We start from the raw sequence: 72089 nt of genomic DNA on the forward strand, positions 1-72089 counted from the left end.
AACTGTTTGGAAATACGTCCTGTCGAGATATGGGGAGAGGGTTAAGACGATTACTTACGTATTTGTTAACATTAACTTCGACGGTCAACATGGACACGGAGCATTTGATTTGTGTTGTGGAATGTTACCATACGCAACCGATGATAACAAATACCCTGCGTACGACTTGCCGGCGCAAAACACAGTTCGAAAGAGGTTATGGTAGCACACAGACCGTACAGACTGCCATCTGTTGCTACGACGTTCAAGTTATACCGTACACATTCTCAAGTTCAGATTGAAGAACGCCTTAAATAATAGGCAACTTCTCTAACATATAAACTGAAACTCGCTTCAAATCGGTGACCCAACAACAGTGACGTCATGACACACTTTGAAATGAACACCCAGTAGAATGGGTGGTGTGGTCGGCACCACGCTCTGACCGCCTTTTACCCCTGGGAAAGACCCGGTACTCAATTTTATAGGAGGCTGAGTGAACCTCGGGGCCGTTCTGAAAGTTTGGCAACGAGAAAAAATCCTTTTACCACCTGGGATAGAACCCCGGACCTTCCAGTTCGTAGCCAGCTGCTCTACCAACTGAGCTACCCGGCCGCCCATAATAGCATGTTAGTTTAACATTCCATTATGATCCAAATATTGATTATGCTCATTTGAATTGTGTTAAAATACGAGTAGGTAAAATTAATCAACTGTGCAATAAATAATGCAATGCAAAAAATGTAGTAACGAGCCGAAAGGATTATATTGCGCTGTTGGAAAAGTTGTTACTCCTGAGATTTCATAGCCCCACAACCAATTAACGACTTACTTATAGGAGAATATCCGTTATCAACATACATGAGACAGTACTCCATACATACACGCTAATGATTACAGCAAGTTTGCAGTTGACAGATGTTTTAGCAGAGGGCTCTGTCAGTAGGTAATCGACAGACTCTGGTAATCGATAGACTGTTGATGCACATTTAAAGCAAGAGCAGGGAAAATTTATTTCAGTTATTGGTACTATTGTTGTTGATAAACAAACCGACAGAGTCAATCTGTGTGCGATATTTGGTTTACAGTTACACCAAGAGGAGTAATTTCTACTCCTCTTGGTTTACACAGTTCACAGTAACTTCTATGTATATGTGTTATTTGCCTGCTGTGTATTATGTGTATAAGAATAATAATTATTATTGAAGTTTGGGACGCAATTTATACACATGGATAAACATTCTCATATTGACGATGAAATTCCACTTACTAATACAGGAGCAACTAGGCCTATTACCCTTGAGACAAGAGCTCGGTTTGATTCCCTACTACGCTCTGCTTTAAATCAAGCCGAGAAAAATGCCAAGGAAGTCCACCAGAAGGAGGAAAATGTAATTATTTCACTAAGTGTGTATATATACGTAATAATTTTATAAATGGGCACCTTGAACATATTGCAGGATACTAATTAATACTCATTTACACTACAGAGTAGGCCCTACATCTACAGCTGACACTAAATATACGCCTGTGTTATTAAGTGTCGCCAGTGTTTATTTGCAAAGTGTTTATGGTAGGCCTTTAAGAAACAAAGTTAATGTAAAATATACCTTAAAGTTAAAACTGTTTAAAAATAGTTGTCAGAATACAGTACCTATTCGCTAGTTTAGCCCTATTATAACCTGTCACAGGTTCGTATAAGCAAGACATAACAAAAACTTAAACTAATCTAAGGTAACTTGTCACAGATTTTTATACTATACTACAGACCCAAATTGGTACACGCCTAAAACGTTACATTGAACCTAAACATCAAGTTCGCAGTGAATTCTTTGAAAGAATGTAACTGTGTCTGATTGTTTCCAGAGTGAAGTACCGGTTATAGTTAGATATCTACAGATATGTACAGTTGTGCTTGTCCTTAATCTAGGACAAAATGAGTTAGTGTGAATGAAATGTATGGATGTGTAAATGCGTGTACTGTCAATGACACAGTTCATCTGCCCTGGAAGGAATGTGGGGTTGGGGTAGTAGTTTCGCACTAGTAGTGGATGGAGAGAAAGTTAGAAATACAATGTAGCATGCATTATAGAAACATTGATTTACCAATTCCGCGTCACGTTACTATGGAGTACACTACACATGAAAGTTATATTGCAACGTCTTAACTTTGAATATATATTTACACCAGCAATTCTATTAAGCAAACGTTCACCTTCGTCTTCCAAGTACAAATGAAGAGAGAGAAATGTTTTTTTTTTGGAGAAAATAGAAAGGGGATTAAGCAGAGAGTATTCACACCAAAAGTACCATTAGCCAGCCGCTTGCTCCAAAGTTAGCCTCACACCCTTCTAAACAACACCCCTAACTTCCTCAAGGTTCAGGGCAGATGAGCTGTGTCATCGACAGTATGAACTACAGAGTTCAGCACCTTTATTTCGAGAATAATTATTTGTAAGGTTGAAAGTTACCTTCTTTCAGGGGCGTGCGGTGTATTTTTAGTGTGGGTAAGCTCTGAAATTTACTTATTGACATTTCATTTATACACATTAGTCATGAATGTGATTCACGAGGATTTACCGTCCCTTACGGAGCTTATTTTTAGCTTCAGAAAACTAGCCAATTAAAGAAATGGCACTTCTGAATAGTTCATTCTCTATTTGTAATATTTTTTACCCGTAAAACTAAAGAAAAAAGGTATTTTACTAATAACTTCAAATTAATGTAACTCTGAAAATATTGCGATTAGGACAAAATGTTTATATGACATCTTTTTCTCAGAATGGCCTTGTGCAGTAACAACTGTTTCACTGTCCCAGGTAGAACTGTCTTCTAATATGTCTTGAAAAAATCCAATAAATTCACCCCTATGTTCCCTTACAGTCTGAACAAGACGCGATGTAAAATTCCATCTAGTTGGAGCATTTCTAGGCATTATTTTTAAGGTGTATTCCTCAAGTCGTTGTGTTCGTTTGGACGAATTACTGAAGAAAGAACCCAAACCAGTTAAAGTCTGTAAAAATATTCTGCACTCTTTCAAACACGTAAGTGACTGCAACAAGATTAAATTTAATTTATGACTGAAACAGTGCGCAAATATTGCCTTAGGATATTTTTCAAGAACTTTAGCTCTCAGTCCATTTGTGTGACCAGCCATGACAGCAGCTCCATCGAACATTTGAGCAACGAGCTTGTTACTTATGTCATACTCAGTGGCTATATTTTGGACATGTTCGAATAAACCACTGGCAGATCTATCATTGCTTACATCAGTAAAACATATGAATCTTTCATTAATCTCACCATTCTCTGAATCAACACATCTAAGAGTGGTTGAAAGCTGGGATGCATTCATAATGTCTGAAGTTTCGTCTAGCATGATTGCAACAAAGGACGTTTTTGAAAGTTCTTGTTTTATGTTATCCATAACAACATCACTTACAGCGAGAATCAAATCATTCTCTATTTGATTTGAAGTTCCGCAGAATGTGGTAGAGGTTTCCAGATGATGGCTGAGGGTTAAGTCATATTTTGCAAGGTAACTGAGCGCACATAAATATACTTCTTTGTTAACTGCCTCTTCTGACTCACAATGACCACGAAATGGCAATTCATGTATGGCTAGAAAACGGACTGTATCAATTAACCTCTTCAATATTTCCCTGTTCTTTCGCACCATTTCATTGTGTTGCTCGAAACTGACACGAAGTTGTGAATCTAACTGTATGTCTATTCGAGATGATCCAAATGACTTAGACTGTAAAACACTAAAAATTTGTGCCTGTGACTTTTCATGTTTATTAATGGCATTGTGCAGATTGTTCAGATTATCATACCATTTTTAGACCAAACTGTTTCTTCTTTAGAAAACATAAGACAGGGCCAGCAAAAGAGTTTATTTAATTTCGCACTTCATGCAATACACTGAGATTTCTGATATTGGGACGCTTGAAAATGGCGAGTATATTCTTTTCCTTTGTCTTTATGAGCTGCAAAAAGCGTTGGCATTTTAGGACATGGTCGATCACTTTGTATTATGTTTAATTTTTCTTGCAAAGAATGTAGTCGAAATGGGTGTTTCAATAATTTTTCGATAGGACATAATGAATCGCCCATTCTTAATCAATATTTAATTTATACACAGAAAACTACGACATAAATTGTCACTCACAAAGAAACAAATCTTCAAATAACTGAGAGATCCTGAACACTATCTCAATTGACAAACAAATCGCATGTTTCACACACACTGCCAAATTCAACAATCAACAATGGTATTCTTCTGCAGGAACTTAACAAGCCAGGACAAGCGATAATCCCAGCACTTATTCTTTCTGTGTACGGGCGTATAGGCAATACAGTGGTGGACGAGGAAATTTTCCATCCTTGTCTACTGTCCGCGCATGTGCCAGCACTGTAAAATGAGGCTAAAGGCAAGCTGTGAATGAAGAGCTGCCTTACTGCAGAAATGTAGTTAATGCAGAACATTTATATATGAAGTGCAGAATACACTTTATTAAAAGTGTTTATCTATAAGCTGAATGAGATAAAATGATACATTAATTTGAAGTGTATGTAGGGTATGCGGCGCTTACCCCTCTTACCCTAAATGCACGCCCCTATTTTCTTTATACTTGGTTCACACTTGTTAATGTAATGTTCTAAATAAATAAAAAAGTTGTCAATTGCGAAAAAGATAAATAAATAAATTTAAAAAAACTATAACTTACAAGAAACCTGTCACAGATTCGTATATGCAAGGCACAGTTTTCTGAATCAAATTATTTGAAATCGCATGTAGAAAAGGGTCTTATACATGACATTTTTTGTTTTAATTCTGAAAGATGTTTTTTCACTGTAGTTAAGAAAGGTATCATTGTTATTTAACTAATTAAGGTAGTTCTTCAGAAGACGTGAACCACTTTTTACCCATCACAAGAAGCATTCGAGCAATGGGAAAAGGGAAATTTTAGAGTGGCAGTGGGGAGCCATCTGTGAGAAAATTAAGAAACCAGATGTTAGATTAAAAATCTCATTGTTAGATGTCACTTGTTAATTTACTTTCTCCCTCCCTCCCTCTCTCTCAATAATAATAATAATAATAATAACAATGAATATATAAATGATTTTATTCATAGTGTTCTGCCCAGGGCAGGTTTTTCACTGCAAACTCAGCATTCTCCAGTCTTTCTTATTTTTTGCCTTCCTTTTAGTCTCTGCATATGATCCATATAATTATCTTAATGCCGTCTATTATTTTATATCTTTTTCTGCCACGAACTCTTCTCCCATTCACTATTCCTTCCAGTGCATCTTTCAGTGGGCAGTTTCTTTTCAGCCAGTGACCCAGCCAATTTCTTTTTCTCTTCCTGATCAGTTTCAGCATTATTTTTCTTCACCCACTCTTTCCAACACAGCTTCGTTTCTTATTCTGTCTGTTCAGTTCATACACTCCATTCTTCTCCATATCCACATTTCAAATGCTTAAGTTGTTTCTCGTTATGACAATATTCTATAAAAATTTTAGTAGCAAGAATCTATGTGTGATATAATTATGGATTGAGTTAACATAATGTTTCTAAATATACTGATTTTTATAGGTTAAAACGTTGGAGTAGATTGAACTATTAGTTATATTAGAGTTTAAGGTAGATCTAGAGCTTAATGACTCTCCCAATATGAATGTGAATATGCCATGCTTATATGTCAGTATTCAGTATTATTTATTCTGTGTATGACAAGTACGGGTTCTGGAATAATTGTAATTAACGTGGGTCATGTACTCTAGTCTGAACTCATTTGACATTTTTTGTTCATAACTTATGGATTCTATTGTGCTCTTTGATTGAAAGTATTACATTTTAAATACTTTTTTATTTTCCAGATGGTGGAAAATAGTAAGATATCAAAGAAACAACCAAAGAAAAGCATTTTAAATGCAAAAGGAACACGTAAACATGGGGATGGCAAAGTGCTATCCACTAATCCTGAAGAAAGTTCACATAATGTGTCTGCTCAGATGTTAAGTGGCATTAATTTTTTATCTAACAGCGATGATGATGTAGTTGTGCAAGAAAAATGTAAGGATCATTTACAAATAGACAACAAGGGAAACTCCAAAAGGAGTAATTCCATAAACAATGAACGACAAGAATTATTGAAAGATGAAAGAAATGCTAACAAAGATGAAACATATGTTACAGATTTGAGTAAAGAAAATGGTGAAGAAAAACCTGAACGAAGGAGAATTCATTCAGATGCTATTAAAAAAAATTCAGAGTATAGTCCTCAAAAACGTACAATTGAAGTACCCTTAAGGAACAGTGACCATGTTTCATCCTCTTTTAAGAAACCTGTACCTCTTCCTAGGAAAAAGACACAAAAGAAATCTACTGAGCAAAGTAAGAGCCCAGATATAGAGAGAGTGGAATCAAGTGTTAAGAGTAAAGCAATGTCAAGCAGTCTAAGTCCACTTCTTCCCTTAGATCAGCTTATAGAGGCACAGGATGAAGTAGATGATGGTGATGATGACAGTGATGCTTGTGTTGTACCTCAGAATATTAAACGAAAGGACAAAAAGAAGAAAGGTGCTACAAATTCGAATGAAAAACAGGAACATACAGAATTAAAAACATTACATCCTGAAGAGAAGAAAGGCACTGTATCACGTAGAAAATCATCTTACCATAAATCAAGGAGGAAAAGTAAAGAAGAAAAAGTGGAAACTTCTCTGACAGCTGCAAGAGAAGAAGAAAATCAACCATCGGGATTAAATTATGACAAAATAATAGGTATTTTCATACATCGAAGTGAATGTTTACAAATAGATCCCCTTGTTCGACATCCACTTGTGAAAGTCCATCTTCTTGATGCAGCAACTGGTAATTACTTAAAGAAGAGCAATAATGAGCGCTCTGTTTCTTTTTATTATGAGAACAGAGAAGTTGATTATATTCTTCCTCTCATGACTGAGGTCTTCGATTTCAAAGAAAGAAGGTGAGGACATTTTTAGATGTGTATATGAAATTCTGATCGGGGATATGGCAGTTCTAAAAATAACAAAGTAGTCTGGCATCTCAATTCCTTTTTCTGTAATAATAGCATGTTATATGTATTTTAAAATTATAAATAAAGTCAGAGGTTGAAGAAAAATTTCTTCAGACATAAATGAATTTTAAAATTATAAATAAAATCAGAGGTTGAAGAAAAATTTCTTCAGACATAAATGAATTTTAACTATTTTATTCTTTACTCAATTTTTAGTACGTGTAATAATATGTAAGTAAATAGTAATATGGCTATTGTACTGCATTGTGTAAGTAATTATTAGGCAATTAACGTTAAATAGCTGTGATATACTTCCAACACAGTGACTTTAGTTTGAATGGTAGCACTTCATGTTGATAAAACTAGTTAATTAAATTTAGTATACATAATACAGAGCGTTCTCTTACATAATATAGGTCAACTAGGCAGCGTGCGACTGGCACAAAGGCCATGCAACATGCGGCAAATCATCTCCCACATGTTTGGCAGTCCAGTTCAGCCTTTCTCTAGGAGTGGTTGTCTTGGCATTAGATTGTGTGTTATTCTTCTGATTGTGTTAGTGAAGTGTTTAAATTTAGGAGTGATTGTGTTTATACTAGATTGCTTGTTATTTTTCTGATTGTGTTAGTGAAGTGTTTAGATTAGCTTGCTCACAATGGCATCACAGAAATTTTCATGGTATCTGAAAAAGAGTGATTGCTGGAAGGTAAAAAGATGATTTGTAAGAAAATTTTCTAATGTTATTGTTTCACATCGCAACAGCACCAAAAGACCACTTTACAAACTCTTAAAATTTTGTCAGTTGTGTTGAAAAAATTCGATTTTTTGTTTTTAATATTAAAAAAAATGTACTCCATATATGTTTTAGAGAACCTCTCCATAAATTTTCATGCAGATAGGCCCTTAAATCAGCTGTTCTGGCTGACATTTAATGAAAAGATTGAGTGTTCTGGGTGGCTCTTTAAACTCTTAAACTCAATTTTCTCCATTTGCATTATTCTTACATATTGCTTTACCAAAAATGTTACTTCTCAGAAAAACTCTGTGCTTTTTTCTTTCTTTCTTTTTTTTTTCCATTTTCCTCCTTTTATTTATTTTTTCTTTTTTCTTTTTTTAATGTGTGCTTAAACAAAACTTGCTATCAGGAATTCCTTTGAAACTAAAGATTTTTGGCAGAAATATTTTTTTCTACTTACTGTACTTACTTACCGTACTTACAAATGGCTTTTAACCCTTCGTTACTCGCGTTAAATTTCGTAACGCCAGTACTCACCTGGATTACAATGGTAATCCACATTTGTTTTTGTTTGCAGACATGGTTTAAACATTGAAATTAGATTTAAATGTTAAGAAATATATTGTGTTCAGTTATTACAGTAATGAGAATGGATATGTTACGCATAACGGAACATATTAAATATAAATATTAATAATGAAACGTATTATAGTACACAAATTGCATTCAAGTGACATGTTTACATAATGTTTCCACACTGGACGTGTCTATGAGTCATAATTTATTGTTGCACCATAGTTATGAGTTAGTTCACTATCATCTTAATTATGTAGGTTATCTAGAATTGTTGCTCATTCGCTGTGTGAAGGTCACCTGATCTCTTGATGTAAACTCTCCCACAGGAAACGCAAGTTCACTACTGCTGACCTTTGTTGCGTCATATTTGATAACTAAATACCTCACTCAGGGGTGTAGCAATGAAAAAATTCAGGGATGTAACAATCATTCACACTTCACATATAATATTTTACAGATGTTTTTGCAGTTCAGATTTAACTCACATGATAGCCTAATCTACATCTGATTCAATTATCTAAGTAGGCCTACGCATTTCTTCCATACAGTTCAAACAAATTACATGTTTAGTAAGTCAAAGAAAATAGAGGCCAGCGTCGTGAATTTCTGCTTACATCATAGGCTGAGCATAACTGTTCCAGGACATTCACAGCACATTTAGTTCTATTATAAAATGATATTATTTCATGTTTCTAGCTGCCTCCCGTTTCCTTATCCATTGCCTTATCATAATGCATGGTTGATAATGCTAACAGTGTTTTTTTTTTCTTTGGTACATACGAAATAATTGTGCAGCGTTCATTGAATCCAAACAATGTACTGTTAACTTGCCTGTCTTAGTAGTTGTGAAATGAGGAGGGATTTCTCTTTTGTTTTCTTTCTATGTTCCTACAAGTGTAATTTTGTCATTTTCTAGAAGATCTAAACACAGCGGTATGCTCATGAAACAGTTATCGGTGGTCACATTTCTTCCTGTTCCTTTGATGGGATGAACCAGCCTCTTCACCACTGCATGTGCACTGTTACTTCGGTGAAATGGACAGTCTGGTTGAATACCAGCATAAATTTCCAAGTTATGAGTGTAATATGTTTTCACATCCACCTTAGCAAAAATTTTGATCCAACATTTTGTTGGTTTAGTAGGTATATACTCTTCATGGGACATCGTCCTCTGAATGCAACCAACTGCTCGTCTATAGTTACATATTCGCTTGGACTACAGCACTTTTGTGAGTTCTGAACAAATAACTCTAATACTTCACGTATAGCAGCCAATTCATAAATTTCTTTCCTTTCCTTTTGTCATAAATGTTATCAAAGAGTAGACATCGTAACAAAAATTAGAATCTATTGTAGGTCATTGTCAGGTAAATTGACTCTATTCCTGTGCCATTTTTATCCCATAGTTCTCTTACGTTCAGTCTTCCCGATTTCAAGGCGCCAGCAAAATACAAAATACCCAAGAGTGCCTCAATTTCTACGTCATTTGTTAATTTGCAATCTCTGTCACGTCCGTAATTACGCTTCACTTTTTCAATACAAATATTAGTACCCTTACAATTACATTGATTATTGTCTGATCAATAAAGCAGTCAAAACTCTCTGTGTGGGTCCGCGCAATTCTTGCAGCCCTTTTAGGGCTCGATAAATGAATCACTATATTTTGTGCTCGTCTTCTCCCTCGTTGAGCTACTGGTTCTTCCTGCCAAATTGTAGTCTTTTTTTCTATCCGTATAGCAGTTTCCATCATTTATAGACATTAGTCTTTCATCACCACCACCACCACCACCACCACCACCACCACCATCATCATCATCATCATCATCATCATCATCATCATCATCATCATTGTCTTCTTCTGAATTAGAATCGTGAACTTCATTCTAAAGATCTCCCCTGTTGCTTTCATCATCACTTTCATTTTCAATGTCATCATCCATATCTTCATCCAGCCATTTGCAAATGTTGTTTGTAGTTTCCGTACCCATTGGAGCAAACTGCGGAGAGGATGGAACGATGTCACACATTTTTTCATAAACTTACTGCATTGCATCACTTATAACCATATTAAAAACTATTTCACTTACCTGAACAAAAAACTGACGTCAGTACTCGCGTGGATTACAATGGTAATCCACTCGGAAAAATTGTGCATCACTTTATAAAACTTCGTATAACTTTCCAAAGGGTTGCGACAAATACGTCTAAACACCAGTAATGCCTCACTTAGACTGTGACGAGAAATTGCATTGACGCTCAACTACGCAGTGCTGCAGGCAGTGACGTAATAGAGGATTAAATATCAGTGGATTACTATTGTAATCCACGCGAGTACTGAAGGGTTAAGGAACCCGCAGGTTCATTGCTGTCCTCACATAAGCCTGCCATTGGTCCCTATCCTGTGCAAGACTAATCCACTCTCTATCATCATATCCCACCTACCTCAAATCCATTTTAATATTATCCTCCATCTACGTCTCGGCCTCCCCAAAGGTCTTTCCTCCGGTCTTCCAACTAACACTATATGTATTTCTGGATTCGCCCAAAAGTGCTGCATGTCTGGCCCATCTCAAACGTCTGAATTTAATGTTCCTAATTATGTCAGGTGAAGAATACAGTGCGTGCAGTTCTGCGTTTTGTAACTTTCTCCATTCTCCTGTAATTTCATCCCTCTTAGCCCCAAATATTTACTAAGAACCTTATTCTCAAACGTCCTTAATCTCTGTTCCTCTCTCAGAGTGAGAGACCAAGTTTCACAACCATACAGAACAACCAGTAATATAACTGTTTTATAAATTCTAACTTTCAGATTTTTTGACAGCAGACTGGATGATAAAAGCTTCTCAATCGAATAATAACAGGCATTTCACATATTTATTTTGCGTTTAATTTCCTCCCAAGTGTCATTTATATTTGTTACTGTTGCTCCAAGATATTTGAATTTTTCCACCTCTTTGAAGGATAAATCTCCAATTTCTTTTTTACTAGACATCACACTTTTTATCTATTTTTATATTTGGCTGTACCAGTAATAAAAAAGTTCTTAGCTCTTGAAGAATAGTCTGAATAAAATAAAAAGCAAGTTATGTTTCAGAGAGTTTGAAAGGTATGTGGAGCAGTTTTCAGGCAAACATTTTGAAATTTTTAGGAGTAGTAATTTTTCAAAATACAGATTAAATTTACAAAAATGTACAATTTTGGACCAAATAAGATGAAATTTTGTATAATTGAGGAAGTTCACATTTCACCTCAGTGTATCCTTAAGACTTTAAATTGTACATAACTTATATTGCAAAATGGGTTTGCTAATGCCCTGTCGTCCAGCTCTGGGGTCTTTCATTCTCATGTTACAGTCTTTATTGTAATGCAATATGTTAATTGAGTTTCACTCATAATGTGATAAAGGAGAGACTGAAACTTCTGAGAAGTGTAGTCTAATCCCAGTACTCAAAATTTTTGTTACTTTTCATGATTCTTAAATATTTAGCAAGATTCCTTACTTTTGTGGTTCTCTAGACTTGAGAAGGTTTTTGGCTTCACACAATACACCTCCTTCCTGGCCTGTGGCCAGCTGCACCAGTGCTTCTTTAATGTCGGTTGCAAATTAAAGGTGATCTTGACGTCTGCGAAGTGCTCAACAGAACGGAAAATTGTCTCGCTCATTACATGCATCTTTTAATACCATGCAAATGCTGTGTAAATGTGCGTCTGCTGGCTTGTGTTTATGTAATTTTCTGTGTTATACATCATTTGTACAATTTTTTTTCTTTAGTTATTTACAGTGAAGTAAACTGTCATTTTTATAAAATCCATGTTTGTTTAGACCTATATTAGTCTATTCGTGAAAAGCTTACTGCAATAATTATGACAGTTCTCGGACTTTTCGTATTATTTTTACAATCCCATTCATGATTTGTTTGCTTCCAAATAGTTGCAATAAGAGCTGCAATTACTATAGGGGTAAAATGTTTTTCTACAATAATTAACTGAGCGACTACAAGTTGTTAAAATGAAATACTTATTGGGGGAAGTAACAAAGACACTGCAGAATTTATTTTCTTAATATTTTTTGTGCATATTGACTGCCCCTTGAAGAACTGCGAATTGCATTAAGAAAAAACTAGGTACAATAGATGACACAGAGGGATAATGAGCCTGACATTCACCTGCACCATTTTTCCGAGAAGCACTTGTCATAAATCTATCCCCTAAAACAGGGCTGGGCAGCAAGAGCGGATTCTACTCTCTCACGGGTAGCCATATGATTTCTCTTCATCCCCTCTCTTCCCCACCGAACACCGCGCAGCATTGATTCAGTGACATGAATATTAAGCGTCCCCTTTTAGAGAACTGGTTCTTCTCCCGATGCCCAGCCCTGCCCTAAAAAAACCTTCTTAAATTCGTCACTCAGAGTAGGGCTACTTATCACCTTCCCCCCTCTAAAAACCTTATCTAACTTCGTCACTTGTAGTAGAGCTACATGTCACAAATCTATATCCTAAAAAAACCCTACTTCATCACTCACAGTAGAGCTACATGTCGTATATGTATATCCTAAAAAAACCTTACTTCGTCACTCACAGAAGAGCTACATGTCACTAATCTAGCTTCTCAAAAAATTTACCTAACTTCGTCACTCACAGTAGGGTTACATGTCACTAATCTATATCCTAAAAATCCCTACTTTGTCACACACAGTAGAGCTACATGTCACTGATCTAGCTCCTCAAAAAACCCTACCTATTTCGTCACTCACAGAAGAGCTATGTCACTAATCTAGCTCCTCAAAAAACCCTACCTAACTTCGTCACTCACAGAAGAACTACATGTCACTAATCTAGCTCCTCAAAAAATCTTACCTAACTTCGTCACTCACAGTAGGGCTACATGTCACTAATATATATCCTAAAAAAAAAAAAAAAACTTACTTTGACACTTACAGTAGAGCTACATGTCACTGATCTATCTCTTCATCAAACCGTATCTTAACTTATCCCTATCATAAGGCCCATTACCTACTTTCCACAATCAAGTTTGTAATATTGTTGATTCTGTATATTTTCATACCATTTCCTTTACATGAAAAACTCTACTAAAATAACTAATTTTTTTTATTATTTTCAGTGATGCTATCTGAGAAGTTAATGATTATATTGCGGGACTAGGTTATTATTCCCAGTCACAGATTACATTATAACTTGAACAGACCAGATTTCTTATCATTACTGCTTCACGAAGATGTGCCATCCTTTGCTAGCCAAAATTTGCATCATACCTTTCGGCACTAGTGGGCACATCTTATTTCATTTTCTGCTTAAACTGAATTTAATTTAAAAAATGAAATAACACTGATATTTTATATTGAATTCCATATTTTCTTAATTGCTTTAGGTCTCTTGTGCCATTCTGGGAAGAACTCTTAGTTTTCAATGAAGATTTTGAGTATATATTACAAGATAAACCCTCAGTCTTAATATTATTTGAGATCTTGGACTTCGTAAATTTTAGTGTCGCAAGTTCTCAGTACCGGAAATTGGGTAAGTCTTTGCTCTTCTTTTATATTAGAAGTTACTTACGGTTTCTTCAAAATATGTATATGTGTGTGTCTAATACCTACCCACTTCACTTTACGTGATTTGGGTTCCGCATACTGCGGACAGATGGCAGGACTTTGACCCATTTTTAAATTGCACACCACTTCGGCAGGCCACGTTATGCATGATGTGTATATGTGAAGAGTTATGTCGTGTACTAGGATGAGTGTATGTTAAGTGTTCGTGTAAGTGTAGTGTAGAGATTGGGTGAGGATGATGATGAAGGGAGAAAGGGAAACCTGGTGCCGGCACATAGCCTACTCCTGTCGAATAGCACCAAGGGGATCGCCAGGCTTAATGTCCCAATCCCATGGACGAATCACTATCAACAGTGACATATGCCTTCTCTTCATATGCACTGCGGAAAGATTTGGGATTTAACCTAGCACTATTGGTGCACAATTTAGTGATTAGAAGTTGTGCACTGCCGTCTTTGTTGAGAAAATCAAACTTTTATGTTTAATATAATAATATCAGTGATTTTACGTAAAACATAGATGAAACTTAAGAAGGAAAATACACATAAATGCTAAGCTCATTACAGATTCTATGTATGAATTTAAATCCCTTTTTAATTTCTTTATTAGGTCCTGAAGGAGGATGGCATCACATAGCCTGGGCATTTTTGAGGCCTGTTGGTGCTAATGGTATCTTGAACACAGAGAAACAAGTACGACTGCAGCTGTATAAACCACAACAGGCAGGAAAATCAAATTGTAATGGCTGTGACGTAAGTATCAGGGAGAATCACTAAGTATGTTACAAATTGAAGTAGCAACCTACATTTTTCAGTAAAGTGCCTGAAGCTATTATCACTCAGTGGCAAACAGTCGAAACAAAGAAGGAGCAGTTACAAGATGGTAGCATCTCTGTATGAGTGTACCATTGGTAACTTAATCCCGGACATTGATACACACTATACCTGGAGTTGATAATGGTGCTTCAAGACTTATCATCTGTGACTATCTGGGTTAGCATATCGTTCCCTTCACCCTGTCTGCTAGAATAAAGTCACCAACCTGTTGCACATTTGCCTCCATGGCAATCTCTACTTGTCCACCGGCTGTATTTGATACTTGTCCATCCTTTAGAGAACTTCTGTACTGAATTGTAGACAGCTTGACGTGACAGGCACTGCTCACATACTACAGAGTGATCCAAAATAATAATACTTTCACATATGTTTATAAAGATGAATTTATTACGTTTACTTACATCAGTTTTCACATGAGTTGCATCATTTTTCACAACATATGCTGAAAAGACAGCCCTGTTCAGTAATGCATGTACGAACTCTTTTTACTGTGTTTGTGGCCACTTTTTTGAGCATGCGTACACTGATGTTGTTAATCTCCGTTGTTATGTTCCTCTTTAGTTCCTCCAGAGTGTGCGGCCTGTTTTTGTATACCCTTCCTTTAAGATAACCCCACAGGAAGAAATCTGCGGACGTCAAATTGGGGGAACGTGGGGGCCATAATCCATGAGACATGATATGCTCACCAAAACCTCGCGCAAATACTGTATGGTTTCATTAGATGTGTGACATGTGGCACTATCCTGCTGGAACCAACAATCACGTTCATCATTGTCAAGAAACGCTGATCCACATTCCCTAAAACGGGCGATTAATCTTGTTATGGTCGAATTGTTAGGCACTGCCACATCTGGATAATTTCTACGAAATTCGTCTACAACACGTGCATAAGAGTGACTGGGAAAATAATATTTAACAATGAAAACTCGTTGCTCTTGGGAAAATATGTTTGCCGAGCAATAAACAAAGGACTACTGCAAGCGTCTGTGTACACATACACATCACAATGACATCTAGGTTTGTTGCTGTTAATACCCATGATGATATCTAGCGGTAGCCAATAGCACTTTCCAACTGCACTACTCAATATAGACATTATAATTTTAATGTACGTGACTTTTGAATCACTCTGTGTTATTATTATGGCCCTACAGCTCAATATCAGGTCTTGGCCTCCTGAATCAAGCCTCTCCAAATCTGTCTAGCCACCATCTTCCTTTTCTAATTCCTGGCTAAGTCGTCATCGGGATTTACCAGTCTCATTTCGAGGCTTATTATCATGTTTCGAAATATTTATGTACCTTTTACAAGATAAAGTTATTGGCCTGGAGGACCAGGGTACCTCTCTTTTTGTCTGGATCATCACCTTTGACCTGTCTGGCATGAGAGGCCCTGCTACTGCCAACATAGCTCTCGGGATCATTTGACCACACAAGCCCCACCACTATGACAAAGTAGAGATACCTTTGAGGGGGGGGGCAGTGCTCACATACATGGGCGTTATTTCTTTATGAATATCCTTTGCTGCCAGACCTCTTACTCAGAAACCATACAATGGATCACTGCTTGACAGTAGTGCATTTGTGCAGAGGTACCGCTATCTTATAACTGCTGCTTCTTTGTTTTGCTTGTGTGCACTTTGATCACTTTGATACCTGGATAATACTGCCATCTAGTGGTAATAGCATCAGACACCTCATAAAAATGTGGGTCACTATTTCGATTTGTAATTTACTGACTTGCCTTGCACATTGAGTGTCTGTATTTCTAATCATTATGTCGTTCTTAATGGTCCTGTGATTACCATGCTGTCCATTGGTTTACAGGTTCAAATCTGAGTTACACTTGCCATTCTATTTATATTGCCAAAACACATACGGTAATCTATAACTGCCTTTGCCTGTGTAGTTTTTAATTTTCTCGCTTATTTTGTATTTTTAAAACTCTTCTGTAATGTCTGTACAGGAATTCCTCATATCTGGCAACTGTGGGACAAAGCCAGTGTCGGATAACTGGAAAATACGTTTATAGGTTATGTAAAAACACACTGTACTGCACAAACTTTTTTTCCATGTTAAAATTTAGTAATTTTAATATAGGTAATTTAAAATTAAAGTTTTGAAATACGTACAATGTTTATTTTTAGTACTGAATACAGTAATGTACATTCGTCAGTTCATACTTATTGTCAGACAGTAATACATAATAGCATAAGAAATACTAAAAGCTTTCATAACCTTATGACAATTTTAAATGGCGGTCATGTGAGTCATGTGACGTGAAGAGCAGTCTAGCCAACATCGCAGCTGAAGTAGTGCTCGATGATTTGATATAAGAAAATTTCACTTGCATTTTACGGAATCTATTGTGCAACAACAGCACTTTAGACTCATCCAACACCCCTTCGAAACGAGTGAGTTCAAGTGTTAAATTGAAAGATACTGTCTCTGCATATTGTTTGCAAGTACCAAGTGACAGCTTACCAATGCTATCCTCTACTCCAGGGACACAATGGTTTTTTTTTTTTGTCTGTGTTTTCACGCTTGAACAGTGTAAAGAGTAAACACAATATGCGGCATGTGCGATCCATGAAAACTATTCACATCTTCGTCAGACTCTTCTCTTTCGCATGAATAACTTTTTTTTGGCCTAGCCAAAAGTGTCGTTGTTTTGGTATTGCTGGTTATTTGGGTACCAGATACGAGGGATTTTACTTATTTCTTTTCTTACCAGTTCTTTTATAGCCAGCAATATTCCTAGGGAATTTCATTTTGGCCACCTGTAATCTAGCTTTATCTCTTTCCTTCACAACCCATATTTCACTTCTATATAGTTGGTATCTACATAACTTTGTTACATTTTTAATTTGTCTCACTCCTAATGTCATTGTTCAAAATTTCTCTGACTGTACCATTAAAGTAATTAAATATCTCTACTTCCTCTTTCTGCTTAAACTGGATAGCAAATTTATAACTGGAGTTAGATATCTTACTGCTCGAAATTATAAAAAATGTATTTTATGTGTAATATGGAAAATGAAAATTTTTAATAATTTTGTTTTTAATTCATGTACCTACGTCTTTTGAATGATAGTAGAAACAAATCTTCATGAGAATACTTATTTTATTTGTAGTAGGCCTATACAAACAAAATTTGTATTTACTTAATTTGCCTACAACTATTGCGACCTTTGGCAAGAAAGCCAACACAACTATAAATAGGGTTGCCAGACTCCACGTTTTTCCCGTATTGTACGTTTTTCTACATTACAATATGTCTTCTGTAATTTGAGGGTTATTTACATATTTTCTCCGCAATATTTTCAACATGGAGTCTACTAGACCTAAAGGGTCATTCAAAAAACGCTGTGGTTTTGATATATCAAATTATGAACTTTATTTTTTCAAAATACTTTAAACTAGGACAAAGCATGTTCAACTCACTTTCACATTTCAAGTATAGAAAATGATGTCGGGCATATAACTCCCTCTACTGCGCTGGCATGCAAGTACTCTGTCCGTGAAATTCGCTATGACTGCCTGACTAATTTTCACTTGGATTTCACCTACAACTCGTCGAATGTCCTCTTTTAACTCGCGGATGTTTCGGGGTTTATTGACATACACCAATGATTTAAGATTACCCAATTGAAAAAATCGCATGGTGTTAAATCACATGACCTTGGTGGTCATTGGTGGTCACCATTATGCGAGATGAGACGATCTGGGAACCGCTCATGGAGCAACTCAATTGTTTCACAGGCGGAGTGATTGATCTACAAATATTTCAGTATTTCTCTCTTCAACCAGACATGCAAAAAATTTGTCTTGGAGAATAAAATTAATACAAATTACTTCAGGCTGTCAAATCATCTGTTAATGTGAGTGGTGGCTGCAATACTTTATGTTTCCCTAGGTACGAATGGTTTTATTACACTTACACTGGAATAAAATTATATGCCTTACAGGTACTGTAAATGTATTTTATAATGTTAAATGTCTAAAATAGAGTTCAGAATGGTAATGACTTTAAGCTTCGTCTCCACTGATAAACATTTAACAACAACATGTTAAATGTTAAACTGTTTACTGTTAACAACCCAACATGTTGATTGAACATGTCAATGCTAACACTTTGTCCAAACTGTTAAACATGTTAAACTTGACTTGCTTTGTGTAGTGCACCATAAACAGTCCACGAGATTTTAATGTAGGTAGGTCTTATTTTCAAACCTTGGACAATGGACTCGGATGATGATTTGGCATTTGTAATTGCCTCTATTGCTTGTCACAAGGCCTTGAAAAGGAAACAAATAAGAATGTGGGTGCGGTAATATCTTAGTGAAAGGCACAATGCAGAAGACATTCTAAACGAGCTTAAAGTTGAAGATCGATTTGGATTCAAAAACTTTCTGAGAATGTCAGAATACGATTTTAATATAGTGCTGCAAAAGATACTTTCTGTTACATCAAAGGAAGACACACAATTAAGAATAGCCATTTCACCTCAATTAGAAAAATTATAGCGCGATTGGTTGACTATCATAGGACCTACGACATGATAAATGTTAAAGGAGAGTAATAGTGTATAATTATTCTTTCCAAAGTTTTACGAACATTAACATACGTCACCAAATATGACCATTACTGACGTCAACATAGCATTAATGTTTAATGTACAATGGGGGTGCGAAAATGCCCTATTGTATTCTCGAGAACAGTTAAATAATAATTCCAGTTCTCTAAAACAGTTAGCCTTCGTTGTTTTGTCTCTGTATTCTTTTGCAAACAAGACATTTCCATCAGTGCATTAATCAATTTTATTCTAACGTATTTTCTTTCGTCCACTCCATTACTTCGAACAACTTACAGCCAACACAAGGATCATATAAAAATGATCAAAATATGCGCCACAAAATCGGAAGTTAGTTGTTGCTATGGAAACTGTACTAACTTTGCCGAACTGTACTGATGCTGCACGAGCAAGTGAATTGACTTGACATGTTTTCCATTGCTGCTGGAAAACACGCCAACATGTTAAAATGTTAACTTCAACATGTTATGTCAAATGAGACTTGAAATGTCCATATACATGTCAAATTCAACATGTTATATTTAAACATGTTGTTAAATGTTTAATAGTGAAGATGAGGCTTTACACCATAAACAATTAAATAATGAATTATAGCTACTAAATCCTTGGGAAATTCCATACATATTCCTTATTTTTTTGTAAAAAATCTTCCTTTTTTTCATAAAACAAATCTGGCAATCCTAACTAAAACAAATTCATTGCTTTAAAATTTAATGACAGGTATGTATAGAAAAGATGTAACTTAGTACAGTATCAGAATAGTAAGATATCAGAAGGCAAGTTATTTAAAACCAAAACCACTTGTATAACAAACATCATTTGGGTCTGTATGTTACATGTTCAATACATGCATGAAGTTGTAATTGAAATATCAATTTAATTTTCTCTGTTACAAAATAATATTCTTCTTTCTTTCTTTAGGTGTATCACTGGTGGAATAGTAGAGTATGGAAGAGGTATCCAGCTACATTATATGTGACAGTGAAAGGCATAACACCACCAGAACACTTACCCCGAGTGCTACGATCGCGGAGTGCCTTACAAGGTGAATTGAGTCAGTCACCTTCATTTTTAGATCTCGACCAGATTCACGATGATAATGAAGAAGCAAAGTCTGAAATTGAAAATTCCATGGCCTCTGCTCAGGTACTTCTGATTAGTTTTCGTTTCTGAATAAGTTGAGTTACAGTGTTGTATCATAAATAATGTCATAATATGTATTGAGATATAGTTCTGAATCTCGAATAACATGTAGTGAGAAACAGTTTTGAATCTTGAATAGGATACATTAATACACATTTCTGAATCTTAAATAGTGTGCATTGAGAAACAATTCTGAATCTTGAATAGGATACATTGATACACATTTCTGAATCTTAAATAGTGTGCATTGAGAAACAATTCTGAATCTTGGATAGGATACATTGATACACATTTCTGAATCTTAAATAGTGTGCATTGAGAAATAGTTCTAAATCTTGAATAGGTTACATTGATACACATTTCTGAGTCTTAAATAGTGTGCATTGAAAAACAGTTCTGAATCTTGAATAGGATACATTGATATACATATCCGAATCTTAAATAGTGTGCAGTGAGAAACAATTCTGAATCTTGAACAGGATACATTGATGTACATTTCCGAATCTTAAATAGAAACAGTTCTGAATCTTGAATAGGATACATTGACACACATTTCTGAATCTTAAATAATATGCATTGAGAAACAGTTCTGAATCTTGAATAGGATACATTGATACACATTTCCGAATCTTAAATAGTGTGCATTGAGAAACAGTCCTGAATCTTGAATAGGATACATTGATATACATTTCCGAACCTTAAATAGAAACAGTTCTGAATCTTGAATAGGATACATTGATACACATTTCTGAATCTTAAATAGTGTACATTGAGAAACAGTTCTGAATCTTGAATTACGGTGTATTGATATACATATCTGAATCTGAGGATTGATACAACTAACTTGTGCGACCGAAACACAGGTTCATATGTTACTGAGGATCAATACACCAACATGTGCGACCATAACACTGATTCATACGTCACTGAGGACTTGTACAACAAAATGTGTGACCGAAACATGGATTCAGATGTTGTAGGTATAGCCAGCATTCTAATCTATTCAAATGAAAATTTCCAATGGGAGTTGATTATCTGTGTTAATGAATAGCCAGATGACATAAGGAGGGGTTACTGCAACCAAGGAAATAAGAGACTCGCTAGTTTGACATTGGGTTAAGATTCTTTCTTCAAGAATGCTGGCGATACTTGTAGTGAGGATTGATACCGTCAGCAAATGTCTCTTTAGTTTCCTTGGGATGAGCACTTCCCACTACCATGATAGAAGATGACAGAACATGACATCCAGACAGATCTGCACAGAAATGCTCTGTAGTTCTGAATTTTAAATAGTTGAGATACAGTTCTGAATTTTGAATAATAGGGGTAGAGTTCTGAATCTTGAATAGCGTGTATTGAGATATAATTCTGAATCTTGAATAATTGAGATACAATTATGAATCTTGATTAGCTGAGGTACAGTTTTAAATCTTTAATCGCGTGTATTTGAAATATACAAAGATGTGAAAATTATTAGAATAATCTTAATTTTAAAGGTTTTTTAATACAGTAGTTCCTTCACAAATATTAATTGAAATGATGAATATTGGTATATATTACTATACTGATGTAGGATATATTTACTACTAACAATGCCGGAAAGCATTGTTGTACATTGGTATTTTTCTTATTTTACAATTTTTGTGGGAATTCAGAAATTATTATATTATGTTGGCGGAATTGGAAACATAAAAAATTATATGCACAAAACAGATGTATACGTTCATTTGAACCTTCACAATAATGTAAACGCAAAGAACAATTTGTTTAAAGCATTTGTTAATTAATTTTTTATGTTTCCAATTCCGTCAACATAATATAATAATTTCTGAATTCCCATAACAATTGTAAAATAAGAAAAATACCAATGTACAACAATGCTTTCCGGCATTGTTAGTAGTAAATATATCCTACATCAGTATAGTAATATTATATACCAATATTCATCAATTCAATGAATATTTGTGAAGGAACTATTAAAAAAACCTTTAAAATTAAGATTATTCTAATAATTTTCACACCTCTGTAGTTCTGAATCTTGAATTATTATTGAGTGAATCTTGAATAGCATGTATTGAAATGCAATCCTGAATTTTAAATAGCTTATATTGAGTTACAATTTTGAGTGTCGTATAATTTACTATATATAAGCGAATCATCCACACATATTTTTTCCGGAATTTAGTGAAGAAAAACTGAGGTGCACACATTATTTGAAATAAGGTTGATACAGCTTCGCGTCAAACATTTTTTAAATTTTCTCTCCTAAAATTATGGTGCACGTATTATTCAATGGCGTGGAGTATTCACGCATATATGGTAAATTGAGATATTAAATCATATAAAAAATTTGTGCTTAAAGTTTGTTGTGCACTCTCGTGTAAGAACAGATGTTAAAGGTTAATTCTGGAACTTGAAATTAAAAACAAAGCAGAATATCACCTGTTGTAAGGTAACATAATTGAAATTAGAGTCTTTTAAGTCTTCCTAAGCTATGATGGTGATAAAAGTCATTCAGTTACTTTATTACATATTGTTTACTTGTAGATTGTCTATTATTTTGAACTGTGTAAATGGATAACGTGTAAAAGCAAATAATTGTATCTACATCACTTTATTGGAGCATATAGCTATTACTGCATAATTTTATTGGATAAAAAAATAAGAAATCGGGAAAGATTTTTTATTTTTATTTATTTTTTTATTTTTTTACAAGCTAGCGTATATTTATTTGGTATTGAAATATGATATACATTTTGTGATAATCTTTGCAGTTGCTGGCACCAACAGCAGCATCCCTTCCTGAGTGGTCTCGTTTACCCTCACAATCCTGTAAAATACCAAACCATCGCAGGCTTACCTTGCCCACAGCATCACGTGGTTGTTTCTTCGTGAAGTTCAGTAATTCAGGGCTCTATCTTGCTTGCAGTGTGGCGGATGAAGAAAAATTCTTCATCATTGTGTACTCTGTAAGTAACTCTATTGATGTTTTGTAGTTGACATGCATGAAAATTTAAATTCGATAATATACTGTAGTATTTCCTTAGGAATAAAGATACAGGCTGCAAGCATGGAGGACTAATGCTACTAATGCCAATTGTCTGCAAGGTGGGAGCCCTATCCTCCTCCTAATCTGTGGAGCTTCATGGCCTGTAATAATAACTTTACATATACTGTAGATTATGGTTTAAAGTTACAAAATTATGTTATATTTGTGTTGCATAAGCATAAATAAAAAAATTACTTTTGTATCATTTTTAATACCACCTTAAAAGAAGTGTTGATATCTTGAGTAGGAAAAAATGTATTCTCACTATCAGATAGTAACATGACATTGATTAAACATGGGATGGTGATAGTTGCTTCATGTATTTATTCTGTATGGGTAAATGTGTGTAATTAATAGTAAGTTGATACGAGGTTAGGAAGTGTTTTTTTATAAAATCAAGGAAAAGTTTGAAAAATGAACAAGCGAGTTTTTCAATTTCCGAGATTTTGTAATGTGCTGCACAAACATGTATTGTACAACATTTTATTGCACGCTCATATTTTTTTTTTTAATTTCAAATATAATGTATTTTGCATTGAAAATTTAGAACAATATTATTCCAAAGCCTTCGCAAAGTTATACTGTACTGGTAACTAAGTAACAATAAGTGCACTGTAATGGGTTTATTTAAGTATAGTTTTATGTTATGAAAATGGTTTCCCTAGCAACAAGTTTCTGTGTGGGAATTCTGACTTTCAAGATCTAACAACAATAGCTGTAAATACAACAAAAAACACGATCGTGCAAAAAATCTATATATTTAATTTGAACTGTGGCAGAAAATTTTATGAAAACTATACATCCTGTGAGGTCGTGTGATGTCTCTATCGAAAACTAATAATATTAATATTGTGGGAAAATCTAAACGGTTTGTAGCGAAGTTCATAAAAAGCTTTACTTTAAAAAATATGTACGACCATCGCAGTAAAGCGTAGGCCTATACAGTAGGACATCTTGCATTTCATTTCGTAGTGTTGTGCAGAGGGCCATGGTTCACGTAATGTACTTTATCTTCATTTGAGCTATTAATACAGCTTTTTGAAGTTTTTTGAAGGTCATGAATAGTGTCAGTAATGTGGGACTTTGTGTATAGGAAAGGCAACGTTTTAAATAATGAAATTTCAAACATCGTGTTCCCTTAAAACGTTCACTAATGTAGTCATCGAAGCCTTCTGTACATGCAAGATGTTGACGTCACAATATCATGCTTTTCGAGACCTCGATACCGTAATAATGGTTTGTTCATCTTTCAACTGTCACGTATTTTTTTTAGTGCTTCAATATAGTATGTGTTTTTTATCTGGCATTACTTAAAAAGTAATAATGTTGTTACGTTGTGAATTTAATCTGTTCTCCTTTATTAGTTCATCATTATGAGTGTAGCTGGTCGACCAAGAAAATGTGGTAGAACATTTAGAAATGTAGTGCATTAAGAACTCATAAACGACTATGTAGAAAATGATGTTTGTAACAATGTTTTAAGAAGTGAAATTATGCATGAAGAAGTATTACATATTACAATGTAAAAAAATATGTACGTCCATCGCAGCAAAAACGTATACCGTAAGACATCTTGCAGTTCATTTCGTAGTGTTGTGCAGAGGGCCGTGGTTCACGTAATGTACTTCATCTTCATTTGAGTTATTAATACAGCTGTGTTAGGTTTTTTGAAGGTCATGAATAGTGTCAGTAACGTGGGACTTTGTGTATAAGAATTTTATTGTGATTTTCAGTGTCTATCAAGCAGCAGTTGCTGCTACAAGCCACTAATTTATTTATCTAAAGTCAAGTGGGGTAAGTGTGACGTGGGGACTTAGTGTAACACCAGTTGAAAAATTTTGCTTCAGATTGAGATAAAGTATTGTTATCAGTAGCAAACACGTTACTGTACAATGTTACAAGCCCTTTTATATTGAAAAAATGTTTTACAAGAATTAATTTTGTGCATTATCAAAAGATCGCATTTTATGTACGTTTTCAAGTTTGTCACATAAACTTTGAATTAATGTGGCCACTTGAAAAGGTAATTACAAATATTAGTGTCGTATACATTTTTGATGATATTGAACTCAGAAGCATTAAATGTGGGAAATTAAATGTTGCACAGTAAGTGGTTTTTGGGTATGGGTTAGACTTACCGCGATTTTTTATTATGTCGGGGAAAGTGTGATCTGAACGTATGTGGCAAGTGTGGTATGTATAACACTTAGTAATGGCGTTAATTTAAATATCCAAATACATACCTATAACATAAATTTCCCATATCTTAAATATTTTACTGAACAGTTTTGATTGTCCATATATTCATATTGTTTTATTGTGTTTCTTTACTTTATTTCCAAATTGTTTCATATTCTACATACCACTACTATACTCAACTAAAATATAGCTTACTTTTGTTCAAATTGACGTACAAGAATCCTAGTATTGCTGAAGTTTTAAGTTTGGGTCTTAAATATATTTCCAACTTGTCTTTCTTTTTATCTGACTGAAAGTAAGTATTTCAGAACATAAACGTATCATTTTATATGGAATACCCCATTATCTTTTTTAAAAAAGAAGCAAGAAATGAAAATGTATTTTTCAGATATAATAGAGACCTCTGGAAGAAAATATGTATCATCATAATTACTGAAGATAATTTTAATTCTGAAAAAAAGTTTATAATCCTCCTTCATTTTCCTTTCTGTTGCTAGAGTGCGCCTTTGTTTCTCCCTACTCTTCTTACCTTACTCCTCAGCTGGTCCATAGGTTCATTTATGCTTGTAACCACTTCATTCTTACTGCCTTTGGTTTTACTAGTCACTTCCTTCTGGTCATCTTCTTACTAGGAGCTGCCATGGTCACAAATATCCTAATTTCATTCTAGTTGCATATGCTCCTAATCTAGTTCGACTTATTTCTGGTTTTGTTACTTTAACATTCTAAATTTATTATTCATTTATTTAGGCATTGATCCTGTATGTATGTGCGTATATATGTACAAGGTGTAAACAATATGAACTGCCCATATTATATAGACAGTATATATCGGTCTACTGAATAAAATATCAGTAAAATTTGATTATTTCTTTTTATTTTGTCCTTAATTTGTAAAAAACCATATTTTTAAGATAGATAGTAGTCTAATATTTGTTTACATTTCGACTGAAAGTGAATGCCATTGCCAAATGCCAACACATACCAATACACAAGAGAGACACAACAGATTGAAGAATCTCTATGAGACCGAAGTAAGTAAGCATAAATATAAACAAAGAACTCTTCAGGGTATGTATTGGGTAAATAATGACTGTATATTCTTATTTTCAAAAAAAAGCTAGACTCACAAAAACATTTTTTTTTCTGGGAAAACCTTGACAGTTACACAAAAACAATAAAAACATTATTTGTCTTTTTTCTTCAGTTATATATTCGGACTCATCATCATCATCATCATCATCATCATCATCATCATCATCATCATCATCTCCATTTCTTTCCCATATTTCAGGCTTGTTTCAATGTAGAGTTAGACCATAGTGATGCTGAAAGATAAAGGGATTCTACAGGCTTTAGAGAAGTTTGGTGGCGACACACAGGGAAATTTGTAGCACAGGGGGCCTTAGGGCATGTACACCATTCCATTCCAGGTAGTACATTGGGCTCATCCAAGCTGCCTATGGTGCCAAAGCAGTTGTCAGCGACATTTCAGGATCTATTGTGCTAACCCTCAAGCTATCCACATTCCCAAGTCCACACCAACTGACTACACTAAGGTTTGCTACGTACCCAGGTTTCAAACAGGCAACTCCACTCCTTCCTAGGTCAGTCCCCTCCATGCATTGTCAGCTGACATTTAGGTAATTCCATGAAATGATGACTGAATGGAGAGATGTTGAGGGAATGATGTATGTACTTATTATGGGAAATCAGGACAACTCCAAGAATAACCACAGCTGCAACCTTATCCGTGAAAAGTTTCAATGAAAAATCCCAGGTGTTACCATGACACGAACCCAGATCATTTGCGTGACAGACAGAAGGTCTGACCACTCAGCCACCATAGGGGGAAGCTATACCATGTCATAGAGCAGATTTAGAATTCTTCTGCATAGTTTATGCTTCGACAATGTTCGTAACATGTCTGAAAAGAAAGAGATTGACAAATTGGCAGCAATACACAATGTAATTGGAATAGTTGTACAAAATTTACAGCGAGCATACACACCCAGTGAATATTTCTAACTATTGGCGAGTAGTTGCTCGAAATTTCTAGGACGATGTTCGTTTAGAATGTATGTTCCAGCCAAACAAGCGAAACACAGGATTGAGGTTTTTGCAATAGTTGATAGACTACCTAATCTTGAAATTTACGCGGGAACACAAACCAAAGAGCCATTTAAGTAGAAAAACATGCCCATGATGAACAGAAATAGTGCAGGAGTAGTTGTAACAGTAGGCCTACATAAGATGTTTAAATTAGATAAAATAGCTATACATGAATTTATATATTTATGGTAATGCCTTATGACTTTCAGTTATAGTAATAAATATACATAATTATGTATTAAACATTTATTTTGCGTTTGCTACTCTTGTTTTAGTGATTAATTAATATGGATTACTATTGTAATGGTGTTTTCACTCTTGATACTGTTGAATTGATTTTTACAGCATTCCTCATAATTATACCAATCCGTGCAAATTGGTCCCTATTAGAGTTATGCAACAGTATTGTCATTCGACTTGTATTATAGTTGTTATCAATGGTACTGTGGACATTTCTTTTATAGGAGTGGATGGGGAAAATCTAAAGGTCGAGTCATAATTATGTACTATAAAGTACTGCAGAGTATTCTGTGCACCAAAACAAACATATTTTGTCTTATAAACATATAGCCAATACTGCATTGTTATCAAGGTATGGCAACATTGCGTTATTTCAGAGCTAGTCTACCATTTATTACCCATGGTTAAAATCGGAACTAATAGTCTGTGTTGTTCTGTGGTTAAAAAGAGTTGTATTCATAGTTGACCATGTCTTGTAGTTATGGTGATGTTTTGTTGATTCATGATGTTGATTATTGAACTGAGATTAGCCTTATTTTTACTTTACTGAATTGCATAACAGTGGATAGGGATTACAAAGAATGGACACTGAGCGAATTTTCCTGTGTTTTGTTTGTCTGTGTGCCGGCATTTAGTTCCACTTTCAGGCGCTAGAGGTTAGTGTAATCGAGCACACGCTAAGATAATAATTGAATATAGGAGTTGAGACACAGGATCCACCTACCTTATTGCATAATCCAGTAATGCTTTGCTTCGAATAAATTCAAGGTAACAACTTTTCCTTATTTCTCACTGACAAACTAGTTGTGATAATAATTTTTTATATTTAATATATAATAAATTATATTATAAAATAATATACTACATTATAAAATTATGTATCAAATTCGTTTAATATTTGTATAAAATATAATATAGGTATATGGTTTTACTTCTCATAGTAGTTTTGTTTTTCCATTTTCAGCGCTATCAAATCATTACATATTTTAATTGTTGTTGGGGTTAACGTCTCAACTCTCATTATAAAGGAACTCTAGAGTCTAGACATTACAGTTAATGGCGGATTTATTATTTCATTGGTCCAATTTATTTTATTTGAGTACATAATGTACCTAGATGTATTAATTGTATGTGTTATATTTCCGCTGTGTCGACTGCTAGCTGGTGTGATGTCAGTGTGAACTCCAGGGAGAAAGCAGAATCTCACGCTCAAACTGGTTTGAAGGTCACTGAAATCAGTCCTGCTACATCAAAGATACCGACACGAAGTGTCCATACTGTATAATTATCTATGTGCTGTGCATAACATAAGAGTTGGCACTAATACAGAATGGGAGAACCATACACAAACAGTGAAATGACCAATATGATCTTGATTTACGGTGAAGTAAGAAACAATTCTGCTGCTACTCCCATCTACGTTCAATGTTTTCCTGCCCGACAACACCCAACTCCAAAAACATTTGTAGCAGTGGAATGTCGCCATAGGGAAACCGGTAGCTTTGCACCTGTAGTGAACAATACTGGTAGACCGCGAAGTTGCAGGACTGCTGCTGCTGAAGAAAACATACTGCGTTCCGTAGACCATTCACCAGGTACAAGTAAATGGCGATTAGCTGCATGTCATCACATGTCTCAGAAGTCAGTGTGGAGAATTTGTATATGAGGCATTACTCTACCCTATCATCTACAACCTGTACAAGAATTGCAATGAGAGATTGATTTTGAACGTTGGAGGATATTCTGTGAATGGTTACTTCATGAAAATGCAGCTGATCGACATTTCTTAGGCAAAATACTGGTACTGTATGAGGCAACACTCACCAGAACTGGCATCTTCAATTGCTACAACCAGCTTGTCTGAACATACCAGAATCCAAATGCTATTGAGGAAGTACATTTGCAACATCAGTTCGCCATCAATATCTGGATGAGTGTAATTGGGGATATCCTGCTGGAACCATGTGAACTTCCTGCATGATTAACAGATACTGTATATTTATGCTTTCTGCAGACAGAACTAACCCAACAATTGGACGTCATACCACTGGCAAAACGATTTAATATGTGACTACTTCAAGATGGATCACTTCCGCATTACAATCTTGCTGTGAGACTTCATTTGGATGAACGGTTCCCAGGCAGATGGATTGGACGCAATGGACCTATTGCATGGCCAGCATGATCCCCGACCTCACTCCCTGCGACTTTTGGTTGTGGGGCCACATGAAAGGACTAGTTTACTCCCAATAATACGCTATGAGACAGCATCTGTTAAATGCAATCATGGCTGCAGGAAATACAATCTGGGACACACCTAATATCTTCCAGCTAACAAGAATTCATGGCGAAGGAGGATGGAATTGTGTTGTGAAGTTAATTGTGAACATTTCGAACATCATCTATGAACCTGCAATGTCAATAAATATCCCTGTGAAGTTTTTCTTTCATACCATAGCATGATTGTGACTATATAAGTATTTAAATATTCATATTGTTTGTATTTCTAAACTGTTCCCATAACGAAGCTGTCATGACCGAAAGTATATATGACAAAATATGTTTGTTTTGGTGAATAGAATACTCCGCAATACTTTATAGTACATAATTACGACTAACCCATTATATTAGCATTAAAAGTTATCAGCACATTATCTTTGTCAACATATCATTTATTATTATGGGCAATCCAATTTATTGACCTGTACAGAATCTTTCATAAGTAATGAGTCTATCGAAAAATCGAGTATTTTGAATAATTTTTTAAATGATGTTCATCCTCGCAACAAAGAACCATTCCTGGTGCCGTACAGTCAATTTGGAAACAAATACCCCCTTCCCCTGCCACCAGAGGAAGCTACTTATCCATGTGTAATGTGCATTTGATGCCAACTTAAGATGACCTGGAGCATGGCCTTCTGTACGTCAAGGACTTAAAATGACTTGGAGCATGGCCTTCTATACACCAAGGATAATGACACACAGCCATGCCTATAAACATTGTTGTGATAGACTGGAATGATAAAATGACATGCAGCCGCTTACAATATTAACTTAGCCTACTATGATTACAAAATGCCTAATTAAATATAGTAACAGAAATATGATTTAATATCTATATGTTAATGAAACTAAACTGGAGCTGTTCCTTGAACTTATGTGCATACACGTGCTATGAAGTATTTGGAAAAAGCCAGTCTGAGTTTTGAGATTGTTTTATGATGTTTGATATCTTGGCCATCAATTTTCTTGAGGCTTCCTTATCAATTTTTCATATTGCAGCTAGGTCAGTCATTATTGCAGAAGATAAATTTTTTTTTTGGTTATTTTACGATGCTGTATCAACATCTAAGGTTATTTAGCATCTGAATGAAATGAAGGTGATAATCCCGGTGAAATGAGTCCGGGGTCCAGCACCGAAAGTTACCCAGCATTTGCTCGTATTGGGTTGAGGGAAAACCCCGGAAAAAACCTCAACCAGGTAACTTGCCCCGACCGGAATTCGAACCCGGGCCACCTGATTTCGTGGCCAGACGTGCTGACCGTTACTCCACAGGTGTGGAAGAGAAAAATTGCTGCCTGGTTTGAACTGGGAAACAGTGTCGCTCAAATTAAGCGTTTATTCCATCAGAATTTCGGTGGTCGCTACCAGATACTACGAAAACAAATATTCTTGCAGTTGGCCAAAGATTTCAAGAAACTGGGTCCGTCAGAGACAAGAACAGACCTGAGAGGCATCAGGAGGGGGTGTTTGTTTCCAAATCGACTATACAACACTGGGAATGGTTCTTTCTCGTGAGGATGAACATTATTTCAAAAAATTATCCAAAATAGTTCATTTTTCGATAGACTTGTTACTTATGAAAGACCCTGTATGTAAATACTTCATTCTCTACAAATAAGCATACACCCACACACGTACACATATGCAGTGAAAGTTGTCTTAATGACTATTTCTATCAAGCAATCACTTATGTTAATGGAAAATTTTTCTACAAATGACTGTAATATCCGCAATTTGTGTGTATTTTTTTACTCTTGTTGTAAGACTACTCTTACCTTGGCCAACAACAAGCCTGTCAGGAATTTATTACAATATATCACCACTCAGTAAAATTGAAGTCTTACTCATAAGACCAACTAGAATTAAACCATCACAGAATCCAAATGAAATGCTAATACGCAAGTAGATGGAACAGTGTTCTTTTATGAGTAACTCGAACTTCTGTAATAGTTTTTAGTGTTAGTCATGGAGATTTATCCTTCGAAGAGGTGAAGAAATTCAGATATCTTGGAGCAACAGTAACAAATAGAAATGACACTCGGGACGAAATTGAACACAGAATAAATATGGGAAATTCCTGTTATTATTCGGTTGAGAAGCTTTTGTCATCTAGTCTGCTGTCAAAAAATCTGAAAGTTAGAATTTATAAAACAGTTATATTACTGGTTGTTCTGTATGGTTGTGAAACTTGGACTCTCACTTTGAGAGAGGAACAGAGATTAAGAGTGTTTGAGAATAAGGTTCTTAGGAAAATATTTGGGGCTAAGAGGGATGAAGTTACAGGAAAATGGAGAAAGTTACACAACGCAGAACTGCATGCTTTGTATTCTTCACCTCACATAATTAGAAATATTAAATCCAGACATTTGAGATGGGCAGGGCATGTAGCACATATGGGCGAATCCAGAAATGCTGATAGAGTGTTACCTGGGGTCCGGAGGGAAAAGACCTTTGGAGAGGCCGAGACGTAGATGGGAGGATGATATTAAAATGGATTTGAGGGAGGTGGGATATGATGATAGAGACTGGATTAATCTTGGATAGGGACCAATGGTGGGCTTATGTAAGGGCAGCAATGAAGCTCCGGGTTCCTTAAAAGCCATTTGTAAGTAAGTTAGTCATTTACAGAGACGTCTGTGTATATTTTGTAGGGAGACAGAAAGTTTCAGATATAAATTTTACTTTCTTAATACTGCCAGTATTAAAAATGTAGTACACTAATTTGCTAGTCATGAATTTCATAATTATTGAAGCAAGGATATGAATGACAATGGAGAGTAAGAAACTATCCTCCACAATTAAAGCTGCGAGAATAGCATTGACAGTTTGTAATTTTTGGAAGTGATAGAAAATGAAGAAAGAGTTTCCATGTATGCAAAAAAGAAATTATATTGGTTGGTCTCAATGAATGGCATAGACACAGAACATCTTAAGCATAGGCTATCAAATACTTTTTCTTTGTGTTGTTTTATATTATGAAGTATATTTAAATTTATTTTATATTTTACAAACTGAAATGGTTGCATTCTTTGTTACCCTCCTAGATTCCAGGTGGAAAAGAATGTGTCAAATATGTAGGTCATCAAGGACTGGTGTATGATTTATGTTGGTCTTCAAAGGATACAATGCTCCTCTCAGCATCAGCAGATTGGACAGCTTGTCTTTGGGATACAGATTTCCAGAAATCTGGACCATTGCAGGTAACTTTTTATGAATCGTGAGTTTTGTTTCTCTTATTTAAAAAAACTATGAATTGTTCAGCAGAAATGTTACTCTCCTAGATTGAGTATATACTTCTGCTTAACATCGCTGGTATCATGCATGTAGCTCACATGCACTATTGATGTATACAAAGGCGTGTAAAATACAGTTTATGTAGGATGCATTTTGTTTTTTTCAACAGTAGAGTTATATTTGTTGTTTATTTTCTAATGTCATCGGGCTTGTGGTTTTAAATCATTCGCCTTTTGGCATCCCATTCTGATGATGTCAGACATCTCCCACTTTTGGTTAAAGATCTTACATGTGAGTCATTCCACGTCAAATCGCACAAATTTAAACTCGAATTGACTTTCATGTCTCCGATTTAGATAAAACAAATTTTACACATTCTATGGATTAAAAAAATAAATACGTGTTTTATTATTGTTGTCTATATCGATTATTGTAGTAGATATGTGTTATCAAAGATTCTGAAATAGTTCATGCATCATTATTGATAAACATGATTATCTCCACTAATAATCATCACAGAGATTTGCTCTTTGTCTCAATTTGAAGCTGACAGTACATACTTTGTTCTTCACATAATAATATAAAAATATACGTTTGTTAACTTTGTTTTAAAAAACATTTAAACATACAAAAATATGTTTCAATGGCAGCGGCTTACTTTAAAATTACAGAAAAAATCCTTAAATACCTTGAAATTATTTTAACCACCCTTAAAAAAATCAAAATGCTACTCTGAGCCTTTGAAGAATAATTAAATTATTCACCAAGCTGCGCATCTTGAGTTTGCGGGCTGCATAAGTACTGTTGCAAGATGATGTGCAGGTGCAGCTCTGGATGAGAGTCAAGTGACTGCTTTACACTGTTCTACGGTCAGAATATCACTCTTTCACGTAATTTATGTAATATAGTACTGTATTTAAATATTGGTTTTGTAAAATATACACTTGTAAGAATGATAACTACAGTTTACACAACACTGCACTTTTAAAACTAATCACCTACAACCAATTCTATTTAATGTACACCATTTTACTCTCACTTTGAAGTGAGTAGTTCTTTATTATGTCAGTGGAACAAAAGAATGAAGTTGTAAGATACCTCGTACCACTTTTGCTTGTTGGTACCTTAAGTAGAAAATATGGCTATGTTATTTGTATTCAGTAATGGTAAAAATTTAAAAGGAATATTATAAATAATATTATTAATTCTATCAAGGATTAATTTAACATTTTCATGATGAACATAGACACAAACTGAGTGCATGCCACTTGTTCCAGGGAGTACACATTTCTTTGGTCTGAGTTTGAAAATTTTTGAAAACCCTATTTTGATATATGGATATTGCTCTTTGAAACACTGGTAAGTTTTCTTAAGATTACATAGTATTAATCTTTTCTGTTTGTGAACTCTCTTTCCATCTTCTTTAACTGAAACACAATTCTTTTTGTGAGCCATAATCCTCCTCACATCATCAGAATTATAAAATTGAACAACCTTCTCTACTATAAATGTTTCCAAACTTTTTCTCGATTTAGGACTAGGAGTAGCCAAAATTCCCTTTTCTGCTCCTACTTATTTAGAAATTCGTATCATGTGAGTGGTGATATTAAAATGCTGTTGAATTTTACTGTAGGACCAACTTTCAAAAATTGTTAATATTTGTATTTTGTGATTTCTGCCTTCTGTTTCATGGAAGAAGTTTGTCAGTTTCTGCATTATATCGGAATTATTTGAATTTTCAGCTGAAGTTGAGTCTTCTGTGAAATGAAATATTTTATGTTTAAGTGTATTTGTAACTTTCTGCATTTTTTTGTTTTGGATATTTTTTAGATAATTTTGTCTTCTTTATTGGCGATTTTCCATCATCACTAAGCTCTCACACATCTTCAATATATTATTTTTAAAGTTACAGTATTTCTTACTCGAAAGCAATCTGAAATCAACGTAGTTCTATGTAAAATATAATAGATTATAATTCTTTTTTTGCATTTTTAAAGTAAGCTGTTATAAAAAATAATTGTTTAAAAAGTGACCCTCTAAAACAACCCCATCAATAAATCAATTCCATTTGTTCCCATTTCAAGTGACACCAACACTCAACGTTATGATGCATAGAATCTTAACAATGAGCATTTTCATACTGCGTTGCGTATGAATTTGTCATATAATTAAAAGAGTATATAAATAGTAAAATATTAAAGTATGATCCCAGAAAAATTACAGACCTCTTATTTTGATCTGCAGAACATATTTTAGAAAATTTAAACAAATACTAAATGGTCACATTTCGTATACAGGTGTTTGCTTTGACATGGAGTGACTCACATGCACACAACACAACACAATACGTACTTCGAAAGACTTAGGAATTATTGTTAGATAAATTAAAGGGAAACTGCTCAGTGTTGAAGGGACATTACGTGCTTTTAGAACTAGAGGTTATCTGTTTATTTACATATAGTAACACCGCACCACTGATAATGTGTTACTCCCTCTTGCTGCATCTATCGCAGCTGCATGTTCCAGTGTGCTGTCTCACTCAATCCGAGCCTTCCGACCCAAACACACCATCAGTAACACAGCAACTTCTTATTCGAATAGCATTCTAATACCAACGCAGTTCTATGCAAAACATTTCAAAGAATATAATGATATTTTTTTCCCTTTTTAGAAGTAGGCACCTGATATATAAAAAGGTATTTTAAAAGTATAACCCCCTAAAAGGGACCCATTTTATGTTTTAATTGAACACTAAAAATTAGTATATAATACTGCAATTATTGCACTTTAAAATGATATAAATACGGAATTTCTACGATTTATAGAATCTTCAGTATAACCATTTTCATAATATGTTGCATCCTAATTTACGGAAAAAGTAACATTTAATAAATGACTAGATAATTGTGTCAGCCCGAAAAAATTACACACGGGTTGTTTAATTTAATCAATAGAATATATAAAAAAAAATTTGGAGCAAATACGAAGTTGTCATGTTTCGTAGGTGTTTGATTTGACATGGAATGACTCATGTTTGACAGGTGGCCTTGTCCATTACTTTTATCGGCATTCTTATGGTGCATGTAGATAAATACATTTGAGTCGTGAAAAAAACTAACTACATTTTGTGTGGTTTTCTGTAAATTGAGAAAAATGTTTGAAAGTTAAATTTTTAATGTTTGCCGTAATTTTATTTTTCAGAGAGGTAGAGAATGGGTCACTGATGTTAAAAATTGAACGTAAATCTTAATTTTATATTTTATTGTAGTTAGAGAAAAAATCATTGTAGTTAGTTCTTTTCATTTCTACATGAAAGTACGAGACAATAAATTGGCACTTCAGATTACTTTGTCATTTTTGCAAACATAAAATTAAATTGCAACGAATGAAATAATAACTGGACATAATGCTAAACAGATTAGACATCATTACAGTCATTACAGAAATAAATTAATGTATTGAACTTAGTTCCTTTCAATTCTATATAAGTATCAGAAATAAATTGACACTTCAGATTACTTTATTGTTATAACTACTGAAGCTTTCCTGGCGATGTGATAATTCGAAATTTTCTCGTTCTCGCCACGGTCTGCACTAATAACAGCCAATCGGCGCACAGCTCCTCGGCTGACTCCTCCCTCTGGCACTATAAATTAAGGAGCTGGGTACCCTCAGATATCATTTAACCCTGAAGATGAGGAAGATGAACATCCTCGAAACGTCGGTGGATCACCAACTTATGACCTCGCTGGAAGCCCGAGAAAATTTCGAATTACTTTATTGTTAATTTTGCAAACATAAAATTAAATTGAAATAATAACTGGACATAATGCTAAACAGATTAGACATCATTATCATCATTACAGTCATTACAGAAATAAATCAATGTATTTTACTTAGTTCCTTTCAATTCTATTTAACTATCAGACAATAAAGCCACCAGTGTGGCTCAGTCAGTTAAGGTGCTTGCCTGCCGGTCTGAAGTTGCGCTCGGACACGGGTTCGATCCCCGCTTGTGCTGATTACCTGGTTGAGTTTTTTCCAAGGTTTTCCCCAACCATAAGGTGAATACCAGATAATCTATGGCGAATCCTTGGCCTCATCTCGCCAAATATCATCTCGCTATCACCAATCTCATTGACGCTAAATAACCTCGTAGTTGATGCAGCCTTGTTAAATAACCAACTAAAAAAAAAGTATCAGACAATAAATTAGCACGTCATATTACTTTATTGTAATTTTTGCTATCATAAAATTATAGCACGTTTTGTAAGGTCAAAATTCCTATCGCAATCGAAAAACGAATGTCCTCTACCAGGAAAACAGCCTGAGAGCAAAAGTGAAAACCCTTTTCTGTGGTATAAAGTGAAGGTTTATGAAAGTTTTTCTATAAATTTCTAAGTGGCTTGAGTCCTACCTTTACCAAGAAAGTCTTAACTGATCTTGTGATTCTTCAGAATCCATTCCAAACTACTGCTTTCCTAAACAATTCCAAACAAATCATGAAAGCTAACAAATTAAACTTTGAAAGAATATTAAGGTTTACTCCATACAGGTACATATTCATTTATTTGTCATATAAATCAGCCAGTGTTAAGTCAGGTGATACAACTTTTGGAATTGAACGGAGCTAAGTGCAACAGTTAGTTCCTTTCTTCACCAACTCTAAAGAATAGGTTATAATCTACTCTCCACGGTTGTTGTAGGTAGTTCCTTTTTTTACCAATCAATAGGGCTGTCTTGAAAATATAAGAAACAATGTATAACTTACTTTACCTTAGTGCCTTTTAATTTTCATCTATTCATTTCTATTTTGCATAATTGTGCCAGAAGATATGTCCTGTTTCTAATCTGAATGTTGCTACTGTTTCTTTTCTTAGTTAATACAGGCTTGCTTCCTTACAGTTCTTGTACAGTGACCTTTCCTCCCCTCCCCTCCTCTACCCTCCGAGATTTGTTTAAGGGTAGGTTGAAGACTTAATTGACCAAAACTGATAGGTTGCATTTAAATAATTCAAACTTTTGTATTTTTATGTGTTCTGAAGATGGCAGTTTATGCCGAAAATGTTTAACACTGTAAATGTTGTAATATTAATATTTTGCTAATTATAGCATTGTGATTTTGATAAGCAATTTGACGGACATACCTATTCAATTATGTAAAAGAGCTTATCGGACCCACACATCATTTTCATCAATTTTGCCATTTAAATGCTGTTATCTTGGAAACTAGTCAACCAATAATGACCAAATTTAAAAAAAAATCTGTATCTGTATAGGCACCGTGCAAACTCCTCTGGTGGCGACTGTTGTTACTAACTGCAGGACAGCAGCGATAGAGTTGTGCTTGAAGCGTATGAATATACTTAACATCTCAGGTTAAATGATTAGAAATATGGATGATCCTAAAAAGCGGAAAGGTAACGCAAATTGCTGTGTTCTTGAGTGTAGTAATGCTTATAGGAACACACCAACCGATATCGTTTTTATTCATTCCCAAAACAGAAAACTGAAGCGCAACGACGCTAATTGTGGATCCATCCAGTACGCAGACGAAAGTAAATAAGGCTACACTGCTTGTAATCATAGTATTATTATATACTAGGCCTAATATAAAAAATAGAATGTATATAGTATTATGTTTATAAATAACCATTAAGTTATCAATGACAAGAATTTATAATTTAAATTTCAAAAAGTACATAATTACTGAGTTCTTTACATATATGACAATTAATTGTTCAAAAGTGGAACAGCCACCCAACGTGGATCAGATGGTGGCCTTCAAATCTAAATGCTACCGTGGCAGATCGAGTGACACATTCATAACAACTGATTGCGGATTATTGACTTTATTAGAAGGTGGTGATGAAGTCAGGTTTTCCCAGAATAATAACAACCTCTCGGATAAAGGGATCATTGTTGTTACTCCATCGTATCTGCATGATGGTAAATTAACAGCTGAAGAAGTCGAAACTACTTACAGCGTTGCCAGTGTTCGAATTCATGTTGAAAGGTGCATTCAGCGAATTAAAATATACAGTACAGTATAACATTTTACACAAACTATAAATTGAACTGCTTCCGCATGTTGATCTTGTTGTTTATTCAATTGTCCAAAGAGGTCCGAACCTCACAAGTGATACCAACAAGGCACCACTTATGAGTCAACTAGGCCAGAATATCATGGAGTAGGGTGGCCAGTTCCTTTTCCCTTCCATTACATATATCGCCGACTAGCTATAAATTACACTAGTCAGACTTCATATGCATACAAACAATATTGTTCTTCCTCTGACACATATTGTCAAGTGAGATGTACAGCCTGATAACAGATGTACATATCAGCCAGAACCTCAATCAGAGGTAGTATGTTGATGATATTGTTCATATGTGTTGTGTTTTAGAGAATTTGCAGTCGCCCATTATTCAGGAAGTGTAATTAAGACTACTTTTAGAATTAAATCACATTAAAATACGTAATTTATAGAGACATTATACACACATAAATATTACACATGTCATGACATCAAATATAAGTATATCAATGTTTTCGTAATATGACTGTTCACCCTCATTCAATGGTCTGAAATCTGATTTAAATGCCAAACAACTACACTGATATTTCAGGAACTTTGTAGTTAACATTTTACACTCCTCTAGCAGTACTGAACTTTCCACTGAGTCTATTAAATAATTAAAGACTGGAGATTGCTGGGTTTGCAGTGAAAGACCTCCCCTTGGGCAGAACATTATGAATCAATGAACCCATTCTTACTAATATTACAACTTTTTATTGGCAGAAAGCCGCAAGTAATTTCTATTCACACATGACTAGTGAATGACTGCGAGCCTGTAATTAATTAGGAATTGAGACACTGCGCGGCGCCACCAGTACGATTTTGAGACCCATGAACGGTGCCTATATCTTTTTTCTCGTATTATATTATTTCTAATTTCTTTCTTTCTTTCTTTCTTCTTTCTTTCTTTCTTTTTTTTTTTTTTTTTTTTTTTTTTTTTTTTTTTTTTTTTTTTTTTTGACGAAACCAGTATTTTGTGAAAGATTAAGAAATAGAATTTGTAATTTTTTTCACCTGTCAATAGCAAAAGCAAGAGCAATTGTGTCTATCAATTCATGTGAATCTGTTATGCTACTCACTCACTAGGTACTACGAATAAAACAATGTCTTTCTCTGTTCTAGATGTTGCCACACCCATCCTTTCTGTACTGTGCGAAGTTTCACCCTGGAAATAGCTCACTTTTGGTCACAGGGTGCTGTGATCATGTAGTTCGTGTGTGGATCCGACTTCATAAGTCAACCCAGTTTGAGGTATTATTAATCTTTATGCACCACATTTTTATATGAATTCTAAGAAATGTTGGTGAAATTAAACAAGAAATGTTACTCATTTTAGTAGAATTTATATTCTGGAGTGCAGTGGCTTTCACTGTTGGAAACAGAAGAACATTTAATTGCAAACTGACCTGGTTTGACCTCAAAATTAATTAGGCATTCTCTTTCATGCTGATAGCAGTTCACGACAGTGCAGGGTTGTGAACTTTATTTCTCTCCATTTGCCACATGATTATCAGATGAATGACACAGACTGTATCCAATTGCAATGAAAGGAAGTGGTATAGGGGAACAGTAAACTCCGTTGGTCTGCGCATGCATCAATCTTAAAGAGTGACACAATATACTATTCATCTCCTCCTCCCTAATTGTCAGCCAATAACGGAAGAAGGCGATACTTCCGTAAACATTCAATAAAGCAGAATATTTTCACATTTTATATACTTAATAATAACTCAAAAAATAGTAGTCAGATTGTAATAAGGAAAAAAAACATGTTGAAGAGTATTGTTTGCAGATTTTTAAGATGTTTTAGTCACAAAAATATAACAAATGTAAGACTTCTTAGTTGTGGTTTGTTTTATATTATTGTAGTATAGGAAAATATGTTTTTGAAGTAGAAAAATCAACCGGCGATAAACTTCTTTTCTTGAAGAGATAAAGTGGATAGTTGCAGTGTATAAAATCGTCTAAATAGATTTTACTTTATGTTAAAAAAAAAACATGTTAATAGAATGAGTGAACAAGATATTATCACTTGTTAAACATTTATGTCTGACTGCTCATGGTAGCGCATACATCATCATCATCATCATCATCATCCTGTCGAGTACAAGTCCCAAAAGAACTGTTACGGCCTGAAAAAGCGATTTTCTTGCCATCTTTTCATAGGTCGACCAAGTGACCGTTTCCCATGTGGACGATACTTCATTCTTGAGACGTGTTCCTTCCAGTTTAACTGATATCTGGAGATATAGTCCAATATTGATTACACATTAAGTTCTTGAAGGATATCTTCATTTTTCTTTTGATCCCATTTAGTGTAGCCAGCTGTTCGGCGCATGAATCTCATTTCGCAAGCTGTTAGTCTGCTTTCGTTTTTTGTCCTTACAGTCCACGCTTCATTCCCATAACATAAGTTGACTGATCGAGCTATTATTTGATAAAGACGAGTACGAGTTGATTTTTGTACTAATGAAGGTTTTGGTAGCGCATACTTAAACATTATTTATCTTCAGAACCTAACCATGCTTTAAAAATAAGCATTTATTGTTTTAATTGGTTTCATTTACTTAAAGGGACAGATTAAAATGTTTAGTCAGTTGTCTTCATTCTTTTCAATTAGATTTCTGTAACAGAAATTGGGTCCCCACATAATGTAAAGGAATGATTGTGTCGCCGCCTTTTCACAGAATATGGAAAAAACAAGTGGAAGAAATGTGTTGAGCACATTAAAAATAACGAACAGTATTTTTCTAATGCTAATGTAATAGACAGTGAAACTGACAGTAGCAACAATGGTTCAGATTAATGAAAAAGAACTCCGACTCCATCTACAGTGCGGCAGTGAGGTTTAGTAACCTCCCTTAGCGGAGTTTTGCCAGTTAACCTGTAACAATGCATTTGCACTGTAGAGAGATTACATGACCTGTATTAATCATTCATTCCTGAACCATTTTCGATAGAGAGTGAAAATGTTAATATAACAAAAATTATAGGCTAAATACTTTTTAAGTCAAGTGCAATCCGGGATATAAGTTCTACTGTAATACAGCAGTTCTCAACCTTTTTCAATGATGTACCAAATTAGGATATTAGCTATACCACTATTTCAATGATGTACCAAATTAGGATATTAGCTATACCACTAATCAGATTTATTATGGGAAAACGTCGTGTGTTGCTCCCTGGGTAACTATTTGGGTTTCTATGCTCCACTACCAATAATTGATTGCTTTATTTATTCATAGACATGTTTAGTTAAGGAACAGTTCCTCTTTGAATTTATTCGATGGAGTGTTCCATAAAATATACAGAAATTGCATATAAGTCTAGCCCTGTTTGTTAATAATAAATGATTAAATACTCAAAAATTACATCATAAACACATAGTACTCCTACTGATGCTAGAAACTGTAACTGAAATAAACACAGTTTCAGTGTGAAGGTTGTGCTTGTTTAGCAAAAAACAACTTCTTTATGCCAGGTTTCAATTAATTTCAGTCTTAAATCAGGTTCAACATTCAACTTATTCCTGTAGCCCACTTATTTTTAAAATAAATTAGAGAAAAAAATCCACATTCACAAAAGTAAGTAGTTTTGAACACTATAAAAAGTTCTACAGCTTTTTCTGAGATGAGAGAATATTAATTTCCTCTTGCCAACCAAAAGTGTATTAAATACAATCTCTTAATCACTTGCCTCAGTCTTCCATCACAAGAGAGATCGCTTTTCTCAGAAGGAGTTAAGGATTCTGGCAAGGTGAGTCACTAATTCAAAATTCTGAGGTCACACATTATTGAAATGATTTTACTTAACTTTTCATTGTTTGAAACTTTAAAAACAGGTATATATTTTTATATTTTATGATCATTCATATTTTTATTTCACACTTTGTTCAAGTACCATCCAGCAGTGGCTCGTGTACCATGTACATACTATAGGTTGAGAACTGCTGCTGTAAAATATGGGCATAGATACCGATGTTTGGGAATTTAAAAGTCATCATCAACATCGACGTCAGGGTCTAGGCCTAATTAGCTTGTTCCAACTCCAAGAATTGTCCTCACCATCTTTTCTGTGGTCTTCCAAGATTTCTGCGATTTGTTGGGTTGTAGTTTAGAGCTGATTTTGCATTCTCATGACATGCTCTTTTCAGTTGTTTCTGTTTTTATTATGATTTCGTTTATACTTTTTAGAGTTAGTTCTCCCCATATACCTCCATTACGTTTTTGATTGAAAAGAGTGTATCTTGCTACTGCTAGGAGAAATTTGATCTCAGCCGATTTTATTCAGTTCATTTGGGTTTCAGTCAAGATTCAGCTTTCACTTCCATAAAACAAAAGAGGCAAAGTATAGTATAGTTTCTTTCCTTACTCTTTTTCCTAATGTACGTTCCAAAATGCCACAGAAATATCGGAACTTATTGATTTTTTCATCTACATCTTTGTTTTCGTTATTATGTAACGTGATATCCGAAATATTTGAATGTGTTTACCTGCTCTATTATTTAAGAGTCTATTACTATTTTAGCTCTGACTGGTATTGGTCCTTTGTAGGCCACAACTTTTGTATTGTTTGTTGATATCCTCATATTATAATTTCTCATAATGTTATCTAATTTAAAAACTGCTACTTATACCGTATTTCGTTTTCTGAATGTATAGCTAGTCGTCTGCAAATAATGAAGTTGTAAAATTTTGTGTCATTCAATATGAATGCTCAGGAAAATTTTCTAAAAACTATTTTAAAAGAAGATGAAAGTAACAATTGGAGACAGTTTTATAATTATGTACGCAGGAGAAAAGGGAAAAATGAAGGAGTAGTGCTTTTACGAAATCAGAACGGAGAAAGTATAACTGATGACAAAGAAAAGGCCAACTTATTAAATTCCTATTTCATTTCGGTTTTTCAATAATAATAATAATAATAATAATAATAATAATAATAATAATAATAATAATAATAATAATCCCGCTGATAGGAGTGGTTGTGTCACAGACCGTGAATGTGAACCAAATTCGACTTTCAAAATAACTTCCAAAGGGGTTAGAGAGAGAATAACGAAATTAAAAAATCGGAAGTCTCGAGGACCAGATAGTATTGCTATAGAGATTCTTAAATTAGGTGTAAATAAAAATGTGTAAGCTTGGTTGGCTTGAAAAAAAAATAAGAAGAAGAAGTGTAATATTTAAATGAAACAAAGTTAATTTTTCTGTCAATCAAAAAGGTTGTATATTTAATAATAAAAGAAATGCAACATTTTAAAAAATAACAATTACAACGAAATTTACTACATATGGTGACTTTTATTTGCAGCAAGGGGGTGTGTTTTAAAAATGGTTTCGGAATAGCAGACAAGGGCATAATTATATGTTATGCAATAAGTTCCGCATATATTAAACAATTTTTTTTTTAATTATCTGTATTTTTGTCACATTTGACTATCCTATTGCCATAAGTAGCTGTCCACTGTCCATCTCCAATATGAAAAATTAATACTGCAGTTTTATGAGTATCAACCGAAGCCTGTGTATAGTGAATGAAACCTATTACAATTACAAAACATTTTTTTTCTTTTAAGTACTAGTATAAATTTTGAACATTTCTTCATGAGTTGTGAAAGGGCAGTGATGTGCATTCTTATAACCTCTCCTACCCAAATCCCATCCTCACTTTCCCGTAGTACAACCCATTCTTACAAACGAGACTCTGGGAATTGAATCACAGCAGTATAACCATTACATAAAATATGGAGAAAATGCCATATATAAAAGCTTGTCCACAAGCTTGAAGATGGCAGCCCCATAACTGGACTTACCTTCTTCTTGCCAGCAACTATACCTGTTTTTTTAAAGATGGGACATGACAGGAGCGTTGCAATCGGAAAAACAATTGAAGGTCACATATCATGGTAGGCCTGTTGCTATGGTAACAATGGTTGAGTTGCCACACTTACTGTTCCCATGTGGTGAATGCTGAATAGGTCTCTTGGCGACATTTATTGTGCACACAATGTTAGCATTGGCACGTTTCATCTTTGATTCTCTGTCGATTTTTGTATTGTTTTCTTACCTTCGCGTCAGTTGTCAATAAATGTTTTAACGTCAGCCATCTTAACGTCAATTGCTTGCTTTCATCAGCTGGCAGCATGGTAGTGCGTATTGGCAACATAGCACTGTAGTTCCAAGCTCGGCCGCTTAACTGTCATGTCCCATCTTTAAAAAAAATAGGTATAGTTGAAGGGAAAATTAATATCCTTTCAAGTCTGATACAAAATGAGGTGGCTTGAGAACACCAGTGTTTCATTCAGAACATAATTATTCAAGGACTAATACGTGAAAGGATGATGGTGATGATTATGATGATGATGATGATAATGATGACAACGATAACGACATTTCTTTATAGCATCTATGTGATGCTTTGAGATTGTGTGGGAAGAGTTTTGGTAATATAATAGACCTACACACTATTTTTAGGAAGATATTTTATCATATTTAAATTATCCATATCTTTATTTTCAGCTTGCACAAGAGCTAGAAGGCCACACAGGTTTTGTCAGTGCTGTGACTATGAGTTCTAATGGAATAATATATTCAGGTGACAGTGCAGGCAGAATTATTGAATGGCAAGGAACTAAAGGAAAATCAAAGAAACTTCTGCCTTCGTGGAGACTGAATAGGTATTCAGATTGCTGCATATGTTATAATTACGTACAAAGTATAAAATTGCGAAAAAGAGAAATTGTATGCTGTTGATTAATATATTATATTCATATTTTTCAGAAACATCGATATTCGTGAGCTGCGAGACACTGTAATTAACAGTCTTAACATTCATCCTGGTGGTCGGCGCTTACTGGCACATGCCCGTGACAGCCGCCTAAGGATGTTGGATATTGCTACAGCAAGTGTTATCCAGTGGTTTAATGGTGCCTTAAATCACAGGTAGGGGAAAGGAACTGGTCATCCTCTCCCATTATCTTCTGGCTTAGTTGCCTCTTGAGTGATACCTTATTGGTGTCACTTATGAGGTTCCAACCAGTCTTCAGACTGCTAATTAAACATACATACAAGTCGTAGATATGCTTGAATGTAGCCTAGATTCTTATGCATAGTGGATATTACTAATATTTATTTATTTACTTACTTACTCATTAATTTATTTCATGGAATCCCAAATTTCGTAGTAGCCTCTTGCTTAGCAAGGTGACTAACAAAAAAAAGGCAATTCTGGATAGCCTTTCTGGTAGGGTCTGCATAGAAACTTGTGTCTTTTATGTTATTTAAGTCTCTGCAGACACTTCCACAAATGTCAATTTTTTTGCACTTACTGACAATTGGCTACTGAAGTTATTCTTCAGAACATCTACTCATCGTGCTTTTTGTTTTGCTATATTTCTCTTGCTGGTCCTCAGGCCTGATGCTATTATCTTGTCAGTCCATCATTCTTGGTCCTGTTGCTTCATGTGATCTGTCCATTTCCTCTTCAGTTTGTTGCTATCTGCTACATCCTTAAGTTGCGCTCTTTTCCTTATATTTTCATTGCTTAATTTCTCCTTTAATGTTATGTTCAGGATTTTGTGGTCCATTTTTCCCTGGCATCTTCATAGCTGTCTTGTTCGTTTCCTTTAAGAGTCCAGATCTGAGCCCTATATGTGAAGACCAGAATATGCAGCTCTTCATTACAATATGTTTCATACTGTATAAAGTTGTAAACTCCAAAATTTCTATCCAGCTGCTGGTATATCTATGTAAATTTTTTTCAGTCTGCTCTGAAAGGATGCAGTCGGACCAAGATACATTCCATATTTTTCCACATGTCCACCGAGTTAGCTCTGTGGTAGCGTGTCTGCCTCCAGACTAGCCGGCCTGGGTTCGATTCCTGGCGGGATCATAAATTTTCATGTAAAATTTCTACCTCGGGACTAGGAGAGATGGCGGTGAACAACTTCTATTCACTAAATTGTGCACCAATATGCCTGGATTAAATTCCAAATCTCTCTGCAGTGCATATGAAGGAAAGGCATATGTCACTGTTGATAGTGATTTGTTCTTCGGATGGGGACGTTAAGCCTGGCGGCCCCTTTGGTGTTATTCGACAGGAGTAGGCTATGTGCCAGCACCGGGTTTCTCCTTCTCCCTTCCTCATCTTTATCATCATCCTCACCCGTTCCCTACACTACACTTACACGAACACTTAACATACACTCACCCTAGTATATTACATAACTCTTCACAGATACAGATCATGCATAATGTGGCCCGCCGAAGTGGTGTGCAACTCGAAAATAGATCACAGTCCTGCCATCTATCCGCAGTATGCAGAACCCGAGTCACGCAAAGTGAAGTGGGTAGGCATTAGACACACACACAAACCAGAGGCGTATACTGGTTAAAGGGTTTGGGCTACCGCTGACCCTATTATTACACAAAATATATCTAACAATTACTTTAATTTTAATTACTATGGTAAAACTAATAATACAAAATTATTACATTATGTTATATTATAAACTTTTTCTTTTGTAATTTCCTTGGGCTACCACCGGTAGCCCGCAAAATACGCCCCTGACACAAACACACATTTTTCCACATATTCCAGTTGAATGTTTACTTTTTTGCTATTGGTCATTACTTCTATCTTCTTCAAATTTAATCTTAATGCCACTTGTCTATAACTTTTATGTACTTACGAGTATAAAGTTAAGAAAAGAAGTGATACTTATTAGCAGCCATTATGGCTCACAGGATAGTGGAAGATTATGGCTCTCAGCTTCGCAGACACTTGGTATTAGTAGCAGTAGAGATGTCAATTGCAGGCAGAAATTTCTCAATAGAGAAAATCCATTACTCCATCAGAAATCGAACCTGTAACTTTTTGGTCTTGCAGCATAATGTCTTAATTCCGTGCTACCACATACACCATATACAAGTATAATGAAGTTTAATATTATGAAAATATATCCTACGAATTTACAGTGTACAACTTAAAGTACTAATTAGTAGTATGTGCCAGCTTCATTTGAACAAGATAATGCCAGTAATTCACTGAATCTCCTAAAAGAGTATTGCATATTTTAATACAAGTATCTGTAGGTTATATTATATGCTGAGTGAAAATCATACTGTAAATTTACATTTTTTGTGTAGGCTGTATGTTTTTTTCTTTCTCATTACATGAAAATGTTGAGATGTTGCAAATAGTTATTTATGCGAAAAGTTTGTAAAGATTCTCTTTTTGGCACAAGTGTAAAGTTTGTGAAACGAGGCTAAGCCAAGTTTCACGAACACATGAGGGCCAAAAAGATAATTTTACGAATGTGTATCATATAATGTTTTTTCTACGATAGCACAAATTGACATTGAATATATATTTCAAGTTGGAGAGGTTATGAAATCACGATTTCATGACCGTCTAATTTCAGAACCATTAAGAATTAAGTATCCATGGAATTACAGCTTGTTTTATTTATTATCACGATTTCATGGCCGTATGAACCGGCCATAATCAAGCTTGCAGTCAAGTTATTTGATGTAACCATTCACAATGATTTTCGTAAATGTTAACATTAGAAGTGAACAACAATCTGAATGTAGAAGCTTGCGAACTCCAAGCTTTTCGTTTGCAGTAATGTCAGCGACTATACTGAAACAAAAACACTATCTGAAGGCTAATCCTCTTCCAGTCATATCACTGTCTGCATGACAAACCACATCATTCATATGGGGACAATATGTTGAAAGAAAATAGGTATATGAAAGATAATCACCATTAACATGAAGTGCAAGGGTATGTATTTTGTTTGTTTCTTTTATCATATTCAATTTATCTTTTCAAGAGATGGAAAAATTCAAATATCTTGGAGCAACAGTAACAAATATAAATGATACTCAGGAGAAAATTGAACGCAGAATAAATATGGGAAATAGGTTACCTGTTATTATTTTGTTGAGAAGCTGTAGTCATCCAGTCTGTTCTCAAAAAAGCTGAAAGTTAGAATTTATAAAACAGTATGGTTGTGAATCTTAGATCCTCACTTTGAGAGAGGAACAGAGGTTAAGGGTGTTTGAGAATAAGGTGCTTAGGAAAATATTTGGGACTAAGAGGGATGAAGTTACAGGAGAATGGAGAAAGTTACACAACGCAGAACTGCATGCATTGTATTCTTCACCTGACATAATTAGGAACATTAAATCCAGACGTTTGAGATGGGCAGGGCACATAGCATGTATGCACGATTCCAGAAATGCATACAGAGTATTAATTGAGAAGCTGGAGGGGAAAAAGACCTTTGGGGAGGCCGAGATGTAGATGGGAGGATAATATTAAAATTGATTTGAGGAAGATTGGATATAATTTTAGAAACTGGATTAATCTTGCTCAGGATAGGGACCAATGGCGGACTTATGTGAGAGTGGCAATGATCTCCAGGTTCCTTAAAAGCTATAAGTAAATATTTTATCATACTCACAACATTATAGCTAACCTATAATATTAACCTTATGTAGGCTAAGTACTAATTTGAAGTGGTCAGCTGTATGTCCTACTATGTGGAACAAATAAATATGTCACATTTGCAATTCTTTTATTTACTTACTTACTTTACTTACTGGCTTTTAAGGAACCCAGAGGTTCATTCCCACCCTCACATAAGCCCGCCATTGATCCCTATCCTGAGCAAGATTAATCCAGTCTCTACCATCATATCCCACCTCCCTCAAATCCATTTTAATATTATCTTCCCATCTACGTCTCGGCCTCCCCAAAGGTCTTTTTCCCTCAGGTCTCCCAACTAACACTCTATATGCATTTCTGGATTCGCCCATATGTGCTACATGCCCTGCCCATCTCAAACGTCTGGATTTAATGTTCCTAATTATGTCAGGTGAAGAATACAATGTGCGCAGCTCTGCATGTGTAACTTTCTCCATTCTCCTATAACTTCATCCCTCTTAGCCCCAAATATTTTCCTAAGAACCTTATTCTCAAACACCCTTAATCTCTGTTCCTCTCTCAAAGTGAGAATCCAAGTTTCACAACCATACAGAACAACCGGTAAATTAACTGTTTTATAAATTCTAATTTTCAGATTTTTTGACAGCAGACTAGATGACAAAAGCTTCTCAACCGAATAATAACAGGCATTTCCCATATTTATTCTGCGTTTAATTTCCTCCCGAGTGTCATTTATATTTGTTACTGTTGCTCCAAGATATTTTTTTAATTTTTCAACCTCTTCGAAGGATAAATCTCCAATTTTTATAGTTCCATTTCGTACAATATTCTGGTCACGAGGCACTTCTTTTATACAAACATAAAATATTTGATTGCACTTTCATGTGATTCTTCTCTGTGATTACAGTCATCTGTTTACGGATATGTTTCATGGTTTTATGGTAACGTCAAATTTCCATTGTGAATGATGACTCAACTGCTTACTGTTACTGTAACATGTACATTCTCGCGTTAATTTTAACGTTTTCATTGTGATGGACCTAGTTCTTTCCAGAAATCTTTGTTAGTAAGTTAATGATTTTAACACAGATTTTTGGACACGTTTCTGAATTACATTTCTGAAGTCAGAACCATAAAGAAATAAGTAACCATATTATCACAGCCTGTTAGACTGATGAAAAGTGAAGTTACTTGAGATTCTTGAGACAATTAGAATATTCCGAACCTTAGCATTGAGCCATCAGATGGCATCATGGTGTTCCGAATTTCAGCGATGATGTCATTGATGATTCAGCGCAGTAGCAGAGCTTTCATCAGTTTGCAGAGGTGGTGACAGTGTCCATCAGCCACGACCAGTGAATTTGATTGGTTCTTGTAAAGGACGAGAATTGGCAGACGAATTATATAGTGCACTGTTGTGTCATGATGGTATGTGCTGCTGTGTTTGTAATGAGCACAACGTAAAAAAATATGTTAATGGCTTATGAACGAACATGCCACTGGACCAGTTATTAATACTGGTTCAAGGAATAAACTGTTTGTGCTCTCTTTTCTTTGAGCGAAATGACAGTATAAAAATTTCGCAAAATCTTACTATCGTAGCACATAGATCAACTCCTACAGCCACTATGATAGCCCTTGAACCTTCCAGGCGTGTTCTTAAACTTAGTTCTGTTTTCAATAATAGCTGTTGCATTGCTGCAATCGTTATTTTGCGCATGCGTGTTTTCTTCTTCAGTCCTCAGGCAAGCTGTGCATGCAGTTTCAGAGCCTCAGTCCGTGTGTGTGGTTAGTTGTGATCAGTTGAAATGTTTAAAGTATCGAGCATCCTGCCAACTGTGAGATGCGGTCTGTTATCTGTTTCTTGAATGCGAGAAACATCAAAACAGCAAACATTCATCGTTAACTTTGTGAAGTGTATGGTGATGATGCCATTAGTGATGGAATGGTCAGGAGATGGGTTAGGAAGTTCAACGAGGGCCACATCTCTGTGCATGACGAGCAGCGTACCGGTCGGCCATCTTTGATCAATGACGATTTAGTGCGTGCTGTCGATGAAAAAATTCATGAGGACAGGAGGTTCAGAATTTCTTCGCTTTCCTTGAATTTTCCACAAATGTCGTGGAGTGTTCTCTACAAAATTGTGACATCGATTACGATATCGAAAATTGTGCTGACGATGGGTACCCAAGATGCTCACCAAGGAACACAATACCAAATGAGCTTCCAGTGCATTGAGCTTTCTCACACGTTACAGTGAGCAAGGTGATGAGTTTCTTGACCATATCGTGACAGGTGACGAGAATTGAGTGTCTCACATGACACCCGAATCGAAGCAGCAGTCCATCCATGGAATGGAGGCACACTGTATCGCCAAGGAAAAAGAAATTCAAACAAACCATGTCAACACGCAAGATCATGTGCACTGTTTTTTGGGACAGAAAAGGAGTCCTACTCATCGAATTCTTGCCTCGGGGTGAAACCATTAATAGAGAAACCTATTGTCAGACCTTGAAGAAGCTCCGTCGCGCAATACAGAACAAGAGACGTGGGATGCTGACCGACAGAGTTGTGTTGCTTCATGACAATGCTTGGCCACACACACACCTCGTGACACCCAAAATCTCATCTCGAAATTTGGCTGGAAACAAATTGACCATCCCCGCTACAGCCCAGATTTGGCTCTGAGTGACTTTCATCTCTTCCTGCACCTCAAGAAGTTCCTTGGTGGTCAACATTTTGATGGCGACGCTGAAGTGAAAACAGCAGTGCAGGAGTGGATCGCATCGCAGGCGGGCGAATTCTACAATGAGAGGATAGAAGGACTTGTGCCACGACTCGATAAATGCCTCAATAACGGTGGAGATTATATTCAGAAATAATTGAAGTGTGGGGAATACAATGCAACAAAAATGGTTTGTAAATATCTTCCCGGTTACTTGCTACACCCTTTTGGAACTTACTTTAAGCGACGTTATTGATGTCCACCAGTCCGGTGAGATTCGGAATGTACCTAGTGCAAGCAATGACTACTATACATGTAACCTCAGAATAATATGGGCTAAAATGTAAATATAAATATTAAATTTGTTACTTATTTGTGTTATGTGTAATATTTATGTCATGAAAGATTAAGGTAATGCATTAATTTTGTACTGAATGGAATTTGTACATTGAATATTGCATTTTCTTCGGCATTGCGTATAACACTCTATATGCATTTCTGGATTCGCCCATATGTGCTACATGCCCTGCCAATCTCAAACGTCTGGATTTAATGTTCCTAATTATGTCAAGTGAAGAATACAATGCGTGCAGTTCTGTGTTGTGTAACTTTCTCCATTCTCCTGTAACTTCATCCCTCTTATCCCCAAATATTTTCCTAAGCACCTTATTCTCAAACACCCTTAATCTCTGTACCTCTCTCAAAGTGAGAGTCCAAGTTTCACAACCATACAGAACATACGGTAATATAACTGTTTTATAAATTCTAACTTTCAGATTTTTCGACAGCAGACTGGATGATAAAAGTTTCTCAACCGAATAATAACAGGCTTTTCCCATATTTATTCTGTGTTTAATTTCCTCCTGAGTATCATTTATATTTGTTACTGTTGCTCCCAGATATTTGAACTTCTCCACCTCTTCAAAAGATAAATCTCCAGTTTTTATATTTCCATTTCGTACAATATTCTCGTCACGAGACAATCATATACTTTGTCTTTTCGGGATTTACTTCCAAACCTATCTCTTTACTGGCTTCCAGTAAAATTCCCGTGTTTTCCCTAATCGTTTGTGGATTTTCTCCTAACATATTCACGTCATCCGCATAGACAAGCAGTTGATGTAACCCATTCAATTCCAAACCCTCTCTGTTATCCTGGACTTTCCTAATGGCATACTCTAGAGCAAAGTTAAAACGTAAAGGTGATAGTGCATATAAGGTGTAGACATTATGTCTCCAAAATCTTTTTTGTCAGTGAAATTAATTATTGTTTACATATTTATACCTTCAAACACTGTTTACACTGTATTTTACACGTAAAATGTCCTGAAACTATCTCAAACAGGAAACTATGGGAAATTGAAAAACAAAAACATATTGCAACTCATTTCGTAATAAGAAAATGGCAGTGAATCAGACAAGGCATAAGAAAGCCAGAAGAATCCATAGAAAGTCAACAATAGATTGGAACCCACAGGGATTCCAAAAATGTCGAAGACATAAGAAAACTTGGCGAAGAAATATAATTTAATCTAACGCAACGCTTAGCCATTCTTACCCGTAATCTCTTATTTCGATAATATTTCACCATTTAATATTTTTATACACGCTGCTCAACACAAATTTAACTTGAAAACTTAGTACCAAAACTATTCATTTTATAATTGTGTAGAGAACTATGAATATAAACTATTACATCTTATAAGTTGCAGGGGCGGTTATTCAGGTGAAGTAGGTATTTACGTGTAAAACACAATTTTATCTCATATTAAGAATTAATTCCAGTTATTACCAATATCGTATTTCTAAAATAAAAAAAAGTTTTCTTTTCAGTCGTTATAAACAGTGTTTAGTTTTATAAATACTACCTGTAATCGTCCGCTCAATAGAATAATGTCGACTGTTACGAGCGCCGAGCGGTGACTATTGGAACTTACAATACTGTAAAGGTGAAATTATTTGGGCTCCCATTCTCATACAGCACTTGGTTTCCATGGTAACGTGATGTCACGCACTAAAGAAAGATTGTATGAGTGAAGTGCATTTCTGAGTCTTTCAGTTACGGAGAACTGTCAGTCTTTTTGTAGGTGGAGTAACCAGTTTGCAGATCTAATGGTACTAATAACAGAGAAGGGGTGAAGCCGGTCTCCAAGGCCGGGGGTTATTGTTTAAGGGCTGTGAAATTTTACAGTATGTACTACCTGACTCGAGAATAGTATCCTCATTTCTTGTTTCCAAGCATCCACCCCTGCAGTGGTAAATTAGCTGGCTCTATGTTATTTTATCAGGAATACACCCCACATACATTCGCAAAGTTTAAAAGTTGTTTTCCCCCCCCCCGTGTGTAATATTTTTTCTCATAATCTTGCCAGTTTTGTTTCAACGCTTGTATTTGAAAGTTTAATGCACGCGTAAATGTATGCATGTAGTTTAATATTGTGTACGTATATATTAACTTATTATTTAATGTATTTAGAATATATTAGTGATAAGTGTACATAGTGTATTAATCCTACATCATAGTGTATATTATATGTTTAATCACTATAGTGCTATTATACAAATACTTACTTAGATACCAGTACATAGAAAATGTTGATAAATGAGTGCGAAATTATGTATCCGGAAAATGACACGGTTTGTAATTTATTAGAAATGTCGTTTTGTAGACTTAAATATGAGGATAAAAAAGATGTTTTAAATTCTGGACGACCTACAGTTCCATTTGTTATTTGTTTTAAAAAGTGCTAAGAAAATACAGAAGTTGTATAAAATAACTTTAAAAAATTCTTCCGATGAAAGAAGCTTTTCTGTTTGAAAAGATTGAAAATTTCACTCAGAATGTTACATCACAGGAGAGACTTTCATTATTAGCCCATAGCTTTGCATAGAGATATACTGTCTACCCTCAGTTAAACTCAGACATTTTATGAAGACATCATCGACAGGTTTGCTGCTTTAAAATGTAGGAGGATTGACTTGGTATGCAAGAAATTGGGTGAGTCCTGAAATAAATTAATTTTCCTGTTTGCATGTATTCTATAACTATTACAACTGTACGTAGTTTACGAATAGTAGGCCTACTCATTAAATTGGTAAAACTGTTCATGCATTTGTGTATGTGAACAGCACTTCACCTATTATTTTTACGGTGAGCCGCTACTGATAAGTTGAAGTTAATAATGTGCTGACAGTGACTGAAATGCGTCTTGGGGAAGTGAAAAATTGATTAGTAAGCATATTTTCACAATCAAGTGGAACATGCATACATTCTATTCTTAAACACAATTTACTAAACTGTATTAGTGCACGTGAAATTACTGTATGTACCATATGTATGCATTAGAATTGTTTCCATGCTACATCTATTCAAAGAAAGTATATATGTCACAATCTTTGTTCCTTACCATATCTTGCTATCTGCAATAATAATTATGGACTCCATAAATGAGACAGCATGGCTGATTGCCTTATTGGATTTTTTCCAAGGTTCTCTTCAATTGTAAGACGAATGTAAGGTAATCCTATGGCGAATATCTCGCCAAATACTTTATCATTATCATCATTCCACCAACAATTATAATAAGCCTTCAGGCTACAGTACATTTTAAGCAGAAAAAAGGCTGGCTTCCATGCCTCAGAACTTCAGTGCTATTTTGATTGCGTGGTGCTGTATTTTATGCTTGTTCATATATACAGTACACAGTTTACATACTTTCAGTTTGAATGCAGTGTCTTCAATTGATTGCAGGGTGCAGACCTCAGCCTGCACATCTCCATGTGGAGGAATGGTACTTGCAGCTAGTGAAGATGGTACAGTCCATGTTTGGAATGCAGATACTGGAGACCAGCTGGCTATATATTCAGGGTTGCAGTTTAACCGAGGAGCAAGCGGTGTTGATTATCATCCATATGAACATATGACGGCATTTACTTCTTATGGCAGTCCTGCTAATATTGTGCTCTGTGATTACGATAAGTTAGCTTCAGGGAAGGATATAGGACTTGTGTTTCTGCACCATCAAGACATGTCTGCAGTAGGAACATTGCAGTCTAGTGAAAATCAATTTAAAAATTCAGCTTCTCTTGTTTTGTCTAACACAGAATCAGGTCTTTTAACGTTAAAGAAAATAAATAAAAAGATAATAACTGGCCAAAATAACAAAGAGGCAGTCACTTCAACTCCATTCAAAGATGGTCGTCTTCTCACTTCTCAAACAAGTCCGTCTAGTATATCAGGAAATAGTACTAATATTGTCTCACCATGGAAAGGAGACGATGGTGAAGCCAGTGACTTAAAATTGGCAAGTATTATAGAAAAAATAGATCAAGTATTATCAAGAACTCCTTCAAAAACTAGTCAAATTTCTGAAATGAAGCATAATTCTTGAACCGGAAATGAGTAATAGATATTTTGTGTACAGCAATAATAATAATAATAATACTTACTTACTTACTTACAAATGGCTTTTAAGGAACCCGAAGGTTCATTGCCGCCCTCACATAAGCCCGCCAGCGGTCCCTATCCTGTGCAAGATTAATCCAGTCTCTATCATCATACCCCACCTCCCTCAAATCCATTTTAATATTATCCTCCCATCTACGTCTCGGCCTCCCTAAAGGTCTTTTTCCCTCCGGTCTCCCAACTAACACTCTATATGCATTTCTGGATTCGCCCATACGTGCTACATGCCCTGCCCATCTCAAACGTCTGGATTTAATGTTCCTAATTATGTCAGGTGAAGAATACAATGCGTGCAGTTCTGTGTTGTGTAACTTTCTCCATTCTCCTGTAACTTCATCCCGCTTAGCCCCAAATATTTTCCTAAGCACCTTATTCTCAAACACCCTGAACCTATGTTCCTCTCTCAGAGTGAGAGTCCAATAATAATACTCGGAATATAACATAAGAATGCCAAACAGTAACTCATGTTGATTACAGATTCACGCATCATAATGTAGCCAAATTTTCGCACTAAAAATTGTCCTTAAATATTTACCGAAAATGTACCATATCATCATCGTATTCCATTCAGAATGTCGGAAAGTGATACAGCAAAGGCGTATTGAGATAAAAGTATATAGACCGATATAGTAGTTGAACAACAAACTATAATTATTTGTGTTATTATTTCGCTCCTGTTTTTAGATTGTTTTTGTCTTTGTTGGTGTGATTTGTAATTCCTTACTTTACCAGTGCCATTGTGAACAAGATTAACGTAAATTTTTGTGATGTAACATGCCGAAAAACACATCAAATTTACAGTCTGCATATATGTATAACCAAAATGTATATACATATGTATAAATTGAAATGAAGCACTTATGAACGATAACTGATATGCAATTCCTGCCATTGGTTGTATTAGCATTAAGTGCAATTCCACATACTCTTCAGAAGGTTCTTAAATGCCTCGACTGAATAACAACACATTCATGATAATGCTGAAGTTCTGCTGCTGAGTACGTGAAACAATCGTCCAAAGTTTTTTAATAGTCAGCAAGTATAGAGTATAGTATTGGCCACTGAACTTCTTTATCTTGGTCTATTGAAACTCGTGAAACCTGAGTCAGTGAAAAGTGATAAGTAAACAATAAATAATTTCATAAAATGTAAAGTCGTGAAAAGTGCAATCATTCGAAAGTACGTGTAGAATATGCATTTCACTATACCTTTCATAGAAGATTTTAAAATTAACAGAGTGAATTATTTTCAGTACAAAAGTGTTTTTGCATTTGTCGTTATAGTTCATTGTTCTTTATATGATTTTTATGCATTAAATATAATATATTTTATCTAAGTGTATTTATTTCTTTTATATTGGAGAAGTATTTGCCATTAGTTTCTTATTTTTCACATACATTGGTTAAATCCAGTATAAATCAATATTGAACTCTTCCGTAGCAAGATTCAGATTTCTTACTCAGCATGCTTACCTGCCAAGTATTTACACAAGATTGGAATGTCAACTTCACCGAATTGTATGTTACTTACTTACAAATGGCTTTCAGAGAACCCGGAGGTTCATTGCCGCCCTCATAAGCCTGCCATCAGTCCCTATCCTGAGCAAGATTAACCATCATATCCCACTTCCCTCAAATCCATTTTAATATTACCCTCCCATCTACACTCGGCCTCCCCAAAGGTCTTTTTGCCTCTGGCCTCCCAACTAACACTCTATATGCATTTCTGGATTCGTGCATACATGCTACATGCCTTGCCCACCTCAAACGTTTGGATTTAATGTTCCTAATAATGTCAGGTGAAGAATACAATGTATGCAGTTCTGCGTTGTGTAACTTTCTCCATTCTCCTGTAACTTCATCCCTCTTAGCCCCAAATATTTTCCCAAGCACCTTATTTTTTAAACACCCTTAACCTCTGTTTCTTTCTCAAAATGAGAGTCCATCTTTCACAGCCATACAGAACAACCTGTAATATAACTGTTTTATAAATTACTGCATCATCAAAATAACTTGTGCCCGTCAAATGCAGAAGCCATTTCTAATCACATATATTGCAGACTAATTTCCTAATTTAATTTAATTCTGACTTCTAATTAAAAACCTGTTTACACACATTAAAATATTACAGCTATTACTATTCATTACAGATTAATCAGCAAGCCTGTTAGATATTTATTTCACCACTATAAGGTGTGCAAGAAAAATCTCACACTAATTGTACTGGTGCATTGTGACTGCAGTTTCCAATAGTAAAAATCATAACACTTCAACATCAATATATATATTTTTTTAAAGAGAGGGAAAAGTTAGGCCCACTTATAAATGATTAAATTATGAATTCAGGGAAATGGAAGATAATACAGTACCTTAATTCACTGGAACTTAATAATAATAATAATAATAATAATAATAATAATAATAATAATAATAATAATAATAATAATAAATAAACACGTGAAAAGGGTAGACTACAGTGTTCATGTAAAATGTATTAAGACGTTTGTTTCATTATTTCCTAAAAGGTATGGTGTATGAATTGAACAACAGAAAGGTAGTGCCTTAGTTTATTTATTTTTTTTTAATTTCTGAATATATAAGAATTTCTATACCTCGTTTGAGGAATGGAAGCACTGTAATGTGTAATGTTTCTTTTGTAACAGCCTCCTACTCCTGTGTTAGAAGTCTGCAGCGGCCATCTAATAATAATAATAATATTAATAATAATGATAATAATAATAGTTCTTTATTTATACTGGCAGAGTTAAGGTCATAGGGCCTTTTCTTACACTCTACCAGGTCACAAAGTATACAAGCAGTTAAAATTTAACAAAAAGTTAAAGAACAGAATACTAACATATTATAAAAAAATTAATAATAATAATAATAATAATAATAATAATAATAATAATAATAATAATAATAATAATAGCATAATAAAATCAACACTAAACAACATGAAAAAATACCATAATAGAAAAAAAAGAAAGTAAAATACATTGGAATATAGTGAAAGCAACTCATTTAGTACAAATGGTTAATATGGAAAAACTTAAGGAAAAATATATCAAAATGGAATGTAATAAAATAATAATAAAAAAGAAAAGAAATATGAAAAGTAAATAAAATTCACGATAAAAAGGCTATAATAAAATTCATCGGCTGATAAAGAGAACAAAAAGGGAAAGGAAGGAAAAAGAAATATATAGCCTATATTTTTAGAAAACTATGGCAGAGAAAAGGGCTTATAACTGAAAGGAATGTAATTCAAAAAGTGCAATTTTAATTTATTTTTGAAATTAGACAATGTCCCACAGTCTCTGACATGTTGTGGTAGAGAGTTCCAGAGATGAGCTGCAGATATGGTGAAAGATGAAGAGTAGAAGGATGTTCTGTGTTTAGGAATGGAGAGTGTGATATGGTGTTGTGAGCGAGTATCTATTTCGTGATATGAGGACAAATGTTGAAAATGAGAAGCTAGGTAGCTAGGGTTAGAGGTTTGAAGAATATTGAAGAGTAAAGTGAGAGAGTGAATAGTTCTTCGCTCTTTGAGACGGACCCAGGACAGTATATTTAGTGAAGGTGTGATACAGTCAGATCTACTGACGTTGCAAATAAATCGAATGCATGCATTATGAACATGCTGTAGTCTGTCTGTCAGTCTCATGTTACATTGAGAGACACTCTTTTAGCTTTCCCAATGACGGGACTGCCTCATTGGACAAAGCATAATAAACATATTGAGTGAAAACAAAAACAGACCACAAAAGAGAAAGGAGGGGAAGAACAAAAGGGAAAATTAAGTACAGGAAAGATAATAGCATGCATATAACAGGTCTAAACATAGTAAACAAACAGATCAGTGTAGAGAGTGTCAGAGTAGTCAAAATGAGGAATCAAGAGTGACTGCACTAAATTCTTCTTGAGAAGCAACGGAAGGAAATTTCGAATTCTTTTTAGTGCGTGAATTTTCATAAAAATTATTTTACATGTGTGTATGATTTGAGTATTCCAACTTAAATTGTTGTCCATATAAATTCCTAGATTTTTTACTCTATCACTGTAAGGGATAACAGTTTCACTCATTTTAACAGGAGATAAGTCACCTGTGTTTAATTTACTTAAAAGTCGTTGATGTCCCATTATAATTGCCTGTGATTTCTCTGAGTTCAATTTCAGTCCAAACTTTTTCGTCCATGAAGTAATTGACTTTAGGTAATTGTTTACTTCATTTATTGCGTAATTTAGCACCGATATAGGTGCAGAGGTATATATTTGTAAGTCGTCAGCAAATAGGATATGTCTACAGTGTTTAATAGATTGTGATACGTCATTTATGTAGATAGTAAAAAGTAGAGGCCCAAGAACTGAGTCCTGTGGTACACCTGCACCCACAGTGCGCCAGGAAGAAAAACGACCACAGACCCGCACACATTGTTGGCGTACTTGAAGGTGGGAGGTAAACCACGACACTGAACTTTCTGATAAATTAAGGGCTCGGAGCTTGCAGAGTAACAGATATATGTCAACTGAGTCAAAGGCTTTGCTGAAGTCAAGAAGTGTCAAAATGGTCAATTTTTGTTTATCGGAGGCCTCCCATATGTCTTCTGTAACTTTAAGTAATGCTGTATTTGTGCTGTGTCCAGTTCTGAAGCCTGTCTGATACTCGTCAAGTAAATTGTGTTCGTTCAAGAAGTCCGTCAATTGTTTGTGAACAATGCGTTCCAATGCTTTTGACAGTGTGGGCAGGATGCTTATTGGCCGATAATCGTTTAGGTTTGAAGGATTATTATTTTTAGGAAGGGGACGTACATAAGCTTTCTTCCATAGGGTCAGATATGTCGAGGTCATAAGCGAGGCATTAAAGATGTGTGTCACAGTTGGCAGTATTACGTCTATGATTTTACGCAGTAGAACAATGCTGATTCAGTCGATCCTTCAGCTTTTGTAGTTATCCGTTTTATAGCTTTCTTTTACGTCTAAGTCTGTTACGTATGTGAAGTAAAATTTCTCGCTCGTTTGACAGGTCGCTTGCAGTAGTTCGTGCATTGTCTGTTCTCTCTCCTTGGGGTCAATTGGTTGTGAGTGTATCGTGGTAAAATGATTATTAAGAGCGTCCAGTGAAATAGAAGAGTCGTTTACTTGGTCATTTTGTCTCCCTATGCCATTGTTTTCAAGTCTCGCCATAGTGCTGATGGGTTTGAAGATGGTCCAATAATGTCATGCATGTGTTGAAGTTTCGAATTTCTTATTTCTTGGGTAACTTTGTTGCGTAATTGTTTGTACTCAGATTGTCTTCAGATCTGGTCCTTCTGTATTTACGGTAAGCTGCGTCACGTTCAGTCATCATAGTTCGTATTGGGGAAGTTAACCATGGGGCTGCTGGTCTTTTCACTCGTTTCGATTTCAGTGGTGCGTGTTTGTCGTAAAGTTGTGTAATATAATCATTAAAAATCGAAATCTTGTCATCTAGAGTGGGAGTAGTCCAAATTGTGTACCAGGGAATCATGGTTGCGTCTGATAATAAAGCTGTCTGGTCAATGCGTCTTAGGTCTCTATATGTCACTGTTTTACGAATGATTGGGGGGCCATTTGAAGGAATAGGCAAGGCAGATAATATCATGCGCCGAGATTCCCGGTGCAGGTATTTGTCCGTGCGTCAGTACTTTGTCCCGGTTTGTTGTAGCTATTATGTCTAGTAAAGTCTCAGAATGCGAAGTGTGGTGAGTAGGATTGAGGGGAAGGACTGTCAAGTTGCATGCTTGGAACATTGTCAACAGTTGTGTCGTGCAGTTCGATTGGGTGGCAAGCAGATTCGTATTTAGGCCGCCCATTATAATTTCGTGTTCATAATGAAGTAGATGGTTTATTTTATAATATGTATAGTCCGGGTCAGCTTACTTCATACCCAAAGGGTGAAATCTAACCATTTTTTCCCCATTACTACATATTGCTAGTGGATTGTGGTGATTTTCAAGTTTGCAGGTTGAATTTTCTTTTGCCAACTTCGTTTCGAATTGCGATACTGACAAATAACGGACAAATACTTCAGATGGTAGGCCTAGTGATTTTGTAACTGGTATGTTGGCAGCTGAGACAAATATCGACAATATTTGTCGGTACTGGAGTTCCATGAATTTCTGAGCCAGTTACTAGAAGTTAATGAAATTTGAACATACTAATAATTAATTAATATTAATACCAAATACTCTACAATGATAATACCGGAAAGTTCACGGTAAAAGTGGCGAATGACTCGCCAGTGCTATCTAGAGGCAGGGATTGTAGGCAGCGAGGATGACGTGACGAAAGTGCGTTGAACTGTGATATGAGCTTTATTCTTCAAAAAACACATGATGTCCTAAGGATTATTCTCATTATAGTTGTAGCCTACACAATGTCAGTTAAACGTAGAAATGTTTGTACTATGTTTTGTAAAAACTATGCCTAGCAAAATATGCTAGAACTTTCTTCAGATTTCCAAAAGATAGAGATTGGGTGTAGTCATGTAAACACCAGTAGAATAGCACTTTTCTGTTACAAGTTGATGCTGATTATTATTATTATTATTATTATTATTATTATTATTATTATTATTATTACTGCTTCTACTACCGGCACTAGTTATTTGCTTTTGTCTTCTAGGTGTGCTGTGTTCATATAGGTAAACAAACGCAGACAGACTTCAGTTAATGAAGTTTAATAGGGCGCGTCAGCTACTATCGCTATTTGCGTCCTTATCTAAACTTCTTTAAAAAACAAAACACAAACGATATCATAAGCAAAATATGAGCACTAACTAAAAACGCTGTCAACAGTTCTATACAAACGTTTAAAATTAGAGGGATAGAATATATTATGTACAAAAATCACAAAATATATTCGGATTACTTTTGATTATCGGACGTCAATAATCATGATTCGAAACAATAGGGGAAAGTAAAAATAAGGTGTAATAAATTGGAAAATTATACCGAAGTTTTAAATCAGTCGTAGGACTTAATTTTTAATACTCTGGTTTTAATAACAGACTGAAGATAATAGTTATTCCTTCACTGAATTTAACAGCTCCTTCTTCCGAAAATATGAGTCAAAATAAAAGCACAATGAAAGAATCGCGAAGGTCCCAAATAAACATATTAGATCTTGCATCGAGGAAGCTGCGGGATTTCTGATATTAGACAGACACGACAGACCATACTCCGCCATCGTGTAATTAGATAGTGCATTAGCAATGACATATTCTCTGTGTTAACTGAAACAGTTACTAAACTGCATAAATCTACTTTACATTGTTCATATAAAACACAATTTCTTTATAGCCTAGTTTCTCCGTATAAAAATTGAAAGTCTTTACTTTTTTTATCCATATAGTGTGTCTTGGGATGCGTAACATAAAAATGTGAATTGTTGATTTTGTGAAGAAAGTGGACGCATATTTTTTCATAAAAAGTGATTCAGATAGTTATTCGGACAAATAATTTGCCTACTCCTATATTTTAAAGGCATTATTAATATTTCACTAAATTAAGATCATTTCTTTACGATGCAAGAAATCCTAAAAGATAAAAACTGGCTCAAGCGGAGATGACAGCTCTAAACACAGCAAGTCCAAATGCCGATTTAATTAAAATTGTTCAAGATGATGAATTCATTAGTCACAAGTGTGCTTAAAAAGAAGGAAATGGGGAAACGATATTCCAGTTACGATAAACGTTTTGCCGCAACATTCCATTAATGTTCACCTCAAGACGAAAGATATCTAAGAAGAAAATTATGTTTACCAACAGTTAGATCTCTCAAAAATTGACTTCATGAATTTGATATGGGCCCGGGTCGACCTGGTTGGCGAGTTGGTATAGCGCTGGCCTTCTGTGCCCATTTGCTGCTATCTAGCGGCTTGGATTGTTTACACACTCCTTGCGGCGTGCTAGGTTACGCGAGGAAAAACGTAGAAGAGTTCATTTGATGTCAATAAAAGGTTGTAACCAGCGGCGATTTCTCTTAAGGAGCACAGGAGCAGTGCACCACCTCTTCAAATAACACATGTTTTTAAATGTATATCTATGAGCTGCAGTAGACTATGTGAGCTACATAATTCTTTATTATAATACTATGTAAAAATAACACTGCATGCATGCCTGTGTACTGTTCTTGTTGACGCCTGGGACTTATGTTTACCGCTCGACACTTGCGGCACACTGCTCCATTCGAGCATGCGCAGTAGTAGTGTTTCACTGGCAGGCTTTGGAGCATGGTAGGTAGGTTTACAGTGAGCGTAGGAGGGGTTAGGAGCACTTTCAGATGTGTTCTCAAGCTCGTCCCATCATAAATGCTACAATGAATAGTGTGCAAAATCTGTTAAATGTGCAATTTTCTATAAGACCTTTACACGAAAAGATCAGAATAAAGAAGATGGGTAGACCTACACAAGAATTAAAATTATAAGTGACGAAGAACAGTAATAGAAAAGTGACAAGAAAATTCAACATTCGGACTGACGAAAAATGCAATATGCGGCTGCAATATAAAAGACGCTGTATTTTGTTTTCCTTGCCTGTTGTTCGACTGCGAACATTTATTGACAAAAATAAGTACGTTTTATGAATTTTATTTATTTTTCTGTTTGAATTTAGGACTTTGCGTAGTAACTACAAAATTTTGATTATCGTTCTGCAGATATTATTGATTTGAAGCACATGAATGAAGGAATTAAAAAACACTATTCTTCAGCTGCACACATCAACAATAATGTTAAATTAGCAGTGTTGGGTCAAACAAACATATAGACGCAATTAGATTCAATTGTATTGTTGAACTTCACAATGATAAAGCTACCAAGCACAGATATGTGCGTGCGGTTTTGTGGAGCTTTTGAGTTGGCTTTAAGAGATCACGAAGACGGAACTCATCTTTAAACGCTAGTATTTTTCTTGGCCTCATCAATTTTAGTTCTGAATTAGACCCACTCTTAAGGAACATTTGGAATGAGCAACAGTGTTTAAGAGCACGTCAAACACTATACAGAACAAAGTCCTTCAAGCCATATTGATGTATGCCATGATGAGATTTCAAAGAAATAAAGAAAGCTGCTGACTTTTTAACAGTTAAGGCTGATGAGACGACACACGTATCGAATGCTTGTGAACGTGTGAACTGTGTTATAAAACGCAATATAGCGAAAACAATATTATTTACGGTGTGCTGCAATAGAAATTGAACACTTTACTTTGCTATTACTGGACCTACATAGGAAACTGATTAACTGCAATTTCTTGACTAACAAAATTATGTAAATCTATACCTACGTAGCATATGTTAATAGTTATGTAGTAGTTAGTACCTATTATAATAATAATAATAATAATAATAATAATAATAATAATAATAATAAATATTTGTGCACCACCAGGATTATTTATCACCACACGCCACTGGTTGTAACTATTATTGTTTAAGATGAAATATCTTTGAAGAGAAACATAACTTATAATACTAAAACAGACACTTTGAGGGATTCATTGAATTAGGTATAGATAGGCATAATCAACAGACTTCAACTGACGTAAAAATTTCAAAAGTACCATTTGCAAACCAAGCACTGGTTTTCATTATTCGAGGCATGTGCAAAATTTTAAAGCAAACTACGTGTAAGTTATTTTCTATCAAAAGATACAATGCCTGCAGAAGTCTTAAAATCACATCTGTTTGATGTAAAAGATAAAATACAAGATACAGGCTTTATCCCTAAAGCAGCGACTGTGCCAGTATCTTCACTGATAATATTTCAATGTGCTAGTAAATTGTTACATCAAAAATAAAATGGATAATCATTAGCCAAGGAACGAAAGTTTCTAAAGTCATGCACAACTTAATCATAATTAAATTTGAAAATACGAGAATTGTTTCATTTCATTTCTACCCCAATAACTTTGTAACTTCTTATTAATTTAAAATGTTGTAAACCTTGTGACTCTAAATAAAACTATTTTTTTTAAATGTTTAATATTAGTCGACCAGCAAACTTGCTATACAGACCACTGTTAATTATGGAATATCACATGCAGAAGAATATCATGCTGAGGTTGGCTCTAAGGCTGATATTCATAGTCGACACTTTCGAGTAAAGTGTCCTTTGGAAGACGCAAAGTATCACTTTTCCGTTGCACAGTCGACACTTTGGTGCAAAGGAACACTTTGGATGAAAGTGTAGTTCCGACCACACTTTGAGCCGAAAGTGACACTTTGTAGAAAAATGGCGGACGTCTTGGAAGTTGTCGATTATTAGAACGTGCGGAAGAGATGGCACAATGTACTAAAGCGCTACATTAGAGATAGGCCTAAAGGCAATCCCGTGGAATTTTATAATGATATAGAATTTAAAAAACCGGTTCCAATCTGATAAAGAAACTTATTGAGATTGCCAATCTTTTCGATGACTGGTTGACAAAAACGAATAATAGACGTTTGCCAGTGCCTCCAATAATGCAGTTATTGACTGCATTAAAATTCTATGCTACAGATATGTACCATACATTAATATATATAATATTATAGTTCAGATATTTCTGTAGTAACATTCGTATATTTATAACCTCAATTCGATGAAGTGATATGTAGGTAGATATGCCCATATAACCTATTTTTTATTACTGAAACGAATTTGTTAACTTAAATAATATTAAACTAACTTCAATCTAATGTAGGCATAATTATCTTAAATTAGCATTGAGAGACCTCACGTGCTGCCTTCTAAGCAGATTCCATAATTATATTGGGTTTAAAATGATTTTGATTTTTGTTGATTACCTGTATTTTGAGATAAGATTTATCTTGATGTTGATATAATCATTACTGTTTTGATACCGGTAATATATATTTTCACGCCGGTAAGCAATACATCTACTGTCTCTAGTTCATGTGCAGTCATAACCTCACCATGAAAAGAGATCTCATACTATTAGGCCTAGGCCTATTTTGTTATGCATTGTAGAAACATTTGGCATTCAAAATATTCCTGAAGAGTAGGCAATAATGGAAACGAGAGAGAGAGAGAAAATAATAATAATAATAATAATAATAATAATAATAATAATAATAATAATAGCAGTAGTAATGTGTTTATTTCATTCTTTTTTACTTCTATTCACTATTCACGAAAAAGACAAAAATGAAAATAAAGGAAATAACACGATATATCAATGAAGGAGAAACGTATAAAACCTAACTTAATGATATAAATTTAATTATATATATATATATATATATATATATATAAGTATGCACAAAACTTCACCTACTCAATCCAACTTAACCTAACTATATAAACTAATAGAAGATATGTACAAAATCTAACCGAACTATATAAATCAGTGGAACGGATACATACAAAATTAAACTTAGCGGCATATATTAATGAAAAAGATATGTACAGAACCTAATCTAACTATATAAATTAATGGATCAGCTATGTACTGTACAAAACCTAACCTAATTTCACCAGCAGTATCACTAACTATTTAATAAAATGTTATATATCTGAACAGACTGAAATAATCTAAACTATCGTCAACAAAAACTAGAAACTGAAATAAAACAACTTTAAATATATATATTTTCTTTCTCGCGCGATCAATTAGGCTCCCAATTCAAATCACAAGCATTATAATTTGTAGGTTATACGTCATTAATTTGTTATTGTTTGTTCACTTGTTTTGAAAGGCATTGTGGGACTTCTATTACCAACCAAATTGTAACTCTACACTTTGCTGGCGCAAAGTGATACTTTGTAAAGTGCACTTCTTCAATCGTCTATGAATACCACTAGTATGAAAGAGCCACTTTCGTCAAAAGTGTCACTTTGCAAAGTGGTGATATAAAGTGTTGACTATGAATACCAGCCTAAAGGCTCCTCTAATTTAAATTAATTAATTGAACATTGTTGTGAATTATGTGAACAAAAATATGATGATTTTCTGTGTTAAATTATGAAGAGTCGTCAGTATTACTAAGAAGGATGTCTTGAGGGAGTTTCCTTTTAAGTCGAGATGGCTGACAAGATCCTGCTCCAATGTTATATGTCACACCTCCAGGAACACCAGGAAGTTTGTTGAAGAAAGATTTTGACATTGAATGGATGTACTGTTCTAGTGGAAGAATTCCCAATTCTTGATGTAGTTGTTGATTTCTTACAAACCAGGGGGCATTTGTTGCAGTACGCAGGAACTTGTTCTGGAGAACTTTAAATAAAACTATTGATTTGCAAGGAACCTGCCCTCGAAATCCAGAAAGCCAGCCATCCAAGGAGCCACCAGAGCGCATTACTTCCGGCGAGTGACCACGCTGGCTACTATCCAGAACACGTTTGTGCTAATGCCGATTTTCAGTGTAAATTAATGTTACAATATAAGTGTGTGTCGATGGAATTATGTTCGCTGCCGTACCAAACGTTAATTGTTGATGTATTATAAACTAAGTGCGTGTTGGCGATAAAAACAAGACAAGGCCGGTTACACACTATACCGAGAAATGTGTAATGTGAAATGTGTGCCGAGAAATGCGTTTAATCGAAAGCATTGTTTTAAATGGAACGTCACACACTACAACGAGTTTCTCGCTCACTTCGCGCGAGGTAAACACATTTCTCGCTCTGATCGCTAGCCCAGCGAATTTTTCAAGACACATTCAATCTCTGTCAACGATTACGATTACATACAGATATCGGGAAAATATTTTTCACCTGTTTTAAATTCAGAAAATAGCAAAATTGTTCTAATATGTCAGATCGGCCATTGAAATTTTTCGGTGTCATACAAATAAGTATGATACACGAGACGATAACTGTATAATACTAAATTGAAGACGTCGTCGGAAAAAGGAATGTACCATCAAATTATTAAAATATGTGATGTAGGTAGGAAAAGAAATTTTAAAGCATTTATTTATAACAAATTATTGAACTCAATGGCTGAATAAATGTTTATCCCTGTTCAGTGAAATGATTATGATACTAAATATAGCACTAATAAAATATGTTCCTGAAATAATTTTCCTTTCTATTGAAACATGAATTTACAGTTTTGTTCATTATGTTCTTATTCCGGGGAGGTTTTCAAATAAAGAAGAAAATAAATATGGAAGAAGATAACCGATTCATTCAGGCATTAATTAGGTTAGGTTTCTAATTTGCAATGCCAATCAACATAATATTGGCTACGAATGAAATTATGACTTCATGATCACATAATACTTAACAATGAAAAGATATGATTTTATATTAGATATTACTGTATGTATTACTTGCTAGTCGACACGATAATTTATTAAGAATTCAGTTTTCTTCATTGTACTCGTGATGAAGGGGTTGCATTATTGGACTGAAGAGAATGCTGTTCCTGGTCATGAAAAAGTGAACAGTATCATTCCGTTTCGCGATAAAGTGAAATACAGTTTCCTACATGCCATTCAATAAAGTGAGGGAATAATGGTATTTCTCCAGAAAAATTAGACCAAAGAAAGGCACAATTTTCACTGGCTTCTGCGAGTTGTATTTATTGGTAAAACATGGGATTGGTTTGCAGCCACAAATATTGTACTTTCAGGATAAAAAAATCTTTTGATACTTGGGTATTCTAATGCGATTTTGTAGCCCACACTTATTAAAATTATACAAATTTGATTCTTCTGTATTTTAATGGATTGTTGCAGCCCCCCTCACTTGTTACAAATATAACACTCGTTAGGTCCAAGATGCAATACTATGAAAACTGGTCATTTCCCTAATAATCCGTACTGGAACTATTGCGTCTGATGTTGATAAAATTTTCCAAATATTTTATATAATTGGGTGCAATGAAAAAAGCTCCAACACCTCTATTATGATCACATTGTCATAGTTACTGAAGGCCGTGAAAAAAAATTGAAAACGCATAGTTCCAGAGCCACTTTCGCATCAAAGAGCCTGTCACACTAATTGAGTTTTATGCAATATAAATCTCTTTATTTTCATGGTAATGGAGTAACAACCAAAATTTAACTTCTCAAAGAAGATAAACAAAAGTTAGGGGAGGCCGGGGTATTGGCGAACACATAAGCACATGATGCAAAAATTGCTAATATTAAGAGACGTTTCACAAATTCCATAGTGTTAACGTATAGTACAATGCTTTCTCTTTCTAACCCATATAGTAACAATATATACAGTAGAATACATTATTTTTGTAAAATTTAATAAAAGAAAGAATAGTGAGCATGTTCGGCATTACCCCTGCTAACCGGGGTAATCCCGTAATGTGTGTTCGCCATTTCCCCTTATATAAAAATACATTGTAAACGTAAAACATAACCACATTCAAAGAAGAAATGAAGAATAGATGTAATTCAGAATTATTTTATTAATTGTGTGAATCTAAAAGTTAAGCATCATGAACAGTAACTGAATATACAAGCTATTTCGATTTTTTATTTTGAGCAAAAGTCACATAAATATGGTTTTAACTTATTTTCCCACGAACTACAGTCTTTATGGGTCCAGTTTTTACAACTTTTGTTGGAACATTTATACCACAGTTCTTTGTCTCTCCCAAATTCCCCACGAACACAGCACACTTCTTGGGAAGGATCTTCAGATTCAGCCTCTAAGGGAGCAATATCGACATCTTCATCACTATCACCACGTAGATCGATATTTTCATTTTCACTTTCGTAAAAATCCTCATCTTCAGAAAATATTGTGACCAGATTCTTACTGCAGGAAGGTTTACTTG

The 72089-nt window shown here is 34.9% G+C and overlaps 1 protein-coding gene across 1 annotated transcript; it reads left to right on the plus strand.

The window, feature by feature from the left end:
• The first annotated feature begins 1030 nt into the window (after window positions 1-1030).
• LOC138713445 (jouberin-like) lies at window positions 1031-58661 on the plus strand. The gene is made up of 11 exons (XM_069845554.1): window positions 1031-1370; window positions 5864-6975; window positions 13730-13875; window positions 14520-14662; window positions 20261-20485; window positions 23257-23451; window positions 33411-33566; window positions 40803-40931; window positions 46202-46359; window positions 46463-46624; window positions 56612-58661. Exons 1-11 carry the CDS (start codon window positions 1209-1211, stop codon window positions 57249-57251), a joined length of 3228 nt encoding a protein of 1075 aa, XP_069701655.1. The 5' UTR covers window positions 1031-1208; the 3' UTR covers window positions 57252-58661.
• Window positions 58662-72089: the final 13428 nt, after the last annotated feature.

This window comes from Periplaneta americana, chromosome 14, assembly GCF_040183065.1.
Source record: "Periplaneta americana isolate PAMFEO1 chromosome 14, P.americana_PAMFEO1_priV1, whole genome shotgun sequence".
Lineage (NCBI taxonomy): Eukaryota > Metazoa > Arthropoda > Insecta > Blattodea > Blattidae > Periplaneta > Periplaneta americana.

Excerpts from the sequence above, each read along its gene's own strand:
- LOC138713445 (XM_069845554.1), top strand. The coding sequence starts at position 1,209 with ATGGATAAACATTCTCATATTGACGATGAAATTCCACTTACTAATACA. Across the intron at positions 14,663-20,260 it reads CAAATTGTAATGGCTGTGAC|GTGTATCACTGGTGGAATAG; the intron begins GTAAGTATCAGG and ends TTCTTTCTTTAG. Across the intron at positions 23,452-33,410 it reads TCTTCATCATTGTGTACTCT|ATTCCAGGTGGAAAAGAATG; the intron begins GTAAGTAACTCT and ends TTACCCTCCTAG.